This window comes from Alexandromys fortis, unplaced genomic scaffold (assembly GCF_014885135.2).
Source record: "Alexandromys fortis isolate MF-2015 unplaced genomic scaffold, M_Fortis_MF-2015_v1.1 scaffold_80, whole genome shotgun sequence".
Classification (NCBI taxonomy): domain Eukaryota; kingdom Metazoa; phylum Chordata; class Mammalia; order Rodentia; family Cricetidae; genus Alexandromys; species Alexandromys fortis.
Window position 1 is genome coordinate 6,342,808 of NW_026068174.1, and position 71,339 is coordinate 6,414,146.

At 49.2% G+C, this 71,339-nt stretch overlaps 2 protein-coding genes across 2 annotated transcripts; both read right to left on the reverse strand.

Annotated features, from left to right (window-relative positions):
* Positions 1-16,686: 16,686 nt before the first annotated feature.
* Positions 16,687-34,331, reverse strand: Trarg1 (trafficking regulator of GLUT4 (SLC2A4) 1). Its single transcript, XM_050128936.1, has 3 exons — positions 33,455-34,331; positions 21,322-21,454; positions 16,687-19,204 (listed from the first exon to the last, which is right to left on the reverse strand). The coding sequence occupies exons 1-3, from the start codon at positions 33,830-33,832 to the stop codon at positions 19,194-19,196; spliced, it is 522 nt and encodes a 173-aa protein (XP_049984893.1). The 5' UTR covers positions 33,833-34,331; the 3' UTR covers positions 16,687-19,193.
* A 5,347-nt stretch (positions 34,332-39,678) lies between these two features.
* On the reverse strand, positions 39,679-42,200 carry Bhlha9 (basic helix-loop-helix family member a9). Its single transcript, XM_050128698.1, has one exon. It carries the CDS (start codon positions 41,573-41,575, stop codon positions 40,883-40,885), a length of 693 nt encoding a protein of 230 aa, XP_049984655.1. The 5' UTR covers positions 41,576-42,200; the 3' UTR covers positions 39,679-40,882.
* Positions 42,201-71,339: the final 29,139 nt, after the last annotated feature.

Sequence of the window (71,339 nt, forward strand, 5' to 3'; positions counted from 1 at the left end):
TTTCATTTTTTAATTTTGTTGTATGGGTATATTATCTGCAAGCATGTCTGTACACTGTGTGCGTGTACCCAGAAGAGGGCACTGGATACCCTGGAACTAGGATTACAGATGGCTATGAGCTTCCATGTAGATGGTGGGAATTGAACCTATTCTTCTGGGTGCGTATCCAGTGTCCTTAACCACTGAGCCATCACTCTGGCCCTTTTGCAAAATTGGATCATATATCATTAAAAAAAAAATACTCCCCTCTCTCCCCCTTTCTTTCCCTCCCCCCTCCCTCTCTCTCTCCAGTGCTGAGTGTCAAATGCAGGGCATATTCACACACCAGTGAGCTCTCTGCCACTGAGAATCCCCGGCCCCACACTGCCCTGTGGCCAGAGTCTTCACATAACTTGATGCCCACAGCTTTCTGAGCCATTAGTTCTTCATCTGCATGCTGTTCTGCAAAAGCAGCACTGAGTTTCCTTCTGCAGATGGCCAAGCCTGATTAATTTTTCAAATCCACCCCCTCCCACACACACACTTTCAAAACTGTGGTTGCCAAGCTTCAGCCCATTATAAATAAATGAGCCACACTGACTTTTTCCTTTTAAAAATCCTGAAAACATCATTCTGTTCACTCCTCCACTGCTAAGTGCACAGCCCTGTTCTTTCCTTCTGTCTGTTTTATGAATCGGACTGGAGGGCACCTTCAGTTTAATGAATGCTTAGCTATTTTTTGAGCTTGAGGATATACGGACAAAGGCCAAGGAGGAGGATCCCAAAATCAAAAGATGAGCACAGCCCCGTTTTAAAGTGGGCCAGAAAACCAGGTGTAATGATGTATACTTATAATCCCAGCACCTGGGAAACAGCTGCCTTGAGTTCAAGGCCAACCTGGGCTACATAGTGAATACAAATTGAACCTTCACTGCACAGCAAGACTGTGTCGATTAATTGATTAATTAATTGGGCAAGGGATCAGTTACAGTAACTATTTAAAGGAATAGGCTCCAGCATTTAGAAAGTTGAAGTTAAAAGTCAGCCTGGGCTACATAGTGAGGCTTGTTGCAAAGATAAATAAATAAAAATAAAAGACAAACAGGTAGTTAACGAAGTGTCTAGTGTACACAAAGCTCTGAGTTCAAGCCTCAAATACCACATATGCCTGTAATCTTAGCACTCAGGAAATGGAGGCAGGAGGGTCAGGAGTTTAAAGACATTATTTCTTGGTTGGTTGGTTGGTTGGTTGGTTGGTTGGTTGGTTGGTTCTTGGTAAATTAGTTGATTGTTGGTTGGGTTTTTTGTTTTATTTGTTGAATGGGTGTGTGTATGTGTGACAGGATATTACTATGCAGCCAAGGCAGGCCTCAAATTTGTAGCAATCCTCCTGCCTCTGCCTCCAAGTGCTGAGTTTAAGGTGTGTGCCACCATGCTGAGCTTAGGCTGCCTTTTACTCTCAAATCTTATAAGCCATGCTGCTCTGAACATTGTAGAGAAGCGTTTTGTGAGTATTCAGTCTCAGGATATACTATTAAACAGGTCTTTTTAAGTGGTCATCCCGGTTTCCATTTCGACCACCGTGGGTGAACACTCCGGCTCCGACATGCTCCACTGGTTCTTCCAGGAGCCGTCCTGTTTTCTTTTCCATGTTCAGGGGTGTTGTTTTTCTGCCGTTGATTTCTGTGTCTGAGGTGAAGAGACCAGACTCTTTCCTGTGGAGAGCCTTCCCGTCCTCACTGTGCAGGGCCACCCGCTGTGCCAGGAATCCAGGAACTGTGTATCTGTCTCCTTCTAGATGTTCCCTCCTTCCCACCGGTTTATTTTTCTACTCCTACATCAGCACCCCACTATCAGAATTACTAAAATTGTATGATGTATCTTGACATGTAGAGGCATAAATCTTACAGATACGTTCATCTTCCTCAGGGCTGTCTGGGCTGCTTCTTGGTCCTTTGCAATTTTATATACATTTTAGATCATTTTAGGTCCCAAGAAAACCCTGCTGGATTCTGGTTTGGATCTGCCTGAATATATTAATCAATTAGATTACCAGCTTCATGATCTGGCCACTTACCTTAAACCCATTTCTCATTGCCTTAGATCTTGTTAGTACTTCATTGCCTTTCATTGGCAGAACTTGTTGTCTGACGGTGTCCACGCACAGCCCCTTAATATCCTGCCTGTCAATGGGGACAACAGACATAAGCTTACAACTTGCACTCATTAGGATGGCTGCTATCAAAAGACATAAATGAAGGTGCTGGTAATGATGTGGACATTACCCTTGTATAATGGTCTCTCCTGTCCCTTTAAGAGGCAAGCCATGCCCTGCACTCCCCCCCCCACCCCCCCACTGCCAAGGCAGGCGATCCTCCTTCTGCTTCCAGTCTGAGTCATTCCTTTCCAGCTGGCTCCCAAAGAGGTAGCTGCTGCCATGCCCCCCCCCCGCTTCTTCTTCTCTCTCTCTCTCTCTCTGTGCCCCTCTCTGCTCTTTCACCTTCTCCCCTTTCCCTCCCATAACCCACTAAATAAATATCCAACCTCATTCTGCAGGGCATACCTATCCATCTTGCTCNTTCTCTTCCCCCTTCTCTCTCTGTGCCTCTCTCTGCTCTTTCACCTTCTCCCCTTTCCCTCCCATAACCCACTAAATAAATATCCAACCTCATTCTGCAGGGCATACCTATCCATCTTGCTCTCTCACCTGCCATGTGGCACCCTACCTGGGACTTGCTGCCCCCCATGGCCTGTGGGCTACTCGGGGGCTCCCTGACTGGGACTGGTTACCTTTGTGGCCCACTGTGGTCTCATGCCCACTGCCCACTGCTGCCACTCGGGGACCTGCAGCATTTTATTTATTTAAACCATATACCTTGGACACTGGGGCCAGGTTTGATTGCACACATCTTTGATTCCAGAACTCAGGAAGCAGAGACAGGCAGATCTATGTGGGTTCAAGGCCTTCCGGGTCTACATAGTGAGATCCAGTACAGCCAGGGCCACAGAATGAAACACCATCCTGTGTCAAAATAGATAAAATAAAACAGAATGCATTTTGGGGGAAGGGATATATAGTTCAGTGGTACAATGCTTGCCTAGCATGGACAAGGTCCTGGATTCAATCCCAATACTGCAAAAAGTGATAAGAATAAATAAAATAGTGAAACAATTTGAGATGGCTAGAGAAAAGCACTTGCCACACAAGCTGAATGACCTGAGTTCAAACCCTGGGACCAGAACAGCCCTATTTGCTGGCAAGTACCTGTTATCTACAAGGGGTTGGAAGGTGAAGACAGAAGTGTAACAGGCTTTCGTGGACTACCAGCCCCCAAATTATGACACAGAGACATTTGTTATGAATGCTTAGCCTTAGCTTAGGCTTGTTTCTAGCTAGCTTTTTTAAAACTTAAATGAACACATTTCTATTAATCTATGTGCTGCCCCCAAGGCTTGTTTACCTCGTCTACATTCTGCCCATGATGCTTTCCTGCTTCCTCCATGTCTGGCTGGCTGGGTCCTGGCTGTCTGGCTGTCTGGCCAGCCAACGCCCCTCTTGTCTCTGCCTGTCAGCTTCACCTATGCCTCCTCTGCCTAGCTGTTGGCCGTTCAGCTTTTTATTAGACCAATCAGATGTCTTAGGCAGGCAAAGTGAAACAGCAACACATCTTTACCCAGTTAAACAAATATTCTATTCCACAATACAGAAGTATTGCCTGCAGTATGAAAAGTGACAGAAACAAGAGAGACCAGACCAATAATGTGGAATAGAAAAAACTCCCAAAAATTGTCCTCTAGCCTCCATACTCAGACCAGTGAGTGTATGCCTGTGTGTGTGCGCGTGTGCATGCAAATAACAAATAAAAATTTGCATATTTAAAAAATAGCATAAAATACATAGTTATGATCCACCTGCCTCTGCCTCCTGAGTTCTGGAATTAAAGGCATGTGTCACCACACCCGATGAATGTGACTCTCTTAAAGAAAATCTGAGGCCAGTGAGATGGCTCAGTGGGGAATGGGGCTTCCTGCCAAGGCTGATAACCTGAGTTTGACTCCCAGGACCCACATGGTATGAAGAGAGAACTGACTCTCACAAGCTGTTCTCAGGCCTCCACATACACACTCTGACAAGTACATGCTACACTCGCCCAGATGCGCACACAACCACCCAAATGAACACACACCACCACACACAAGTACATGCCACAACCACCCAAGTGCACACACAACCACCCAAGTGCACACACACACACACCACACACAAGTACATGCCACACTAACCCAGATGCACACACACACACACACCACCACACACCACACAAATAAATAGATAAATGTAAAAAAATAGAAAACAAATCAAAATCTGATTTTAAAGAAAATCAGAGCTTTTGGATGGAATGGCATTGACTAGGATTCTTGGTGAGAATGATCTGCGGCTCACTATGGGCGTGACTCCCGGTGCCCACTGTCTCCCTCTCCGCTGTAATAGGAAGGACCGGTTCATCTCTGCCCTCCAACCACATGCCCTGCCTGCCTCCACCCTAGGAGCTTCTTGTCACTGCCTCCCTCCATCATGGAGGAGACTCTAAGGAGACGTCTTCCCCTGAAGGACCACATGTCTATCAGAGGATGAGCCTCCAGGGCTGGCTTTCCCATCATCTGCTTGGGGAGAAGCCTTTGGGCAAGGGAGGCAGAGCAGAGGACTCTGGGGCACCACCTGCTGCGTCACAAATTCTTTGGGGACTCCCTTGGGCAGGCAGGACTCTGCCCCTGATTCAAATGGACCATTTGGGGCCGCTAATTGGGCCAGGACTGAGCTCCCAGCTGCTAGGAACATGAGCAGGAATTCAGGGGTGAGAACACTAAGCTTCTCATTAAAGCTGGGGACTAGGTTTGGTGGTACAAACCTGGAATCCCAGCCCTGAAAACAAAATGAAACCAGAATTGGACTGGGGGACAGCTCAATGCAAAAGCCTGTGCCTAGCCTGTGTAAAGTTCTGGTTCAACAACCAGAACCAGAAGAAGAAACAAAGTGATGGTGCGGCCTGTGGAAGTGATCCAGCCCTGGCTGGGAGCAAATGGCTGTCGGTGACCAGAAAGGAGACTGGCAGCATTAGGGCTGACGGGGAGGGGGGAGGCGGGGAGAAGCCTGACTCCGTGTGTGTGTGTGTGTGTGTGTGTGTGTGTGTGTGTGTGTGTGTGGCTGAAAGACCTACCTGTGTGTTTCTTTTTAAGATTTATTTATTTATTTATTCATGTGGGGGCTGAAGAGATAGCTCCAGTTCCAGGGGATCCCATGCCCCTCTCTCCCCTCTGCTGGCAATAGGCATGCATACAGCATAGAGTGCACACGCATACATGCAGGCAAAACCCTTCAGCACATACATAGCGACTTGAACCTGGGTCTTCTGCAAGGTCAGTGACATTGTGTAGCCACCTCCAGCCCCTGACCTATGGATTTTCAATTAGAACCTGTCAGGGGTTCTGTTCTCTGTTGAAGCATGGTCATCTCTTGGTGGAGCCTGCCCATTTCAGTGGCCATCTCTGAAGCCACTGAGAAATTTGTGAGTCTTGAAAGAATGAAGACCAAGAACTCTGGGAAGTTCTTTTTGAATTAGAAAGCATATTAATATTTGGTTTGAATGAGGTGGCAAGCGTATATATTTGAGGAACTTTGGCCCACGCTGCCTCGATCGCACGTTCTCACAATGGCCTGTGCTCTACAGAGCTTTGCAGTTCAGATGGGCAAAGCCCACACACCGCAGCACGCAGCAAGCATCCTTGTCTTCATGTGTCATACAAGAACAAGGGTCACCCCATCTTAAAGGCCTGGGAACTTTGCCTCAGTTAATGGATCAGCTATCCAACCCTGGCCCCTGCAGTCAGTCTGATGAAATCCATTTCCTCACCAGCCCAGACTAAGGCTTTCCACAGAGCAGAGTCCAGATGCAAAGGGCACTTAGCTCTCTGAACCCTCTTCACAGTTCCTTGTAATTGAAAGCCTCTTTACAACACATCTTAGATTTCTGGTTTGCTGTTTTCCCTAAGCAGTAGCTGTTATTATTGCATCTGCAGCTCCCATTCAACTTCGCTGCTGACTAACTGGATCCTCTGTGCCGTATTACAGAACTGCCAGTGGCCCAGAGACAAAGGCCCCAAAGGGCAGGTGACCCATCAGGGCCACAGGGATGGAGGCCCTCACGGCTTGACAAGAACCTGCTCCCACTTGGCTTTCAGCAGAGTTCTTGGCAACATCTCTCTGTAATATTGCCTTTTGGGGACCCACCTTCTCTGTGCCCTCCTTGTCTGTCCTGAACCTAAGCCACTATTCTGGGCCTGTCCTCAGCCCATCCTACTTGGGGTGAAGAACCAAGTGGCATTTCAGGTACCGGAATGAGGATAGGGACAGGCAGTGTGGCTCAGCACTTGCCCCACTAGCCTGTGAACTGAAACCCACAAAGAGGCGGAAAGAGAGGACAGAATAACTCCGCAGACTTGTCCTCTGACCTCCGTCTTTGCACTGTGACACACATGTCCACACACATATCGTCTTGCACACACACGCGCAATAATAATATTTAAATTAAAAAATACCAAAATGGCAGTCATGTGAGGAATAAATATAACAAATCACAAAAAATTAAAAGAAATTAGTGTAGGAAGCTGGGGGTAACAGTGTATATTTGTAACCCCAGAGAATGGGAGGTAAGACAAGAGGATTGCAAGCCTGAGGCCAGCGGGACTAGCTAGTGAGCCACGGCAGAATCTGGGTTAGGGTTCCTATGGTTGTAATGAAACACTGTGGCCAAAGCGACTTGGGAAGGCATAGTGGCTTGAATAAAAATGGCCCTCGTAGGTTCATCTATTTGAAAACTTAGTCACTAGGGAGTGGAAATGTTTTAAAAGATTAGAAGGATTAGGAGGTGTGGCCTTGTTGGAGGAGGTGTGGCTTTGTTGGAGGAAGTGGGTCAGTGGAGGTGGGCTTTGAGGTTTTATCCACCATGACAGGTCCAGTCTCTCTCTCCCTGTCTTTGCCTGCAGATCAGGATGTAGCTCTCAGCTACTGCTCGAGCACTATGGGTACTGCCGTGGTCCAGCCATGCCCTTCCCATGATAATGGACTAAGTCTCTGAAACTGACTTTTTTTTTTTGGTTTTTCGAGACAGGGTTTCTCTGTCGTTTTGGAGCCTGTCCTGGAACTAGCTATTGTAGACCAGGCTGGTCTTGAACTCATAGAGATCCGCCTGCCTCTGCCTCCCGAGTGCTGGGATTAAAGGCGTGCGCCACCACTGCCCGGCCAAATTCTTTCTTTTATAAAAGTTGTGTTGGTCATGGTGTCTCTTCACAACAAGAGAACAGTGATGGGGACAGGAAGAAAAGGGTTTATTTCACTCACATTCCCATTCAAGGGTCATCATCAAAAGCAGTGAGGACAGGACCTCAAGAGGGTAGGAACATGGAGGCAGGAGCTGATGCAGAGACCATGGAGGAGTGCTGCTTACTGTCCTGCTTCCCGTGCTTTGCATAGCCTGTTTTTAGAACCCAGGACCACCAGCCCAGTGGTGGTTCCGCCCACAATAGGCTGGGCCCTCCTGCATCAACCACTGATTAAGAAAATGCCCTACAGGCTTCTCTATAGCCCAATCTTATGGTAGCATTTTCTCAATTGAGACTCCCTCCCATCAGGTGACTGTAGCTTGTATCAAGTTGTTGTAAAACTAGCTAGCACAGGAAGGAAGGGAGAGAGGGGAGAGGAGGAGAGGGGTGAGGGGAGGGGGAAGGGGTAGAAAGGGAAGGAATCCGTGTGCAAAATGGCAGGAACTGTGTGATCACCCCTGAGCACAAACACTCACTCTTCATCCACCATAGTAGGCACAGCAAAGCTCCTACTATGTGCTCTATCCCCAGCCAACACCAGATGGGGGTCTTGCTCTCACAGAATTTAGGATCACAGCAGGAAGAAGCTGGCAGTAAACAAGTCTGCAAGGCAAGCCGGCTGGTGGGAAGAGCTGTAGGCTCCCCGGAGTGAGGCGGTCTGGCCAAGGAAGTGGAAGAGTCATTCTTGCCCGCTTTTATGTTCTCCCAGTTGGCTACAGGGCGCGTATTAATGATGCAAGGAAAATGAAACCAGGGAAGAAACAAAACACCCCTCCCCCAGCCAGGCCTGAGAGAGAGGGAGATCACAGATGTCACCAGTAGAGAGAGAGTATCCCCAGGTTTGTCCTGCTGTCTTACTGTGCACAGGGGGCCCTTCCTCTGTCACCCTGGCATGTTTACCTCTTGCCTGTTTAACCATCCCAAGAACAACTCCCACAGGCCACCATCAAAACATGAGTTCATCCAGCGTGGTTCCCCCAGAGGACAGCCTGGCCTGCCTGGAACTGTGCGGTCCCCTCTCTAGGGAATGTCTCCATCTCCCAGCCAGGCCTAGGGCCTTCCAGCATCCCCAACCCCCAGCAGATGGGTGGGTACATTAGTTCCTGACAAAAGCAACCTCAGGAATAATGGGTTTGTTCTGGCTCAGTCTGATAGTACAGAGAAGGACATGGCAGCAGGAGGGGCAGATCGCTGGAGTTCCGGAAGTGGAGATGCCTGCTTGTGCTCAGCTCGCTTGCTCCCCTTTATTCAGCCAGGGGCCCCTGCTCATGGGGTGGGCTGCCCGCGTTCTGGTTGGGTCTTCCCCCTCAGTTAACCTTCTCTGGAAACACAGAGGTGTTTCCATGGTGAATTCGAAAAGTCATTGAAAGTGATGTGCATATTGAGGGGTCTCTGGAGTCTGACTTGGGGGAACGAAAGCCTCACCTGTCCTGACCCTGTCCTAGTGACTGCTTCTCAGCCAAGGGGAGGGGTTCCAACTTGGGCTTCTGTATCTGGGGTTGCAGTATTAAGACAAAGACAGAGTGGGGCTGAGGGGAAGCTGGAGACAGGAACCAGTCTGGGGCACTAACAGTCCCAGGCCATGAAATCCAAAGCAAGGGACTGGAGGATGGATGACTCCTGCAGTGACCCTGGTGGGGAGATGGGGAGGCACTTCCCTGCAGTTTCTGCCCAATGGGTAGGGCAGGCTGGCACTCAGCCTCTCTGACCTCTCCCAGGCTGTTTCAATTCCCAGGATTCCGCCTGCCTTTCAGTCTGGGAAGCGAAAATCTGTAGGAGGCCAGCTTCAGGGACAGAAGAGGCCTGCGGCTTAAAAGCGAAGTCCAGCGGCCAGAGAGCACTTAGCCAAGCCCTGTTGCAAAGTGACTCTCACTATCTATGCAAAACAAAGCCCCTTTTAAAAGCCTGGAGACAAACACTCAGAGATCACATTGATTGTCTCAGCTAATGGATCACGGGGGATAAGTCTTCCTCCCTCAGACATTCCTATTTCTTAAATTAAATTATGAATTATAAAAGTAATGTAGGAATAAAGGCTTGCTGTAAGTTTCTGATGATATGATGTATTTGCAATAAAAACCCAAAGGTTTCAAAAGGATGTACTAAAAAATAAAAAGCTGGGCATGGTGGTACACACCTTTAATCCCCGCAGTGGCAGAGGCAGGCAGATCTCTGAGCTACAAACCTGGTTTACAAAGTGAGTTTCAGGACAGCCAGGGCTACACTGAGAAATTGTGTCTTGAAAAGCAAAAAAACCCAAAGGCTGGTTTCCTCATCTCTCCAGTGCCAAGCCCACCCCACGTGACCACAGCCAGTGGCTCGGTGCGTGGAACTTACTTTGGTTTTATTTGGTTTTAATTGTGAGGTGCTGGGATAGAGCCCTGAAACTCACACGCGAGAGGCAAGCATCTGAGCTGCACCCCCAGTTCCACCTCTGTACAGAACTGGACAGCAGTCTTAGAGCCAGGGTGAGGGTTGCACCACTCGACAGGGACCTCGGGGACATTGATTCCCTGCTGGCTTCTTTCCCAGAAGTGACCCAAGAACACCAAGGTCTCCTCTTCCCCGGAAACATGACAGTCAAATATGCAAAAGGGGATTCTGGTTACAAATTCCTGAAGAAACCCAGAATTTATACCAGATTGAACTATTTTCAGAAGAAAATCTCTTTGCAGAAAAAATAAATGCAGAGGGCGGGGCAGACCTTTAGGGACCAAGGGCACCCATGCCCTGAGTGGAGCAAAGGCTACTCAGCCCCAACCACTCAACCTCCCAGCCCGACCTTTGCCCCAGCAGGCATACTCAGGGAAAAACAAGGCTCTAACTGAGACCCTGGTGGCCTGGCACTCTCCAGAGGCATGAGGAAAATGACAGCTATCATTCCCAGGGGATCCCCAGCAGTCTGGTCTAGACAGTCTCAGCGCCAGGCTCCTGGCTGCCTGGCATGGGCTTCCAACCCCATCCAAGAGCATCCTGACTCCTGGCTTGCCCTGGTGATGGGATCAACTGCCCCTGTGGGAAACTGGGCTCCCGATGTCATCACTGGCTCAGAAGAGCATGGAACTCTGGTGTGAGCAGCAGGGGATGCCCTGAAGCGCCTGCAGGGGTTTTTACCCTTGGTATTTAAGCTATAGACAGAAAAACAATTTGGGAGAGCAAAGCCAGATGGGGGAAGACCTAGCAGTGTGAGGGAAGGCAGGTCGGGGAGCAGGTATGGCTCACATAGTAGCTCAGCCACTTTAAAGGATGCAATCCCAGCACTTAGCTGAAGCAGGAAGCTGTTAGGGTCAAAGCCAACCTGGCCCATATAAGGGAGTCTTAAATATATAAATAAAGGATGTTTACAAAGAGTTTTTAAATAAAATAGAGAAATACTTGGGATAGCAAATCTAAAATAGGTCGGGTGGGGGGAATGCCTCTCAAAGAAAGCTCAGTTTCCCATGAACTGAGGAATGCTGACTATTCTCTCCATCTTGGAGAGTCTCTGGCCCCTCAGAGTTCAGAGAAGTCTTCACCACTCAGGCTACTCCCTCAACTTGGGTTAATACAGAGTGTTCTGTTGGGTGACAAAGCCCTTTTGTATAGGCCAGGGCTGCTGGGGAGCTCACGGTCCCTTCTCTTCCTGTGATGTGTATCACGGCACGTCAGTAGTCATTCAACCAACCCACCCCTGTCATGGAGCCACCTACCCCAGGCTGTGTCACGGGACGGGCATGAGCCAAAGCCCTGCCCCCACTGGACCCTGACCTTTGGCCTGGCTCTGACCGAACACCTGCACCTTCCACAAACCAGGGTGATCTAAGCATCTTCTTCGGGTCACTGATCAGCAGGTGGACCCCCAGAACACATGTTCCTAGATGCCTCCTAATCCCTGCATACACACATGCACTGTGGGGATGTGTCCACCTGTCTCTCTCCAAACACTGGAGTGTAAGTTTGGAAGCTCGGCACAGGCTGTCATGCAGGAGACACTCAGCAAGTCTTCTCTCGGTTACCAACCCACATCTTGGGTTAGTAACACGGCATATCAGGTCAGAGAACATAAAGCTCTTCAAAGGCCACCCACTCAGCTGCCATAGCCCTTATACCTTCCCCCTTTCTTCCTTCTTGGACCTGCTGGAGCTGCCCGTATATGAACCTTTTCTTCTTTCCTTTTGCAGTGGCAGGGATCAAACCCTGAGGCTTGGTGCAAAGTTCTCTACCACCGAACCATACACTTGGGCATGGCCTTCTTGTTAAGCAAACACAGAATAATCCTATCATGTGTGCACCAGTATTTGGAGGGCCTGTGCTGTGTGTGCTCAGCCAAACGTGTTTCCTAATGGATTCAACTTGTCTCTGAGCAGGAGAGGGCAGAGCAGCAGTGTGGGGGCTTTACCAGGCTTTCTTTTGGGCCACCAACCAGCTCCCAAATCATGACGCAGAGCCTTACTATTGGTTATGGATGCGCCATCTTAGCTTAGGCCTGTTTCTTAGCTCTTAGGACTTAACCTGTTTTCCTTCATCTACGCTTTTCTTTGGGGCTTTTACCTTTCTTTCCTTTTGTACATCTTACTTTCACGACTTCTCCAGGTCTGACTGGCAATTGCCCGGCTTCTGGCCCTGGGAGTGCCCCTGTCTTTCTCCCTCATTCCCTCCTCCTTCTCTTTTCTCTTGTTCTTCTTGAACCTAAATTTCTCTTCCTGTTTATTATGTCTGCCTGTCAGCCCCGACTATCCTTTCTCCTGTCTAGTTATTCGCTGTTCAGCTTTTTATTAGACCAATCAGGTGCCTTAGGCAGGCAAGGTGAAACAGATGTAACACATCTTTACAACGTTAACAAAGGCATCGGAAACAAATGTAACACACCCTCACATAGTTAAAGTAATATTTCACAGCAAGAACACATGTCACACACCCTCACATAGTTAAAGTAATATTCCACAACAGGGGCTGAAGATCAACTCAGCACCATCCACAGGTATTAAGGACAATGGGATGTTGACATCTTGGTGACAAAAGTAAGGGCCAAATCATTCCCACCTCAGCCACTCTCAGAGGCACCCACTCTCCTGAAGCACTGAGCTGTCCTGCATGTCCCCCTTCCCAAGCCCTTGGTGACACAGGAACCGGCATTAATTATAAACACCACGGGCAGCACACTTCACAACTGTGGGCTACAGGGCAGGGGATGCTCCACTCATCCACATTACAGCATAGTCTCCAATATGGCCCTGAGGCTCAGAGGCTCGGAGGGGTGAGGCTCCCTGTGTCGGGGTTGCTGGCAGCTCCATCCTGAGTTAGACCAATTTCCAGCATGGGAGGCCATTCCCATGCCTCCCCCATAGGTGGGAGGAAAAGCCTGAGGTTCCGATAGACCCATTAGGACAAGGAAAGTAAACGCAAAGCCGTGGGCGAGTGGGAAGAGCCGGGATGCCTCCAGTTGGTGAGCCTCCCGTTTCCTCGTCCTGTGAATTATTCATCCCGGAGACCAGGCAGAACATCAATAATGCAGGAAGCAGCAGCCCGGGCAGGGCCCAGATTCCAGTTGACCCACTCAGCTGCTAAAGGCTCTGGGGAAAGAGCTGTGCTCTGCTCCGGTTCTGGGGTGTTACCTGAGGCCTCTAAAACCCAGCTGCCCTCGGTGGCCCCGGTCAGTGTCAGGGCCTGCAGACAGGATGGGCAGCCTGTTCAGCGCAGCCAGTATGTGGAAGACACGGCACGAAGCCCGTGTGCTTGGCTCCTGGGCATGCAGAGCTGGGGGTCAGAGGAGGAGGAAGGGTAAAAGACACCTGGGTGCAGGCAGCAGGGTCTGGGATGTGCGGGCCTTCAGACTGTGTCTCGGGACATTGCTATCCCTGACCCTCGTATGTATACACCTCTCACCGTGTCGCCCAGCCTCCTGGGGTGGTGGGGACCCGTAGCCTCGTGCCCAGATGCTGCGTTAGTTACCTGTGTTGCTAGTTACCTGTGTTGCTGTGATAAACCACCGTGACCAAGGCAGCTTAGGGAAGGAAGGGTTTATTAGGACTTACAGTTCCAGAGGGCTAAGAGTCCGTCATGACAGTGGGCAGGCATAGTGACAGAAACTGGAAACTGAGGACTTACATCTTGAACCGCAGCAAGAAACAGAGGGGACTCTCAAAGCCCACTTCCAGGGACACACTTCCTCATCGAGGTCACATCTCCTAACCCTCCCCAAACACCAACCACCTCCAAGTAGGGGATTCAAATCCAGAGCCCATGGGAGACAAGGAAGGCCCTTGTCCTCAGCACGTCTGTCATTTGAAGACTCAAGGGTTTATGAGGACTTTAGATGTTTATGAGGACTTTAGATGTTTCCCCTTGCCGGTTCCAAAGTTCCTTCCAGTCGTCCACTCTTAAATTTCCGAAATTTGATTGTCTTAAGCAAGTGTTACTAGAGACACTTTCAGACCACAAACCAGGCCGAAGGGTAGTGTGCTCACCATTGTCTGAAACAGCCTAGAGAAGACACGACTTGGCCAGTGAATTTCCTGGGACACCAATGGACCAAAAGTTTATTGAAATACATTGCATGGGGGCAGTGGCTGAGTTCCAAGAGGGGATCACTTCCCTGAGAGGGGACATCACAATGAGAGGTCGTGTAGGTGCTTTCATCGCAGCTAAAGGGGAGAGTCCCCATTCTCATCTGTGGACGATCGTGCACCCGGAATGACAGCCCTCTGGCTGTTCTGTTGAGTGGTGAATTTCTCAGCATGAGCCATTCTTCTTGAGACTGGCCATACAGTGTAAGATGCCCTGGGTCTTTGGGGTCAGACTCCAGATGTCTGTGTCAGACACCCCACTCGGGCTTCAGGTGGCCATGGCCTGGTCATTACAGTATGGGCTCTTGCCTTATGTTTGCCTTTTGTCTCTGTAGCCCTAATAATGGTGCCCATGTGACATCGCCCTGGTGGCATTTCTTCTTACTGTGGCCCTTCAGGGATTGTGTTAATGCTCTTTAGAAGATGGCTGCCATGCAGCCCTCAGGCAGCAGCTGCGAGCAGTGGCGGTCACAGACAGAGCTATGCAGTGAAGCGCTTTAAAGTGACCAGTCCTCCTGGAAGAGAGTGCAGGCTCCCCTGCTCCCCAGCCGCAAATGGCTCCCATTAAAGGAAAGGAAACGCACACATACAACAACACAGAGAGAAAGGTCTCCGAAGCAGAGGGCACACAGGAAGCCCAGCCTCATCTTGAAGGCTGGTGTTTTTCTTTGGTTTGGTTTCTGAAGTCTTTGAAGGATCTTCCTCCTCTAATCTAGGGCCGATCAGTTTGAAGGAAGTCTGGGTGGTGATTGACCCACAACCCAAGTGTGAATGTGTCCTGATCAGGCTTTGAACGTTTTGGACCAGTCTCAGGGCCCCTGTTCTGGGAGGTCTTTGTTTTAAGATGCTTTTGTCACAGCTCAGGTAGGTGGAGAAGAAGCTGCCACCACCCCCACCTTAGAAGTTGTCTTTTTTTCCTTTCCCTTTTTTTTTTTTTTTTCTAGATGGTTTCCCTGTAGAGCCTTGGCCATCCTGGAACTAGCTCTGTAGACCAGGCACCAGCCTCGAACTCACAGAGATTCATCTGCCTCGCAAGTACTAGAATTAAAGGTGTGCCACCACTGCCTGGCAGAAGATGTCAATCTTCATAGAGGCTTCTTAAGGCCTAGAGGGGCCCCTGTTACCCACACTCCTTTCATTTCCATAAAGAAGCAGCAGCAGCAGCCTGGAGTGGTGGCACACACCTTCAAGCCTAGCACTCCCATCGAACCCTGTGCCTCTCTGAGTCCTGCTTCACCTCAGGAAGATGAACAAGCCCTCTCAGAGGCATTAGGCGGTTAAGATGATGCTGGTGCCCCCAAGTACGGGCATGGGCACTCCTCCTAAGGCATGGGAGAAAGCTGAACTTAGCCTCCGGTCTCATGGGTCCTGTCCCATGTGTACTTTGACTTCAGCTCTTGGGTGACAGGTAGATCTGAGTTGATTGTGAAGATCATGTTCTCATCTTGACGTGGATTATTTCACTGAATGCTCACACTTCAGATCTGATAAGGCTGGGAGAAGTTAGGAGCCTCCCCAGGAGGCCCCAACTAGTAAATAGCCCGCCGAGATTTGAACCTATCACCGTGACCTGATGACCTACTTTGTCCTGCTCCTCCTGAGCCCTAGGACCCTCTCTCCCTCCCTCTTCCCTCCCGTTTCTGTGCTCACAGCATTTCCTTCCATAACCATTGGTTGTCTAGCCTGGTGACCCTGCCAATGCTCCCCCCCCACCCACCCAAGGAAACAGCCCCTGCCTGTGGCTCACAGCTGCTAGAAATCAGTTCTCCTCCCCCTCAAACCGTCCCTGTCTGCCTTCCTTCCATTGGGCTTTTCCTTCCGGACCAGCAAAGTGTGTGGTAAGAAGCTGAGGATGGAATTATCTCACCAAAACGTCTTTAGGATCTTCTGTGTGTCAAGCATGGTGTGACTTTAGATAAAACCCAGAATATTTCTGAGCCTCAGTTTACCCATGTGGGTGCAGGGATAGTGACGCTAGCTACCCCACAGGGTGGCCATGAGATTTGCCATGCACAACAAAAGTTGGTTTCCTTCCTTCTTTCTCCAGCTCAAGATCTTGGACCATGAGCAGGAAGGACAGAAGGGGTCTTGGGAGATGGCTCAGTTGGTAAAGTGATTGCCATGCAAGCACACAGACCTGAGTTCTATTCCCAACACTCAACGTAAAAATCCAGATGGAAACCAGATGGTGGTGGTGCACACCTTTAATCCTGGTACTTGGGAGGCAGAGGTAGATGGATCTCTGTGAGTTCAAGTCCAGCTAGAGCTTTTACACAAAGAACCCCTATCTCAAAAATAAATAGATAGATAGATAGATAGATAGATAGATAGATAGATAGATAGATAGATATTATAATTCAGGTGTGGTGCCACACATTTGCAACCCCACTTCTGAGAGGTAGAAACAGGGGGTCCCTGGGGCGGGCTGGCCAGCTATCCTAGCCTAATCAGCAAGCCCAGGTCCCAGTGAGAGACTCTGTCTCAAAACACAAGCTAGATGGCTCCCGAGGGACAACCCTGGAGGTTGACCTCTGGCCTCCACAAGCATGCACACACATCTGCATGCACACACGAACAAGACAGGGAAGGTGGGACCAGCCATTGCCCACCTGTAAAGCCAAGGCCTGGAGAGAATGGTGACTTGCCCACAGGAATGCCATGAATTGTCTGTGGAACCCCAATAACCACAGGATCCCCAGGCCCACAGCCCAGCCCAGTGATTGACAGTCTGGGTAGACTGCTTGGCCATTTGGAACCCTGACCTCAGCAGTACACACACAGGGAACACATATGTTCAGCTTTATTTCTTTCCATGCCAAGAAATACAGAGTCACTAGTGAGTGGTGGGGAGGGGCCAGTTCTTGCTGTTCACCAGGATGCCCAAGAGAGGCCAGGTCAGTGCCCTCAGCCACTGTGCTCATGCAGCTGGCCCCAAACCAAGACAGTGTTGGGACAGCAGCGCCCCTGTCCCTTCCAGCTTCGTGGGAACCGGGTTGTGAGAGAACCTCTCTCAGTCTTCTTCCATCCCGGTGGCTCTCTCCTCCTGCCCTGTGCTCCCTTCTGCCCAGGGAACACCCGGGAACCTCTAGGCTGTGTTTCTGGAACCACGGGAAGGCTCTCAGGTTTCTCTTGCCCGAATGGAAGAATGTTCCAGCTAAGCCGTTCCCTGATGCAGAGACCCCAATTGTTCCAGGCTAAAGTGTGAATAAGTGTGTGAGGATGTGAATGACAGGCCTAGTGTGCACTTGTGAGTAGGGGATGGGAAGGAATGGCTGGGTGTGGGCTGGACTCCAGTGATGCCGAGGCTGAAGATAAAGCTGCCTCTGCCTCTTCTCCCCTCGTGACAATCCCTGGACAGTGTCTTTCCCAAAACTTGACTCCCAGTGTGTGTGTGGGGGGGGGGGGGGCTTTAGGAGACGCCCACTCAGGATCAGGAGCCTGTGACAGGCTGTTTCCATAGACAGTACATGTCCCCTGACTCACAGCAGATGGGGACGTCTCTAGTTTGGCTTCAAAAATACCATAAAGTGTGCATAGCCAGTCCTGTTTTAGGAACATCAGCCCAAGTTTATTCCCCAAATAGGGACCTGATTTAGGTGCACCAACTCTAGTGAGACATTCCCAACCCCTCAACCCTCCCAGCAACCACCCTGACCTTGTTGGGAGCCCCAGAGCCTCTCCTAGAGGCCAGTGCTCTGTGCTAACCTGCTCTGCCCAGGGTCATCTCTGAGACTGTAGGGAGCCACGCAGGGAACCCTGGGGAGGAGGTATCAAGGTCCTAATTTTGCTCAGAGGAAATGAACTTCCAATCTCCAACTAGTGTGGTTGTGGCTTTGGACCTGTTCCCCAGTATCCCTAGCTGCTGGGCAGAGCAACCTGCATCATTTCTCCACTCCCAGATCTGAGCTGAAGATGGTGGTGGGGTATGGCATTGGTTAGTGGGGGCTCAGAGCAAGCAAGGCCACAGGTGAAGCCCCTATGGGCACAGCCTGTGTGCTCTGCCAGGCAGAAAACTGGAGACGCACAGAGGCAAAAAGCAGGCGGCTATTCGTCAGAGGGCTCTGTCTAGTTCCTTCCCCGTGTTCCACTAGGTCCTAAGACAGGCTGTAGCTGGGTTCTTACTCCCTGTCCCAGTCCCCACTCTCTAGACTGAACCTTCAGCTGGGCCTTACCTTCTAGACTCCTGGGAGTCTGGATCATGAACTACCAAGCCTTCCTAAGATTCTCTAGTCCCCTCCCTTACAAACTGCTGTGAAGACTCCTGAGAAGCTATGAGTCAGAAAGTCCGTTAAGAGTCTCGGAGTTACCTCTAGGGAAGGCCTTTGTTGCTGTGTATGGCCAGGGACACATGGTCAGGCACAGAGCATGCCTTAGAGCTGGGCTAACAGCCTCAGTCAGGCCCACCTCAGCTCTTCTGTGCAGGACTCCGAGTGCCCTACAGAGAGCCCCTGGGTCACTAGCGTGGGTACCAAGATGGAATCCCAGACCCCCAAAGAGAGAACTCAGGATCTGTCCCTTCCTCATGGCTGACTGAGATCAGGTCAAGTTCTAAGACTTCCAAGTTGGTGTCCCAAGCTATAGCACAGATGGGAAGTAAGAGGCAGACACCAGAGTTCTGGAAGATGCTCTCGACCTGAATCCTTGGTGGAGAAGCATTGAGGCTGAAGTTCAGTAAGAGCGCCAGGCGCGCCATGCCATCCCTATCCAGGCTTCAGTGGAAGGTTTCCATATGGCTCTTGCCTCTTTGCCGATGGGTATCCAGGGCCCATGCTGAGTGACAGCTCCACCTTTGGGCTCAGGCTAGGATCACTGTGGATGCTCAGCACAAACCATGCAAAGAGTCAGTTTGCTCCCCACCAAGAAAATAGAAAAGACAGCGGCCCAGATTGTGCTTGTGTCCAGACACCCAGGGTGTGTGGTGTTTCTTTCTTGGCTGTGGGGCTGGTTTTCTTCCCATTCTGGCAGTTGACGCTGCGTGTAAGTCCCAGGAATTGTGGGGATGAGAAACAAGCCTGAGAACTGAGGTCCAAAGGCGAGTGATGTGTCTATGAGATTCAGCCTCGTTATTCATTGGGTTCCCGGCCAACTTCATTCCAGATTTTCCTTCCCATCTGCCACCGGCTGACAATGGAGTGGTGTAGAGGTTTCCCTCTAAGTTTGTGCTTTTGGAGTTTGGGAACAGGTGGGGACTTGACAGCCACCATCCTATCCTCTGTAATGTGTGGGGACGTGTGGGTTTGGAGCTCTCCAGCCGGCTGGCATCTGCCTCTGCTAGAATCAGCTCCGCGGTTACTTCTGAACTGTAAAGAAAAGAAGGGTTGCGGTGAAACGACGCTGGGAACACTGGGTCTTCAGAGCCGTGACTTAAAGTCATGATCCCATGATGCATTGTCTCTTGGTGGGAAATGGTAGCCAGGATGAGGTACAGGGTCAGAGACATCTTTGGTTTGGGGCTCTTATGCAAGAACTCCCACCAATGAGATTTTGTGGCTTTGGTGATTGGTTAGAGAGTGGTCATGTGACACTAACCGGACCAATTAAAATCAACCCTGGGACCTTGATTCTGTAGTTAGAGGCAATTTATCTATTTATTTTATTTCATTATTTTTTTAAAGACAGGGTTTCACCAAGTAGCCTTGGGTAGTCTGGAGCTTGCATCAGGCCACTCGCCTCTGCCTCCCAAGTCCTGAAATTAAAGACACAAACTACCACACCCAGTCTTTAGGTAGCATCTCATATAACCCGGGACTGTCCCTAAACCCTCTGGCCTTAATTCTCCCAAACATCCACCTCCCAAATTCTAGGATTATAGACACCTGCCACAATGCCCTCCACATCACTTAAAAAAATCGTTATGCCAAGCAGTGGTGGCACATGCCTTTAATCCCAGCACTTGGGAGGCAGAGGCAGGCAGATCTCTCTGAAGCCAGCCTGGTCTACAAGAGCTAGTTCCAGGACAGGATCCAAAGCTACAGAGAAATCCTGTCTCAAAAAACAAAACAAAAAAATCGCTGCCTAATTACTGGACTGCTTTGCATGTTCACCTCTCCCAGAGCACTGTTATCCCTGGTGGTTGTCACCTGCCATCATAAGGAGAGAGCCTGCCTAGAAATGAGGCCAACACACTGGAGCCGCACAAGAGCATGAGACAGACTCCTGTCACTTCTCCCCGAGTGTCTAGATGCAGCTCTGCACCACACTAGGGAAGCCCATCCTGAAATGTCTTTATGAAAGCTACAAACTTCCTGTGCCAAACTGAGCTCAAAACCTGTTCCAGCCACAATGACAAGCAGCAGAACAAGTAGACTGGGATACAGTAAGGGATATGGAACCCGGTGCCCCAGGCTGCTGGTTCCTGCTACTCACATGCCTGACCCGTCAAACTCCACATTAGTGGGGAAAGCAGAGTCTCAGAGCTTAGGAAACAGGAAGGTTCATAGACACTGGAAGTGAGTGGAGGGTCTGAACTATGAGCGCAGTCAAGCTGACAGAAAACCTGCACACTTGCTTCTCCTGAGTAGACAAGACTTCCCATGACCCTACACTGGGCCCCAGGCTTTGAGCACTTCCCACTCTAGGTCAGCACCTCCCACACTGGTACCTGAGTTGGAAATCTTATTAGGATGTAGATTCTTGGCTGGTGGTTAGCTCATGAGTGCCACCCTGAGCTCCATCCTCAGCACCACCGTAGAGAGGAAGAAAGAGTCAAAAGTGCAGGTTTTCCATTCAGGGGGTGCAGGGTAGAGTCTGAGAGTCTAAAACAGCCCCAGGTGATGCCCCTGCAGCAGGACCGTGGAGCACATTTTGAACGGCAGGGTCTTTATGGGAGAGGCTTAGATTGATTTCTGGGACAGAAACGTCTCAGAGTGTCCCATGCTTGAGACAGCTCTGAGGTGAATGGCCTCCACACTCCCAAAGCTATGGCTGACAGTGTCCACCTGGGACAAGTGCCCTGGGCCACCTTCGGGTACTAACAGCACTGCCTTCTGCCTTCTTCCGAATATGCTGCTTGTTTCCGGTCTGCCCTGACTGTGCAGCAAGAAGGCCTATTCATCAGTCTCCAAAGCCATCACATCCGTTATCCAGAGTGATGCTCACAAAAGGATGATCACAGAATGATGCTCCTCCATGGTGGAGCCCTCCTCTCGGTACCCTATACTTGAAAATGCAAGGTTCGGTCAAATGTGGCACTGGCCCAGGTCCCAGGCCATCAAAGTTGAGACTGGAATTTGTGACCTCTGATTCCTAGGCCGGTGCCCATTCTACACTTTTTTCCATTGATCCATAAGTTCAAGCATAGGAGGAGTCAGAAAACCCACTTCACCTAAATGGTCTTGACTGAAGTGGAAGGATATGGCTACACCCCCACCACTGCCCCGTCCCCGGGCTCTGTCTGCTCCATGCCCCTGTGCCTCACCTGTGAAGTTGACAGTGACAGCCACAATGATGATAACGATGCCCAGGATGATGAAGGTGATGCTGAGCAGCCGTGCCAGGCGCCCCAGCCTCCGTGCCCCATCCATGTCCCCCTGCTGCACGCTACTTCGAGACTGCGGAGAGAGGGCAGAGAAACCTCAGGAAGCTTGTCCCTCAGTCACGGGGAGATGGGAGCCATACAGTGGTCTTGTGAACTTCCAGATACACCCCACCCTTCATGCCACCCACAGTGCAGGACACAAGACCTGGGCTTCTTGTGCAGACCTCCCTCCCAGGGGACTGCTGGACAAAGAACCAAGCAATACCAGGTGTTTTTTCTCAGGGTAATGAAGGGCGGGCGGGGGCAGTGTGGCAGTGACGGGCAATACAGTGGAGATCAAGGACCTGAGAGGGTGGACAAGTCCAGGCCAGCCTGCAGGAACAGATAAGCCAGAAACCGCGCGGACCCCTCCCAAGCACAATTTCACAGCCATGTGGGGACTGGAAGGCAGCCCAGTGATTGTCTCTACTCTCAGCCTGCCTGATATCCCTCTTCCATGACCCCTCCTTGCCACAAAACCAAGCAAAGACACTGGCCTCTCTCCTGGTTCCTTTTATGATGGTGACCTGGCAAAACATAGCCCACCTTTGTGAACCCACAAGAAAAGACAAGCTGGGTAACTCTGGGGCTCTCTTGGTAGTGAGTGTCAATTCTCTGGGGCCCGGTGAATCTGGTGAAATTGGTGAATGTGGGTGGAGTGGGGACCGTAAGGACAGGAGGTCCCTGGATTAGCCCTGGTTGCCTTGGTAGGAGATATATCCAAACATTTGCAAGGGGGATCCTGGGTCCTTTCTCTAATGGCCCAAGGCTATCTGCCAGCCAGGGCTGGCTCCAGGTCTTCAGGGTCCTTCCCCTAGAGTCTCTCTGTCCCTCCTGGGCTTCATGTCCTTGCCCAAAACTCTAGGCTGCCCAGGCACAGAGAGTAAACCAGGTTGTAACTGCTTTCAGGGCCACAGACAAACTGAAGACTTCTTCTCAGTACTTTATACTTGAAAGCACAGGGTTTATCCAGGCAGGACACTGGTCCCTGGCCATTAGAGTTGAGACTGAACGTGTGACCTCTGTCTCTCAGCCCCTTTCTATTTTTCCTTCTATTAATCCAGCAAGTCCAGGCATAAGGTGAATTTGTTTTGGAGTTTGTAATGCTAAGGCTTAAACCCGGGGCTTTGCCTGTGCTCCACAAGCACTCTACTACTGAGCTGTATTTTCAGCCCTTAAACACACACATACACACACAAGCACAGAAAGTGTTAAAGAGGAGGCACACATGACATATGAGAGTTTATAAAAGAGGAGAAGCAAGGACTTCTGGGAGGAAGGGCTTCAATGTTGATGGGAAGGATGGGTAGGAACTGCACAGACGCCTTCTATAAAGGAAGACAAGTGGCCCATAGGGCAGATGTGCGCCATAGTCACTGCCTGAGCAAAGTAGAAGGATGCCTAGCGCTGACAGAGTAGGGATACAAGACTAGAGGGTGGGAAGGGTGTCTTTGTTAGTTACTGGTGTCTTCCAGTAACTTCCAGAAGTCCCCCAAAATGTGTCTTGGTTCAAGAAGCAGCTGGAACTGGTAGAGGAAGGGCAGGGATGGAATGACTGGAAACTCACATCCGAAAGGCCCCTCTGCTGTCAGTGAGGACTAGAATGGAGGTGGAGAGAGCCGGGGGTGGCAGTGTATGCTCATCATCCTAGCACTCAGGAAGCTGAGGCAGGAGAATCACCAGTTAAAGCTTAGCCTGCGTGTCATAGTGATGTCCTGTCTCAAGAATGATAATAACTTTTAAAAGACTGGAGAGATGACTCAGTTCATAAAACACTTGCTTTGCCAGGTCCACAGCAGCCATGCACAGAACCAGGCATGTTGGTATGCCTGAGCAGAAGGGTCAGATTTCTTTAGTCGGTGTGTGTATGTATCTGTGTGAGAGTATGTCCATGTGTGAGTGCCTGTGGAAGCCAGAAGAGGGCAATAGACCCCTGCTGCTCGAGTTACAGGCAGTTGTGAACTGTTGGGTGTGGGTGCTGTGTCCTCCGGAAGAGCAGCGGGTACTCTTAGCCACCAGGCTGTCCCTCTAGCCTCTGCACAAGGTTTAATATGGAATCTGGAGTGTAAAACTTAAACATGTGTATTTGTGTGTGTGTGTGTACATCAACACTTAGAAAATGGACAATTAAAAAATAAAAAGTGATTCAAACTCCTACTAAAATGTGTCCATTTAGCCAGGCGGTGGTGGTGCATGCCATTAATCCCAGCTCCCCAAGGCAGAGGCAGGCGAATCTCAGTGAGTCAAGGCCAGCCTGATCTGCAAAGTGAGTTCCAGGACAGCTAGGACTGTTGCACAGAGAAACCCTGTCTCAAAAAACAGACAAACAAATGTGTTCATTTAGCTCTGTTGAGATAATGAAAAGTTGGTAAAACTTAGTTTAAAATTTAAATTGCTAACTCCAAAAAAGAACAGTAAGGTGGAAAGTAACTAAGAAAGACACCAAAATTTGACCTCTGGACTCCACATGTCCATGCACACCACACACACACACACACACACACACACACACACACACACACACACACAGTTCAGAGGCTAGGGAGATGGCTCAGTGGGTAATGGCACTGGTTCCTTCCCCAGAGGATCCAGGTTTAATTCCCAACACCCACATAGCAGCTCGTAACTTTCTGTAACAGTTCCATGGGGTCTGACGCTGTCTTCTGGCCTCTGAGGGTTATGCATGAATGTTGCACACATATACACACAGGCAAATACTATACATGTAAAATAATAATCTTTAAAGTTATTATTGCATGCCCGTCAGCCCAGCATTGGGAGAGGAGATGAAGAGGCAGATCCCAAGCTCACGTGCCAGCCAGTGTAGACAGAACAATGGGCTTCTGGTTCTGTGAGAGACTCTGTCGAAAGGCAGTAAGCCAACAATAGAGGAAGACACCACAAGTTCTCCTCTGGCTTCCACATGCACATAGACCTGCACACAAATGTGCATGCACACATACACCACACACACACTCTGGCTTCCACATGCACATACACCTGCACAGGAATGCTCGTGCTCACATACACCACACACACACTGGCTTCCACGTGCACATACACCTGCACACGAATGCTCATGCACACATACACCACACACACGCACACACACACTCGCTTCCACATGCACATACACCTGCACACAGTTGCAAATGCATACATACACCACACATACAGCCTGGCTCCCACATGTACATACGCCTGCACACAGATATGCATGTGCACATACACCACACACAATGGTGGCTGAGATAGTCCCATCGACACGGATCTCATAGGCTTCACATTATCCATAGAAAAATTCCCAATTCCAGTCAACTTTAAGCCCTTACCACTCTCTTCCACAAGCTCTAGGAGGTCGCTCTGTGCTCCCTGAGACACTTTATTCCTTCAGTCTTCTGCTTCCTCTGATCCTGTGTAGCCAAATCCTCTCACCATTCAAGGGTAACACCCTCTTCCATGAAGCATGCCAAGATTCTTCCACATCTGGAGTGTAAAAACAAACTCCTCCACTCTCTGGTGTTTACCTGTGTCACACTCTATACTGAGTCTATGCCTCCCTTCAGGGTATTTCATTCTCTGAATCCACTTATGAGGTGGGGATGGAGCCAGGGTGTAGAGTGCTGTGTGTGCATGGTGAGAGATGCCATCACCAGAGAAAGGCCACATCAGGAAGAGCCGCATAGAGTTTGGTGATACCTGCCTATAATCCTAGCACTCTGGGAGGCCGAGTCAGGAAGACTGAGCTTGAGGCTAACCTGGGTTACATAGCCAATTTGAGGGTAGCCTGAGCTAAATAATGAGATCCCATGGAAGAGGAGGGCAAAGAAGAGGAGGAGAGAGAGGAGAAGCAGGAGGTGCTTTGACAGCTGTGTAACAGAGGCTGGATTTGGCCCTGGAGACCAATAAATGGGTTTATTTTGTTGTTATTTATTTGAGGCAGGGTTTCTCTGTTAGCCCTGACTATCCTGGAGAGATCCACTTGCCTCTGCCTCCTGAATGCTGGGATTAAAGGTGTGTGCCACCACAGCTGGCCTTGTTCTAATGAAGGACTTTAAATGTGGAAAAACCCAGACTTGCACCTGGGGAATGGAAGTCTGATCACCGCATGGCAGCTAGGCTAGGCAGATGGGGGCAGATTCAAAGACCTGAAGTGAGTAATGACCTGGCCCAGAGCCCAGCCTGGAGAAGTCAAGAAGCTGGAGGTCACATACAGAGTGAGAAGAGACTGTCTGAGATGATGTGGGGGTCTCCGGCTAGACTGATGGAGAACTGGAATTGAGATGACTGGGCACCATGAGTTTGTCTAAGTTTGGGACATACTCCTGAATCCATGTCACCTCCAGCTGCCTGGATGGCTAGCCCAGGCCACGGAATCCATGACATCAATGATTAAGCAATATTAGAAGAGAGAGGGACTGGCGTGTGTGTGGGGGGGGGATTTCCAGGAAGTTCAAGGTTAACAATTTCAGGACTGTCTGCCGAGCATGGTGGCACACACCTGTAATCCCAGCAACTCAAGAGTCAAAGCAAGGAAAGTGGAACATTCAAGGCCAGCCTGGACAACTCACAGACTGATCCTGTCTCAAAATAAAATGTTAAACGTGTTCAGGGGTGGATCACTAGCTCAGCATGCCCAGGGCAGTGGATTCAGTCCCCAGCACTGCAGAGCAAGAGAGGAGAGGGAGGAACTCTGACGTGGCCTTGGGGAAGTTCCCAGGGCTCCATGCGGTAAACCTTAAGTGCAAGGAGGGCACAGGAGTGACAACAGGCTTTGCCAGGGGTCAAGTCGCAACCTCACAGAGAAACAGCTGTGCGTGCAGTCATGGTTCAGGACCATGGAGAGAGACTAGTGTGGCGGCCTGAATGGGAGAGGTGGGAAGAGGAAAGGTTCCCACCCACCCCACCCCGCTTTCCCTTATGCCCAGAGGCACAAGTCCCCAAAGCCCAGCTATGCCTGTGCTTTTGGACCTGGGAGATGCCAGCACATATCCCTGGATGGATGCACAAATGAACAGACCTAAGCATGACAAAACGTGCTGCTCCCACAACACTATTCAACTGGCTCTGGAGCATGCCTACGAGAGCAGCGATGCATGAGTGCTTACCTAGCACACATGGAGCCCAGGGCTCTGCTCCCAGCACCACATAAACCAGACAGAGTGCTACACACCTCTAATCCCAGAGTTTGTGAGGAAGGGGCAGGGGGGTCAAGAGTTTAGGGTCGAGCTGGCCATGTTGGTTCATGCCTCCAGGAAGCAGTTATCTGTGAGTTCAAAGGCAGTTTGGTCTAGTAGCAAATTCCAGGTTACCCAAGACTGCATAGTGAACCTCTCTCTCTCTCTCTCTCTCTCTCTCTCTCTCTCTCTCTCTCTCTCTCTCTCACACACACACACACACACACACACACACACACACACACACACATTCAAAGTTGTCCTCAGGCTCCATGGAGCGTACAAAACTGGACTGGGTTACATGGAGTGGACAAAGACAGGACACAAGATCCTGTCTCCGGGAGGGGAAGCCTGAGGAAGATGTCACTCCGGACCCGTGAGGCACTGTCATGTGTTATAGGAAGAACCCACAAATAAGTGGCCATCCTGTGACCACCACGACTGCAGATGGGGGTACCTCCCCAGAGGCAGTAATGCAATGTGGGACCTGACCATTTTCAACTGGAAAGAGTCAGGAATGACCATTCACAAGGGTTTTATCCTTTCCCCTGGCCTTGCAGTTTCATTTAGTGTCGGTAAGAACAGGGACCGATTGGTCCCCTGCATTAAGCGTCTACTGTGTGCGGGTTTTGTGTAGGTGCTGCAGGTGCAGGTTAGCTCATTCAGTCCTCCCAACAGCCCTGCGAGATGGGTGTTTCTACTGTGTCCACTTTAAAAATAATATTTATTAATTCTCTGAGACAAGGTCTCATGTAGCCCAGACTTGCCAACAGGCTGCTATGTCGCTGGTGTTGACCTAGAGCTCCTATCCTCCTGTCCCAAGAGCTGGGATAAACCAGCAAGTGCCCCGTGCCCAGCTATTGCCTTGTTTTATCACTGTTGCTCATAGAAGGTCCTTTGCCTGGGGTCTTATTCTGCTGACAGGAAGCCTTGGTACGAGAATGTGGCCATTTCTCAGTCTGTCCTATGTTGGAGAGAGCAGGCCCTCAGACCTTGAATTTTCTGCGACTCCTTGCCTGCCGGAGTAAACAACTTGTTTTCCTATGCTTGCAGCTGCTCTGGGCACGAGCCCTTCATGAGTTCCTGATGGCAGGGGAGTGGTTTCTGGTGGGCTTGCAGCTGAAAAATCCCGAGAGCTAGGGCTTGGCCAGAGCCCTGTATAAGCTGCCCTGGAACACAATAAAATGGGCTAACATGGGCATTCTTGGCCATTCTTGTTTCAAGGATGGCCCGTGTGTGTGTGTGTGTGTGTGTGTGTGTGTGTGTGTGTTTCAATCTCCAGCCCCTTGCCCAACTCGCGAACCGTCCCGCAGTGTACAGGCAGAACGATACAACCCTACTTGTCAAATCTGCCCCCTCAGGGGATCATGGAGGTTGCAGAACATACGAGAGTAGGGGCTGGACACCTGTAACCACTGCTCTTCAGACAAAGTCCCTGACCCCACCTCCCTGGCCGCAGTGGGCCCTGTCAGAGCTGTTTGTCTTCCTCTGATGGGCTTAATGGAGCGGGTGGATGACTAGGAGGAGGAAGATGGGGGAGGGGCGCGGCCCTTCCCTACACCCAGCAGAGGGGTTGGCTTTCCTGGAAGTGTCCTCAGACCCAGATATGGGGTGGGACTACGAGAGAACAATAGATTCAGTTTCCAGCTGATGGGCCTCTACCAGCTATGTGACCATGGATCATCCATAAAATCCTTCTGCAGGCAGCAGCCTGCTCTGAGAGGCTGCCAGTGCTGAGGCCAAGAGCTTGGACCTGCATCTACAGGGACTTCTAGTATCTTCTCCACTGCCTCCTGGGACTTGTTACCTGCTGCTGCCAGGACGGACATAGTATGGAACCCTGAGTGATTATCTGACCCTTTCGTCACTGGGGAATGGAAGATAGACTGGTTTTGAAGACAGAAGTAGCTGCAGAAGGCAAGAGGTGTGGTTGGGAGGAACAGGTGCTCTCGTTCAAGACAGCCAGACTGGATTCCAACCCTAAGCTTCCCACTTCCTACCTTCTTGTCTCTGCATTTCAGGGTTGGGTGTTTTTTTTTTTCCTTTTTCTTTGTTTGTTTTTCGTCAGTGCCATGAGAATAATATTAGCACCCAGGCCTCACAGGAGCAAAGTCAGGGCTGAATGAGATAATACATCTAAACCATTTGGAGCTGTGCCTAACACTTAGTAAGCATCCATGGATTTTAGTAACTTCATCCTTCAATTTCCTCATCCCTGGTCCTGATGCTTCCATTGGACAATCATCTTCACAACTGCATCCCGCCCCTTGCCATCACTCCTCTGAAATCTGGACCCCCAGCTTTTCCCTTAGCCTGTTACGCTGGTGGGGCCTGCCCTTCTCTAAGCCCCTGCCTGTGATCTCTGTTTTTCACCCAGGGTCATCAGCTGCTGCTTGCCCAGCCCAGCTCTTCTGCGTGTCATCTCAACCACTCCTGCCCACATCTGCTGTGCCACCTGGCCCTGGTCTAGTGGCTCTTCTGCCACTCAGAGCCCAGTGTCTACAAACCCACACCTCATGCTGGAGCAAGTCACACCACCGCAGAAGCTGATGGCGGTCCCCACCCACAGTCTCTAGCCTCTTTGTCCCTGGTCACATCCCATCCCCTGTGCTATGAGGCCCTTTTTGCTCAGCAAATGGAGACACTGCCTTCCACTCCCTGGGAGCTCCCTTTCCTCTCAGTATTTCTCTTTCAAGGCCTTTCTTCTCCAGGGACCCCACACACCCCTCCCTTCATCTATGCCTCTCCACCCAGACACCCAGAATCTAGGAATGACCAGCCCAACAGACAAACCACTCTCCTTGAACCTAACCTCTCCAGGGCCTTGGGCCCCTCATGGCCTCTTCAGATTCTGCCCTTCCTTCCTCCCTTCCCTCTAGCCTTGTTTGTGTCTTCTAGAGTCTCCTTCTCGAACCCCTTTTCTGTCTACTCCTTCAGTGCTTTTTGTTGTTCTTAATTTGGTTGGTTTCGGTTGGGTTTGATTTTTGAGACAGGATCTTGTTTTGTAGCCCAGGCTAGTAAATAAGACTCACTCTGTAGCCAAGACTGACCTTGAACTCATGGCAGTCATCTGGCCTTGACACCCCGGGTGCTAGGATGACAGGCCTGTGGGCCCGCTCGCAGTTTCACTCTGTGAATATGGACGGTCCCAGCTAGCTTTGAGAATACGTGCCAACATCCCTGAGTTGGAGGCTGAGCACATGCTACACACACACACACACACACACACACACACACACACACACACCTTCGTGCTCTTCCCTCTCAATCCATCCAGAGCTCAGACATCCCCATCCCTTCCTGTACATGGGATCCCCTTCCAGTAACCCATTTCCCACAATGCACTTTGGAGTTGATTTTACAATATGAACTGACCACATTGTGCGTCAATCTAAAACTCCCCAGGGGGCTCTTCAGAGCCTTAAATTCCAAGAGTGAGTCCCTGCCTTGCAACAGCACCCAGCACACTCTAGTCCCCTCCTGCAGTGCCAAACAGCAACCACTTACCTTCGCCATCTACTCTGCTCCCTAAGACAGGCGCAGTCGCCCATGTGAATGAGGTTTCCTGTACTAAGTTCCTTCAAAACAAGCCACTGCCCTTCAAGATAAATGAATAAGTCAGTGACTAATCAAATAAGTGAAAGATTGGTGAAGCCAAATCACGTGAGCCTGGTGCAGAACTCAGACCTCTACCACTCTTTCTGCTGCTGTTGTCGCTGGGGATCAACCCCAGCACCTGGCGCATGCTGGGCACTGTTCTACACTGAACAATAGAAAACTGGAGATTTTGAGACAGGGTATCAACAAGTCATTCAAGCTCGCCTTGCACTTACGCTGTGACCCTGCAATCCTCCTGCCTCGGCCTCCTTAGCAGTTTGCCTATAGGTCTGCACCATCAGGCCCACTGAATGCCATGCTCAGCTGCACCCTTCAGTCTCTCTTATCCCCTCCCCCAGACATTGATGGAAATCTGGCCACACTGATGTGTGTGCTGCCCCACAGATGACATATGAAGGCTGTGTGTGTGAAAGCAGTCAGTTACAAAGGGCCACATGTTATACAATTCCGTGTGTGTGTGTGTGTGTGTGTGTGTGTGTGTGTGTGCACGTTGGGGGTTGAATATAAGGCCTTGAGCAAACTAAGCAAGTGCTCTACCACTGGGTTACATCCCCAACCATCTTGCTTCTTGAGACAAGGTCTCTCCCTGCTTGAAGTTTGCCAAGAAGCCTGGGCTGGCTCCAAATCCCAGGGATCCACCCATTTCCACGTCCCCAGCACTGGGATCACAGATGTGTAATATCCAGCTTTTTTTTAATGTGAATTACGGGTTTGAACTCAGGTCCTTACTTTGCAAGGAAAGCACTTTACGCATTGAGCTTGCTCCCCAGCCCAATGCACTACAAATTGTTTGTTTGGTTAGTTGTTTTTGTTGTTGTTTTTGTTTTTGTTTTCAGGACAGGATTTCTCTGTATAGCCTTAACAATCCTGGAACTCACTTTGTAGACCAGGCTGGCCTCGAACTCAGAGATCCATCTACCTCTGCCTCCCAACTACTGGATTAAAGGTGTGTGACACCACTGCCCAGTTCATACTTTTTTTTAAAAAAAAAAAAACTAGAAGAAAGTATTTTGAAAGTTTCTACAGTAAGGAAATGATCAATGACTGAGGAGATATCTATGTTTAACCTAATTGAAATATTACACAGTATATATATTGGAACAGAACATGGCATTTCATCTGTGTATGTATATACATGTGTGGTTTTGTGTTATTTTGTTTGTTTGTTAAGACAGGGTTTCACTACATAATCCTGGCTGGCCTTGAACTCACAGAGATCCTCTGCTTCCTTTAGAGGTGTGCACCATCACACCTGGCTAGTTTTTGTTTTTTTATCTGGGAGGCAGAGGCAGGCATATCTCTGAGTTCATACGGCAAGTTCCAGGCTGTCCGGGGCTACATATGAGATAGAGTGGGGAGGGGGAGGGAACCCATTACACCATGCACTTTAGGTGGGTGAGTTATGAGATATATGAATACTTAATAAAGCTATTTTGGAAACCCCATTAGCAAACAAAGGGTGCAGTGGCCCTCTCTTGTCACCTTAGCACTTGGGAGAGTAAATTAGGAGAGTTGGCATGAGTTTGAGGCTAGCCTGGGCTATACTGCAAGACCATGTCTCAAAAATCCAAAAAATAAACGAAGCCCACAGTGGCTTCCAATCCCCCAGAAGAGAGACTCCCTGTGACACTTAGTCCCTGTGACCGCAGAACACACTTAGGTTGGGCGGGGCTCTGTTCCTAAGCACTTTATGAGGACCCATCTCAGCTCTCCCTGCTCTTTAATGCATTATGCTTCTGCCCACTTTGCAGATGGATAAACTGATGGGAAGTTGAGCAACTTGCCCAAGATGACTTAATTCCCTTGTGTTTGTGTCTAGCTAGCTGGGCACTTGTTACAGTATGTCGTAAGGACCTGTTTAGAAGCTTCTCTGGCTTCTCAAAAGAGAAAAAAGTGCCAGAGATAGGTCCAGTGGTCTCATGGGTCTTCAACCCTGGCTTCTTTTGGGTAAGGACAACTCACCCTGCACCCAATTCTCAGAAGATACTTCTAGAATCTGTCCCTCGTCTCCCTTCCTGGGACCTTTCCCTGTAACCAAGAAGTTGGCTCTACTCAGAGCCATTAGCTACACCCTGGAGCCTGGTGTGGTCCCCGAGGGCAGCAGGAAGTTTAGTGGGCTCTGCCCAGGACTCTGCCTAACCCTGTCTCTTGAGATGCTGCCACTGCCCCCATGGCTTGTCAGGTGGCTCTGGATCCTATGGGAACCTAATGGGGTGGACAGAGACATCTGAAGAAGTACGGTAGGAGTGACCACAGTTCCTAGTGGCTTGGTAACCAATGACTCAGCAGTAGTGTCTCTCCAGAGGAGACAGTGTCACCCCACCCAGGCTTCTGGCTCTAACCAGCCTGTTTTCTCCCCCTACCCCAACCTCATTATGAAAGTCTCTGTGAGATCTGTAAGTAGCCGCCCTTCCCAGGGACTTGGCTTGAAGACAATCTAAGACAAAATATTCAGAATCCTGCAGAAGTGAAGACTAGCTCACATGACCCTCCTTGGCAAGGCTGGCCATGCCCTTTTACTTGTGCCCAGACCTCCAGCAAAAGCCCGCTGTGAAATCTGGGAAATCAGGAGATCCAGAACCTCAAGAACTCCATTATGCTCCAACCCCCAGCACCCTGACAACCCACACACTCCCCATGTGCCCCAAGGGAAGTCAGGCCCCAGGGTTCCCAGTGCAGCAAGGCCACTGTGGCTCTTGGAAACAGGCTGGAATAATGCCCTGGTGGCCCAGGTGGCTTGCCTCTCCTGGGGCAGTCTTCTTGGCCCTCTTCTGCCTGCATTCTCTTTTGATATAGAGTTCTCGAACAGCCCTGTCTACACCAGGAAGAAAGAAAGAAAGAAAGAAAGAAAGAAAGAAAGAAAGAAAGAAAGAAAGAAAGAAAGAGAGAGAGAGAGAGAGAGAGAGAGAGAGACGGAGGGAGGGAAAAGGAACAATCAAGGACCCCCCCCAATTTGGCTGGCCCTCTCTTCTGCAGAATTTCATACAGATGTACCCCTGGGTCTTCTGCCAGAAGGGTCAGAGAGCAGTCTACCAGTGATACCCGGAGGCAGACATGAAGAACGAGCACACAGAACTGAACCTTAGGTCCCTCTAGAAGGGAAGTTGGGAGATGAGGGTTTCCCACCAAGGTCCCAACATCCCATTCTTCTCTGCACTTTAAGTCCCTTCCCTGAAGACATGGCTGCCACGCTGGGGGCAAACCCAAACCCATGCCCTGAACAAAAGCACAGGACTTACCATGATAGAAAAGATGAGGGGGATGAGGTTGAGGGGCCAGACTGGGCAGAAGCAAGAGGCAATGGCAAGGATCAGGTAATCTTTGGGGGCTTCTTGATCCTGGGCATAGGAGGTGGTGGCAACAGAGGATGCGCGTCGAGAGCTGGCCCGGGAAGGGGAGCCAGGGAGGGAGTGCTGGCGGTGCCCCTCAGAGATGACCTTGAAGGGCAGGCTGTGGCCATTCTGCTCCAGGTCCAGAGCCCCTGACAGGGACTTGGACAGATTCAGGGCTTTGTCGTCCTTGTTCTCCACTTTGGTGAGAAGCTTCTCCATCTCAGGCAGCTCCAGGGGCGAGGTGGAGCCTGGGTCTTGAAAAGGAGGCTGCACGGGGTTGGCCATGTTGGCTTGGGCCTTGGGTTTCTTCAGGTGCAGGTAGGGACAGAGACAGCGTGCTCCAGAGGGTCCTCAGCACACCATTCCCCAGCTCCGATTTCAAACCTCCAGGACAAGAGTGGATGTGTATTGTGGGGAGCTGGGGCCCAGCTGGGTGCTGGAAGACTCAGATGAGCGTCTCAAGATTAGCAGGGTTCACAACTGGAGTCTGCTGTCGCCGCCGCTGCTGCTGCTCCTGCTGCTGCTGTGAGAAGCTCCCAGGAAGCTAGAGGCTTCAGCTCTGTTCAAGTTTGAGGCCAACTTCGCTGGAGCTGCTGACTGCACAGATGGGCGGGGAAGCAAGAGAAAGTCGGGAGGACAGAGAGGAAGAATGCTCTTCTTGCCTCTCTAGTGAGTGAGACGGAGGCTGAGGCGGGGAAGCTGTGTGTGTGTGTGTGTGTGTGTGTGTGTGTGTGTGAGAGAGAGAGAGAGAGAGAGAGAGAGAGAGAGAGAGAGAGAGAGAGAGAGAGAACCTCCCTCCCTCTCCACCCTCCTTGGAGATGCCTCTCTTTTTCAATTCCCTTCTCCCCAGAGAATCACCCCAGCAGCATCTTGCCTCTGGCCCGGCCCAGCCCGGCAGAGTCCACAGGGACTTGGACCAGCCTCTGGTTTCCTCTGCAGTCCCACACCTGCTCCTCTGGGCAATGGGCTTAGATAGAGAAAAAGACTGGGATCACCAAAGCAAGTGCCTCCTGCTTCTCCTCCACTAAGCAGGCTTGTTCGTCCCATCATCTGTGGGCAAGTGCTGGGCCCTGGGCCCATCCTTTCCCACCTAGGCCATCATCTCCCCAGGCCGCCACCCTCAACACTTCTCTGGGGAAAGAGACCTGACGGCGGACGGTAGGACCTTAAGCCTAGGTTTCTAAACAGCTCACCAAGGGCCATGAAGGGGCCTGTGGGGTAAATGCTTCTCTGTCTCACACCTTCTGTGGCTTATGGTGCTGAGCTGTAGACAGAGCCCCCCTTGGGATTTCGCTAACAGACACCAGCTCTGAGCAGGCCCTAGGCTCTGCCTGTCTTTCCTCTAGTGCTTTCTCCCGTTTCTCCTCCTCGATTCTCTTCATCTTGTTTCCTTTCCCTTCCCTGTCTCCTTGTTTTGTTTCAGCACAGTGACCTAAAGACACCAAGGGTACACAGAGAAAGTATAGCACACTTTCGATGGGGCACACGAAATCATTTAAAATTCCAGGGTCATGCATGATGTGGGAAACCAGAGTTGGAAGCACCGCAGAGATCATAAGTTCAAATCTGTTGCTTTCATAATTCCGAAATAGAGGCTCATAGAAGAAACACTCATTTCAACGTCATCTCAGATGGCTTTCCCTGGCCTATGTCCTGGGGCTGGGGAGGGGCAAAACCTGCCACAGGGTGGGGGCAAAACTAGCCTGGGGGGGGAGCAAAACCAATCACAGAGGGAGGGGGCAGGGGGATGACTTTGGTTGGTTTCAAGTTTATTTCAGAAATATTGCTCCTAGCAGAGGTAGAAGGGGAGTTGACTTCACAGAGAGCTGGCAGGAGAAAGAGAGGAAGGGAGGGAGGAAGGGATGCCAGACCTGAGGAGGAGTCACGTGTGGGACCCGCCTGAAGGGGCACCTGGGAGACTGAAAGCACACCTGGGAATTAGTAAGTTTAGAAATTCTTTGAGAAAGTAAGGTGAATTTTCATGTTCGATAAATTAAACTATATTAAAGAATTTTTTATTCAAGGGTTAGGCGTAGTGGGTAAAATGCTTGCCAAGAAACAGTGAGGCAGAACCAGGGATCCCCCAGCTTGTGGATTAGTGAGGTCCTGGTTCAGACAGAGCTCTGACTTAATATAGAAGGGAAAGACACCCACCGTCAACCTCTGGCCTCCGCAACACGTGCACAAACCGATGTGCAGCAGCAGATGTGATCATCCCCCAAGCATATGCGTGCTTTCCACCTCACGCACATACATATAAAAAGGGGACTTTTATTCAGTAAGGCAAAGGCATTGTTATTTGCAAAGGCAGCCCTCTAGGCAGACACTGTCCATCTCAGACCTCGGAGTGACTCTCTCTATCTCAAGCCAGGAGGAAGGCGAGGGGAATGAACTGGGTGGGTGACCCTGCCTAGGAGTTTGGGAAACTAAGCTTATGCCTTTCAAATAGAAAAGGCCGTCCAAGGCAAGGAAATGAGGTCCCTGACAGTGATGGGGCTCCTCTCATAAGTACCCAGGTACAAAGGAGGCAGGTTACAATGTGGGAGCTGTACCTTGGATAAAGGAACCCATTCCCAGCCTAATCCAAGCAACTTGTGGCTCTGAACACTTGAAATATGACTAATTTAAATAAAAATATGCGGGTAAAAAGAAATATTTCAAGTAAATAAATATTGGAGGGAATCAGACATAAAGAGACCTTTTTTGACTTAATAAAAGATACGAGAAAAAAGGGAATCAAGATGCCCCCAGTGTGGTCTTGGGCAGGAGCAGGACAGGGACCTGATGGGCTGTGATGGGGGGGCGGTGCAGGGACCACCATCAAGTCAGGTTGACCAGTGTCAACTACTGAATCTGCAGTGCCACCTAATGGTTGACATTGATAGGTGACTGACCAGAGTTGGGGGTGAGCAGAGAAGTAGATAGATGTTTTGGTATTCCCAGATGACTCCAACCTGGCCAGTGGCATAGTGTGCAGTAGTCCCAGATAGGGTCCCTTCCTGTTTCTGCCTCCCCAGAGCTGGGGTGACAGGGTGTGCACACCTGGTTTACATGGGTGCTGGAAGCTGAGCCCATATCCCCTGGTATTCACTAACTAAGGCATCCGGTGTTTTTTTCCTATCTCCCCCCACCCATTTCCTTCTTTTCTTAAAAAATATTCTTATAGCTGGGCAGTGGAGTTGCACGCCTTTAATCCCAGCACTTGAGAGTCAGAGGCAGGTGGAACTCTGTGAGTTCAAGGCCAGCCTGGTCTACAGAGCTAGTTCCAGGACAGGCTCCAAAGTTATGCAGAGAAACCCTGCCTCAAAAAAAACAAAACAGAAAACTTCTTATTACATGTGTCTGTTTTGTTGGGGGTGGGTGCATGTATGTGCCATGGCAAACATGTGAAAGGCAGAGGACAACTTGCAGCAGTTGCTTCTCTTCTTCCACTAGGGAGGCTCCAGAGGTCAAACTTAGGTTTTCAGGTTTGGCAACATGTGACTTTACCAACTGAGCCATCTCCCTAAACCTTAACAATTTTTTGTTTTAACTTACTCCATATAAAAATGGGGGTTTCAGAATTTTAATATAAAGATATTGGGACCTAAATAGTTTTGAACTCTGACCCACTCCTGTTCACGTGACCCAGCCTGCCTGAGGAGGAGAGTACTGAGCCCTGTCTCAGCTGGACAAGTAGATTGCTGGGCCCTCCTGATCTGTGAGGAAGCTAAAAGTACTGAGACATTTGTATTCTCTGCCTCTGACAGGCTTGTGAGCTCAGCACTTCTGAGACTGAGGCAGGAGGATGGAGAATTCCTGGTCAAGCAGGTGCTCTCAAAAAAACAAAACAAAACAAAACACATACACACACATAGTAAAAACTGGGCATGGTGGTGCACACTTTTAATCCCAGCACTCAGGATTTAACAGGCTGGAGAAATGACTCAACTGTTAAGAGCCCTTTTGCTCTTGCAGGGGAGCTGGGCTCAACTCCCAGCGTGCACATGGTGGTCCACAACCATTTGTACTTTAGTTCTAGTGGATCTTCTGGTCTCTTTAGGCACCAAGCATGTACACGGTGCACATACATACATGCAGGCAAAACACACACACAAAATGAATAAATTACAAAAAAAAAAACTAGTAAGGGGCTGGAGAGTGTGTGTGGCTCGTGCAGAGGAGCAGGGGGCTGGAGAGTGTGTGTGGCTCGTGCAGAGGACCAGGGTGCAGAGGAGCAGAATTCAGCTCTCAGAACCCATATTAGGTTGCTCACAACCACACTCAGCTCCAACTCGAGAGGCTCTGGCACCTCGTCTGGATTCTAAGGGCACCTGTGCTCGTGTGCTCACCCACACACACACATAATTAAAAGTGATATGAATAAAACTTTTAAAAAATTCAGTCAAACTTTTAAAAGTACCAATACTTCTACTGCTAATAATAATGTAAAAATTATATTTTTAAAAATCCCCTTGAGGGTGCACCCACACACTGAGACAATGGGGATGTTCTGTCGGGAACTCACCAAGGCCAGCTGGCCTGGGTCTGAAAAAGCTTGGGTTAAAACTGGTCTCGCTGAACATAGCGGACAATGAGGACTACTGAGACCTCAAGAACAATGGCAATGGGTTTTTGATCCTACTGCACCTATTGGTTTTGTGGGAGCATAGGCAGTTTGGATGCTCACCTCACTAGACCTGGATGGAGGTGGGTGGTCCTTGGACTTCCCACAGGGCAGGGAACCCTGATTGCTCTTTGGGCTGACGAGGGAGGGGGACTTGATTGGGGGAGGGGGAGGGAAAGGGGAGGCGGCGGTGGGGAAGAGACAGAAATCTTTAAGAAAGAAAGAAAGAAAGAAAGAAAGAAAGAAAGAAAGAAAGAAAGGAAGGAAGGAAGGAAGGAAGGAAGGAAGGAAGGAAGGAAGAAAGGAAGAAAGAAAGAAAGATCCCCTTGAGAGACTCTTTGGGGCATGTTTTCCCCAATCTTGCATAGATAAGGAATTTCTTTGTCCATATCAGTTTTTATAACTTTTGGCCACAGCAGCACTATTGCAATGTGTGGTCCCTTTCTGGAATTTGCTTTTAATATGCATTTTTAAGTCATACCATTATATTCTCTCTCTCTCTCTTTGCTATGTTTGGACAAACCCATCTGATCTTAGTTGATAAGCTTCATCTCTCTAATAAATCTCTAATTTATTGCTCTTTTATAGGAACACTCATCTAGGAGAATGGATATGATCTTGGGAAGCAATTTTTTTCAAAACTCATGCTAGAGTTGTAGAAAATTTTTGTTAAAAATTTATGTAGACACATAATTAAGACTCTTCTGGCTTAGGCTCTCCCTAAAGCACTGGGGAGAGGAGGCAGCTCCTGTTAGGTTGGTACACACACGCACGCACACACATATTCATGAAGTCATACATCTACATAAATACATATATAATAAGTATGTGCCAAAAGATTTCATGGTAGGCAAATACATATCAACATACGGGCACTCAAACACAGAGTCCTAATGAAGCAATAAGAGGAACCATGTTGCAGACTCCACGGCTTCTAAACACCTTCCCAAAACAGTGTCTTAAGGCAACCTCATGGACAGATTGATTAAATAGCCCCCAGTCAGGGCTTACAGCGGAGCTGAGCACTGCCAAGTGCTTTCAACGTGTCTCATTTGCTCTGCATAGCAGCTTGTGGTGTAGCTACTGACTGTGTCGCCATTATACAAAGAGGTTAAGTGGTTTGCTCAAGGCCGCTCAACTGCTGAGCTAGGAGAAGGCAGGCAGAGTTCATTCAACTCTTGCATGTGATGCATATCCTAATCCCACCCACAGGGGGCGCCATTGATGTCCTTAGGTGAAGAATGTGATGGGGGGGAATCTTATTATCTTAGAATTTAGAAAAATAGGATTTGCTATGTATTTATCTTATTTCCATTGAAAAAGTCCCTGAAGGTAAAACAAGGGTAAAGCGTTGTCTGGGCTGCCAGTAACAATTTGCAAACGACTCCTGGAAGCTACCTCAGCCTCCCGGAGGTGGCATCACTGTCCACATCATAAGTGAAGTGGCAGGGAGGCCGATCCCAGGCAGGCCCAGGTTCGTTCTTTTCCTGCATCCATCCGCTTAGGGACCGGACTGAAGCTAGAGTCTCACGCTTCGTTCCTATCTAGGCCCAGAGCAGAAGCCTTCACGTGGACTGTTTCACAACCTTGGCTGTGGAAACAGGAGCCTTAAGACTATGGCTGGAGACAAGACCGTCACAGAAAGCAGAGGGCTTCAGTTGTGACCTTGAATTTCGTCTCGACTGTGCTCAGAAACCCTCAATCTCCGAGTCCATTCATGCCCTTGGCATCTGTCCAACCTCCATTCAGAGGTGGCAACAGCCCAGCAAAGAGTGCCTGCCGCAATTAGCACCCCGCGCAGGAGCCCATCCTATAGACAGCTGGCCAGCTATCCATAATTCTCAGGGAAAGGTGTCCCCGTGTCTCCCTTGGCTTTGGCCTAAGACCACCACTCTTCCCCAACACACTCCTCAAAATCCTTCCTGGATTCCTAGTCTATCTCTCTCTATTGGCCTATCGCTCTGGTCCCTGACCGGACCCCTTGACCTTGCCCTCAACTTCCCCCTCCCTGCGCAGGCTCTCTTCTCAAGGCAGCCTAGACTGAGGTTCACTGCAGACAGCAGTCCGGCAGGGAGACTCACAGGTAAGGCTGACAATGACCTTAGCATCTGATGCCCCGTTAACTTCCTCTAGCACAGGGAGGAATTTCTCTAATGGCTCTTTACCGGGGTCCCGATCTCATTGCGCCAAGCCACCAGTGCATGGGTGCCTACTGGGGGCTGCAGTCCCTACCCACCCTTCCAAAGTAACCCTCAGGTTCCCAGGCTTTCCTATCACACTAGGTAACTGAACTCAGTGGAGCCCTGGTGGTGGATGGACAAGACACTTTCCTTTTTATTTGGTCGTTTTTCCGGCCTCTCAGATTAACAGCAGCCCAGACATGGTAAGAGGGCCACAGCATGTGCCCTCAGATCAGAGCAGCTGTCCACCACAAAATCCCACGAGTCCCACTGTCCAAATGCAGCAAGAGCAAAGAGGGTTCAGAGGCACAGAAAAGCAGAGGCCACTTTCCAGGAAGAAAAGGTTGGCCAAGTCCAAACCTAAGATCTCACTCCTTCAGCACCCCAGGCTAGGGTGTGGGAAGGCTGCCCTGGCCCCCAGAGTTCCTTCCCACTGGTAAGGCAGCCACCCAAGTCGCACCCCATCTAGTTTTGCTCTGTCCGGGAAGACTTTTGCAGTCGTCATTCTGCCAGCTAAATTGGTTTCCCTCGGGGGGGGGGGTAGGCGAGTCAGGAGTGCTGATAGCCCATCCCGGAGCCCCACCGCCACGGAATCGATCCAACAGGGGGAGTCCCGGGACATCGGCGCCAGCTTCCCCCGGAAGCCTGGGCCAAACCGGGCCCTTCAGCCACCACCCTGGGCCGCCCCAAGTGCGCGTGCGGGGAGCACGAAGCGCAGCGCGGTGCAGGCGGCACTAAGGAGTTGGTGGCATCCCGGCGCACGAGACCAGGCGCTGGGGGCGGCGGCGCGGACCGAGGAGTACTGAAGCCGGAGTCCCCTGCGCCTGCGCCTTGAGCAGCTTGGCCTTGACACTCCAGGTGGCTGCAGGGCCAGCGGGGCGCCGGGCTGGCACGCAGCACCAGGGAGAGCGCAGTGATGCGGTGTATGGCCCTGCGCAGCGTGGCGATCTTGGAGAGCCGCTTGCCACCCAGGTCGTGCTGCAGCGCCCGGCGCAGTGCGTTGAACGCCTCGTTGTAATCCAGGATGCGATTACGCTCCCGCACGTTGGCCGCCATGCGCCGCGCCTTGGACCGGGCGGGCCGCTCGCGCCTTCTGCCTGCCGCCTCCTCTGCCTCATCCAGGCTGCGATTCAGCGCTCCAAAATTCCTGCCAGCCTTGGGGCAAGAGCGACCCAAGTCCTCCACAGAACCCTCACTCCGCTTCAGTTCCCTGAGGCCTAGTCCTGGCGTGCCTCGGAGCATGGCCTATGCCCTGGCCCTGCAGCTTCTGCTTCGGGTCCAAAGGGCTGCTGGTCCACTCTGACTGTTGGCGCTCGCTGGCTGGACACTCTCTGGACAGGCCCTCTCTAGCCGGGCTTTATGACACCACGTGGCTCCCCGCCCTCCCAGTCCATCCATCTCCCTCCTCCTGCTTTATTACCTGCCCCCAGGTAAGATGGTGAGGGAGGAACTGAGAGGAAGGAAGGAAGCCACGAAGGAAGCGTGCAGATTCTTGTACACAGGACCAGCTGGGTAGAGGCGGTGCTCTAGTTGTCACAGGGAACATGCTTGTTCTGCTCACGGACCCTCTGGTGCGTCTGGGTTCTGTTTCTGTCTCCTGTTCCAGATAGAATGCCACATTTGCTTCTGGGCAAGAGCGCAGGCAGGCGTTCAGGAGAATAGTAATGGTGGATTGAGTGAGTTTTAAGAACCCCGAGTAAGGGCACCTGCTGCCAATCTGTGGGCAACCAGAGTTGACACTAAGGTTTAGCATGACCATCCCAGAAGAATCCAGAAAGGAGGAGCAGATCGGATGCAGCAAGTAACCTTGAGCTACCACCACGAGGCTGGTACGGATTCTGGGTTGGGGTTTGGACTGAGCCCAGCATTTCCCCTACCTCTCTCGTGCTCTCCCCCCCCCCCCGCCCCCCGTCTGCAGACAGAGCTGGGCTGAGTCAGAAGCAAAGACTGGGGAAGACTTTTATTTCTGGCTTGTCTTGCAGTACGGTCAGAGAGCAGCCCTTAAAGTCCAGGGCCTTGGAACACCTCTATCCCACGACACAGTATGGTCAGGTTATGAATGCAGTGGACAATCCCATTGCCATCACCAGGACTGGGATCGTAAACAAGATCAAAAAAGAGAAAGAAGAAGAAGGAAGGATAATACTTACTCCTAGAACACATCCCCAATGAAATTTTAGGAATGCATTCATGGTTTATCAGGAGCAACATATTAAGATTAATCTCATTCCCAGTCACATTCCAAATGTTGTGGCACTAGCCAGGATGGGCACACAGGTCACATTCATGTTGCCAATAACTTCATTACTTTAAGCTGAGTTTTCTCACAGAGGAAAAGAACAGGGGCCACTGGGAAACAAACTTCATGGATTTACGTATCTGTCTTGGTCACTTGACTGAAAATAACCTAAAAACTGTATTTTTCAGGGTCAGTTGCTCCAAAATGTCCAATATATGTGGAATAGAAAGCAGCTAAGCCCAGTATGTAGCCATCATCTATAATCCCAGCACTTGCTGGGTAGAGGCAAGATGGCCAGGAGCTGGATACCAGCTTCAGTTACATAGAAGTTTGATCCCAGCCTGGGCTATATGAGACCTTGCCTCAAGAACAAAACAAAACAAAATTTTAAAAAGTGGCTAGAAGGCCGGGCGATGGTGGCGCACGCCTTTAATCCCAGCACTCAGGAGGCAGAGGCAAGAGGATCACTGAGAGTTCGAGACCAGCCTGGTCTACAGAGCTAGTTCCAGGACAGGCTCTAAAGCCACAGAGAAACCCTGTCTCGAAAAACAAAAAAAAAAAAAAAAAAAAAAGTGGCTAGAAGCTAGGTGTAGTGGTGCATGCCTGTCGTCTCGGTGCTCAGAAAGGCTGATCAAGATCACCAGTTTGAGGCCTGTTTGTGCTGCTTATAAGGACCTTGATCTAGAAACAGCTGGGGAGGAGGGAGTTTAGCTCAGTGGTAGAGTGTCTATGCATAAAACTCTGCTTCAAAGCCTCATATTACAAAAAAAAAACAAACATAATAAAACAGCAAAAAAGTATACAGCAGATATTCCCAGTATCTGGGCACTACTTCCCACCATCACCACCATCACACTCAAACAACAGGATGCCAGTGTAGATGGACCTCAGAACAGAAGACAGGCCAGGCCAAAGCCCAGGCATCCAGCTCCGGAGTGCCATATTCCGTGGGTGCTCTATTGTGTTTTTTCACCTGCTGAAGGCCTGCTAGACTACCGAGTTGTGGCCCTGTTCATCCAGGTTGACTCAGGGACTCAAGGCCTTGCCCAGCCTCTAAGAAAAGCCTGACTCTAGGGTGGAGAGCCTAGGACAGGGTGGTACACTTCAACAGTTTGGTACCAAAGGATGCTTGGTGGTGATGGGGCTCTTCCTCCCATCTGCTCCAGCCAGTGACTCCTTGCAGAGCAAACCCGTGTCTGTCATCTCATCCGCTCACCTGTTCCTTTTGTTTTATGTGGAAGATACCTTCTCTGTGAGAGTTTAGCCAGGGGGCTGATGGGATGGCTCAGTCAGTAAAGTGTCCGCTGCACAAACAGAGAGACCTGTTCAGATCCTCAGCACCCATATTAAAGCTGGACATAGCATCTGTAATTCCAGTGCTGGCCAGACAGAGACAGGTAGGCCCCTGGAGCTCACTGTCAAGCCAGCCTCCCCATACTGAGGAGCTCCCCATACTGAGGTGAGAGATCGCATCTCAGAGCTACGAGATGGAGAACAACTAAGGAAGACACTTGGTTAAACTGGGATTGATGGAGGGGGTGTGGAACTAAAGGAAAGCAGACAGGTAGGCATCCCCGGCCACAGAATTATTCTAATCAGAACAACTAAAGGGTCACTCTCCGCTGGAGCAGGGACTGTTTGATGTGGGTTCCCCTCTGTATGCCATGAATACCATTGGTTAATAAAGAAACTGTCTTGGGCCTGTGCAGGGAATAGAGGTGGTGGTGGGGGGCTAAACTGAGTGCTGGGAGAAAGGAGGTGGAGTCAGAGAGAAGCCATGTAGCCCCATGGACAGATGCTGGAACTTTAGCCTGTAAGCCACAGCCACTTAATAAAAAATGGGTTAAATTAATATGTAAGAGCTAGCCAATAAGAAGCTAGAGCTAATGGGCCAAGCAGTGATTTAATTAATACAGTTTCTGTGTGGTTATTTCGGGACTGAGCTGCTAAGCAGCCAGGAACCAACAAGCGGCTAACAACTATTCCTTCACACAAAGGGACAGGGAGTTTGGGGCTCTTTACAGGGTAGGAAAGGGTTGGATGAGAGATTTCATCTGCAGGTCAGTTCCCCCGCAGTCTTAAAGCAGTGGACACCTCAAACAGGCACACGCCTCTAATCTCAGCACTTGAGAGGCAGAAGCAGGTGGATCTCTGTGAGTCTGAGGCCAGCCTGGTCCACATAGAGAATTCCTGGACAGCCAGAACTACTTAGAGAAACCCTGTCTCAAACAAACGAAAAAGGGCAAACACTACTGGAAGTGGTGTGTGTTTCCTCCTCTTGCCGTCAGTCACATCCGCTGGCCCTGTCCAGCTGGGCTGTTAGGTCACTAACCCTCCATACCATGTCAACACCTAACCCCCACTTGTGTGCACAAACATGTGCACACGCTCCTGCCTGCACGGATACATATACTACACACAGGCACACCAGAAAAAGAGAGAGACAGACAGGCAGACAAAAAGAGTGTAGACAGGACTATGCCACCTACCAGGCCAAGTGGGAAGCCAAATAAAAGTGTGGAACCCTTTCTCAAAATTATTAGGAATTTGAAGATGGGGGCAGACAGCATTTCACCAAGCCCTGGTGTTTGGAAAAGCTGCGTCGTTGCCAGACCCACGAGGGTAGGAAAGAGCTCAAGCGTTGGGTAGACGCTTATCTGGATACCCAGCAAGACCTTCACTACAGCCAAAGATGGGCAAGCCCTGCACATTCCCGTCACCGTGGACAGATGGAGGGGACCAATCCAAACAAGCTGTCCTTCCTCCTCCATCTCCAGAGAGCTCCCCGGAAGCAAAGGGGAAGGTGCCAGTGGGAGATAAATAGGCTTAAATTGCTTCTGACGCCCTCCTTCCTCCAGTGACTCAGTATTCTAGAACTCACACTCGGCTATGGACACTATGCAGCTTAGTAATAATTAATCATAAAAATAATAATCTTAATAGTACTGATACCGACTTCTGCGAAGTGTTTACTGTAGCCAAGGCTTCGACTAAGTGCTTTTAAGCATACATTATCTTAGCCTCCCAGCAATCCTATATGGAAGGCCTATTATTATAATACCTATTGTACAGACTGCAAACAGAAACCCAGACAAGGAACTTAGGCCACGCCAGTGAACTGACCCGGAGTTTAGCTCCCTTCTCAGCTGGGCCTGCACTCCTAGCTCATGAGCACACGTAGTACCCAGAGTCCCCACTGACCACCTGTAGCTGTTAGAGGCCTGGCATTTATTTGTCTTTTGAAGTAAAAACTTTCAAAGAACCGGGGCTGGAACTCGGTGACAGAACACTTGCTTATCGTGAGCAAGGGCCGTGGATCGGTTCCCAGTGAGAATTCCTAGGAATCGCCTGGATGTCATTCCACACCAGCGCCACTTGTGTGGTGGCACCGCAAATGTCAGCATAGGAAGGCCAAGGCTGGAGAATTGAGAGCTACAGAGTGAGACCCTGACTGTCTGTCTGTCTGTCTGTCTGTCTGTCTGTCTATCTATCTATCTATCTATCTGTTTTTTTTTTTTTTTTTTTTTTTTTTTGAGACAAGGTTTCTCTATAGCTTTGCAGCCTGTCCTGGAACTAGCTCTTGTAGACCAGGCAGGCCTCACAGAGATCCACCTGCCTCTGTGGTGAAGCACATCTGTAATCCCAGCACACGGGAGACAGAGGCAGGAGGTTTGCTAAAACCACTTTGGTCCGCATAGCAGGGGACAGTCAGGGTCAGTCAGGGTCTTAACCACAGCAAAGTTTCCCTTTCATAAAAACATTGTTCAGGGGAGGCAGAGGCAGGCAGGTCTCGGTGAGTTTGAGGTCAGTCTGGTCTACAAAGTCAGTTCCAGGACAGGCTCCAAAGCCCAGGGTGACTGCAAACAGAGTACTACTGTCTTTCTCTGCTCACTGAGCATTGTGACTCCAGCGAGCAGAGAAAGTATCTCGTGTTTGCAGCTAGCCTGGGCAATTTAGTGGGACCCTGTCTCAGGAGGGAAAAAAAAGGAATGAGAAGAAAGAGAAAAGAAAAAGAAGAGACCGCAGCTGTACATCACTAACTTTGGGACCAAGCTTTCTTGATCTTTGGCTGCTGGGTGAGCACTTTGGGATCCCATCAGGGATCTTCAAAGCGCTTCCGCGGCACCTGCGGCGCTGGCCCTGGAGCCGCCCCTGCCGGCAGCTCTGTAGCTCCGCAGCTCCTGCTCGCCAGGAGGAGGAACCCCTGCAGGTGATTTAGGGCGGGGCGGTACCGCTGGCGGCCGCCAAGGTGCCTATTAACTCCCAGGCTGGCCTGGATTGCAGAAATTCTTCTCCGGCATCGCTCCCTCGGGGGGAGCTCAGGATCCCACCTTGGAAGAAAACGGAGGAGCCACGCTTAAGAAGAACACACTTAGGAGAAAGCCCCTGTGTGTCTACCCTACTAGACCCAGGCCCCCTCGCTTTGCCACTCCGACCATGGCTTAGAATAGGACATCATGCTGTTATTCAATAACAGAAGACAACAAAATCAGTATGAACCCAACGCTTTCTGCATGCCATACTAAGTACATACTCTACCACTAACCCACGCTGTCGCACAACTGCCAACAACAGAACTATTTTCAAAGGGCTTGATTCCCAGGACCCACACGGCAATCCAGTTCCAGGGGATCAGAAGCCCTCTTCTGAACTGCGCTGAATCACATAGTACATGCAGGTGAAAACACCCATGTGCAAAATAAAATAATAGTTTTCAAAACTTTAAGAATTATTGACTGGGGTTTTACAGATGGTTTAGAGAAGAAACCGATATGGCCCAAAACCTACCCTGTTGAGATCCTGGACAGCAAATAATAATTGAGTAATTTGAGTATTGAGGGCTGGAGAAGTGGCTCAGTTCCTGGATGCTTGACTAGCATGCAGGAGGCCCTGCTATCACATAAACGAGGTAGGTATGGTTACACAAGCTTGTAATCCCAGCACTCAGGAGGTGGAGGCAGACAAATAAGAAGTTTAAGGTCATCCTAGGCTTCAGAGGTTCAAGGCCAGTGCGGGCCACATAAGATTATATATGTATATATAATGTTTAAAGTAGAAAAAATGTAAAAAGTTAGTAGCATACTAACACATTTCTACAACAATCCAATAATAAAGCTAATCTTTAACCAACCTATGGGGTGCATGTGTTTTATCCCAGCACTCAAGAGGCAGAGGTAGATGGATCTCCGTGAGTTCAAGATCAGTGATGGAGGTGGGTCTTGTATCTTATCTGTTGCTTTCATTGGTTAACTAATAAAGAAAACTGCTTGGCCTGATAGCAAAAAATTAGGTAGGCGGAGTAGACAGAACAGAATGCTGGGAGAAAGAAGCCGAGTCAGGCAGTCGCCATGATTCTCCTGCTGGACACAGACACAGGTTAAGATCCTCCCTGGTAAGCCACCAGCTCGTGGTGCTACACAGATTATTAAAAATGGGTTAATCAAAGATGTAAAAATTAGCCAATAAGAGGCTAGAACTAATGGGCCAAGCAGTGTTTAAAAGAATACAGTTTCTGTGTAATTATTTCGGATAGCACTAGCGATAAAGCTAGCCGTGCGGGAGTCCAGGTGCCAGGAACTTAGCCCACCACTCCTATTACAACAGACCAGCCTGGTCTACATATTGAGCTCCAGGACAAGTGACTACCTACTGAGACCCTGCCTCAAACACAAACAAACCACCACCAGCAACTAAGACCACACTAAATTATGTATTAAATAAGTATTGTCAAAACCGGCATAGTGACACATGACTCTCACCCCAGCACCCAGAAGGACAGAGGATATCACATTTAAGGACAGTCTGGGTTACATATTCACACCATGTAAAGAAAAGAACGGAAGGAAGGAAAGAAGGAAGGAAGGAGACACAAATGGACGAATGATAAATTGCAAGTAGAGGAGGCGTTGGGAGCTGGAAAGATGGCTGAGCTGTCTGCCCTGAAACTGAAGTTACAGACAGCCATGTCGGTGCTCGAGATCAAACCAGGGAGCACTTGAAAAGTAAGCAGTGCTGCAAAGCAGACCGTCTCCAGATGTTTGTGGGTACCTGCATGCAAGTGGTACTCAGGTGCATACAGGCAAAACACCCATATACATAAGTTTAAGAGAAAATTAAGACAGGGTCTTTCTTTACAGCCCTGGCTGTTCCAGGGAGATCCGATGCTCTCTTCTGGCCTCCGGGGGCAGCAGGCACACGTGGTACACAGACACACATCCAGGCAAAACACTCACACTCGCGAAAAATACAAAGAAATAAGTCTTTGACAAAATGGTTAGTTTTCAAATCCCTCTTTCTGGCAAACCCAGCATTCCAGGAGCGCTGACTTCTGCTCCTCCCACCTCCCACCTCCCGCCTACACAGCATCACCCCTCAGTGGACCACCTCCTTCAGAGCCTCCGCTGGCTGCTCTGGCTCACTGGTCCCTAACAACAAGGTGCGCTGGTCTTTCTCCTTTATTCACCTTCACTCTGCCTACACCCCACAGCCAGGTGTTCATTTGGGCTGGAATCACTTTCTTTCTTTCTTTTTTTTTTTTAGATCTACAGCCTTGGACAAGATGCTTATCTACTTAAGGCTCCGGTTTCCTTGTCTGTCAAATGGGCTAATGTAACAGTACTGCCTCTGGAGACTTCTTGTTTGAGTTAAATACAGTGGAGTGTGTGAGAGAAGTGCTCAGCCCCCTCCTGGAGGTGCTCAGGGACTGAGCACTTCCTCTGCCTTGATTGTCCCCTCCCTGTCAGGCAGTAAATCATCCACTTGACCAGGAGCAGCCCTGGCCTCCCAGCCCAGCACTCCTCACCCCTCCACCCGCTAATGACAGGGCCATTGGCTCCTCATTAAGAAAATGACAATGAGGCCTCTGTGCTTAGCTGGGGTCCAATTTTGAGACTTGTCCCAGTAAGTGGGGAGTAAAGCAGGAACCAGGTCTGGGGGGGGGTGGCAGGAGGAAGGAGGGTTCTGCCCCCTGGGAGAAGCAGCTTCTGCTCTGACCAGGGCAGATGAAGGTCAGGAGTCCTATGGAAAGGACTCTGCTTCCATGGTGAGGAAAAGCAGGGTTTCTTTCTATGGAGGGGAGGGGGGCCTTGAGTACCAGCCTCAGTACCCCTTCAGGGCTCAGAATTGGATGTCTATGGCAGGGGAGGATCTGAGGGTAAAAAACAAAAAATTAACTCAAGTACATTACCTCTGCATGTTCTTTATTTTCCGTGTGAGGGGAAAACGTGAAGTGAAGGGGCACAGAGAAGAAGAGAAACAAGGGGAGAAGAAGAGAAGGAAGAAGGAGAAGGAAGGAGAGTAAGGGAAAGAAGCAACAAGGAGAAGAAGAAAAAGAAGGTATGATCTCTACGAGGTTTCTAGTTTTCACATAGTTGGAAAATTCCATAGGCAAGGACAATGATAATATGTATATCAAAATCACAAAAAGGGCAGGTAGAACCTGACAAAGCAGTACTCTGGAACAGGTGACAGGACCCAGGAAGGAGCCAGCATCCAAGGGTAAGTACCTGGCATCCCAAACCATTAGATAAAGTTACCAAACACCCCAGAATCCTGGATTCACCCACTCTCCTCATCCAGTCTCTTTTGTGATAACCAGCTTTGGGGAAACCCAGATTTGTTCGTTAACAAAGTTGGGGCACGCTGCCTTCCTGTTCAGTGACTGTCTTCTATAGAAATTTCTCTGTGGTCTGTCAGCAGGGAATTTTGTAGGACTGACTCTATGTAAATTTGACTCTTAGAACAAAGAGAGAATGTTTTTGCTCTGAGGCCCCATGGTGTGAGGGAATGGAGCAAGGTCACACCATTGCCTGTGCAGAAGTTACATTGCTCAGGTGTTTTAGGAATGAACCCCATTTTAAAAGGAAGAATCACGGCTTCACAAGGTTTTTACAGATATGACAGTGACTTTTCCAAAAGACGAGTGTTCCCGCAGCTCTACAAAATGGGGTGCCTCATAAGTTGTACCCTTGCAGGTCTGCCTTTATGAATCTGTCAGCTATGAGTTTACTGCATAGTCCTGTGGGCTGCAACACCTTTCCTGGGTTCAGAAGGCTGAACGATAGGGGTGGGCTCAGCGATGGAGATTCTAGCCCTCCCTCAATCTAGGGTCTGGTGAAGTAAGGTGGGGTAGACCAAAAGAAGCTTCCAGTGCTTGTAGATGTCCTTATATGAGCACAAGGGGAGTGTGACTGTTAGCTTCCTCGCTGCTACCGGAAACCCGGTGTCAACCTTTCAGTTCCGGTGGGTGTCTCGTTCACTGTCTCCAAAGGGGTCCAGTGCCACATCTCTGCCATTAACCAGCAACCATCTGTGTGGAAGGTCTGGCTGGCCAGGCTCATTCTACAGAATTATCTTCAGATGTTCTTGGCCTTTACACTCTTGGCTTTTTTTTGGGGGGGGGTGTTGTTTTTAATATGTAATTAAAACTTCAGGATGGAGATATGACTCAAGAGTTAGAAGCGCTGCCGGCCCCTTCAGAGGACTCAGGTGGTGCCCCACAACCCTGTGTAACTCTAGCTCCTGGCCTCTGACACCCTCTTCTGGCCTCTGAGGACATTACGTGCTCCACAGATCCACATGCAGGCAAAGCACCCATGCACATAAAAATCCATTTATACCGAAACCTTTATTGTAAAGAAATTTCAAATTAAAAAACCAAACAAGCAAACAAAAAATGCTAACCAGATCCAAAGTCTGCATTTCAATGGACCTCTCTACAGTTAGACGAGCCATCCGGAAGTCATGGGAATGCACTCTACACTCTACACTTTCACTATCAATTATATTTTTATGTACTTAACCACCACACACACACGCAAACGCACACCACACTCCCACACACATACACACTGGCACGCGTGCACACACATTGGAAAATCTGTGACGGTTAAAAGTAAAAGAATAATTAATTAGCCTTATGTCCTCTTTCATGACGCAAGGGGTCCATTACCTGGATCCCAGCCTTCCTCCTTACCCACCATTCACACCTTCACACATTCACAGAAATTTAAGAATCCCTTCATGTAGTTCCGTGACTACTGTATAATTAGAAAACGTTTTGTAAGTTGATTGTTTAGTGTGCATGTGCAGGTCAGAAGACAACCTGTGGGCATTGTTTTCTTCCTTCCACTGTGTGGGATTGAACCCGGGTCACCAGATTTGGCAGCAAACACTATTGAGCCCTTCTCACTATTTCTAGTCTGTATTTTTTTTTTTTTGTTTTTTGTTTTTCTTTTTTTCAAGACAGAGTTTCTCTGTAGCTTTGGAGCCTGTCCTGGAACTCACTCTGTAGACCAGGCTGGCCTCGAACTCACAGGCCTGTCTCTGCCTCCCGAGTGCCGGATTAAAGACATGTGCCACTGTGGCTTCTTTTTAAATCCACTCCTATGCATCTTTCTTTCTCAAGATGACTTCCCTAGTGTTGAGAGAGAAAACAACGCCACGGTCGTTCTATAGTTCACATGCATATGTCATTGTGCACGCAATGTACGTTCCTTCTAAAATCTTGACCCATAAAGACTGCGAGCTAATGTGATTTCTTTTAAAAACAAGATTGGCTTATTTTTATTTTATGTGTGCAGGTGTTTTTGCCTGCATGTGTGCCTGTGTACCGCATGAGTACAGTGCCCACAAGGCCAGAAGAAGGCACCGGTTATAGACCACTGTGAGCCACAGTGGATGCTGGGAATTGAGCCCAGGTCCTCACTCTAGAAGATGACCCAGTGCTCTTAACCACCGAGCCACCTCTCCAATCTCTTGCTGCTTTTGTTTGTTAAGGTGGGGCCTCTGAGTAGGCCCTCTCCTACCTCAGTCTCGGGAGTGGGGAGGTTACAGGTTGCCCACCACGCTGGACTGGGTTTACACCAGTGGGTGTGGCAAGAGTTGAGGAAATGAGCGGTCATCCCCAAGCCTCGCCTGCAGTGCTCTGGAGTGTGATGTGCGCAGACTCAGTGGGCTCCCCTCCCGCCTGCCTCCACACATACTCTTGCCCCTTCCCTGTCAGAGCTGCGCAGCCATGCCAACCCCAGGCTGGAAATGGCAGGACTACCCAACACTGAAGTCCAGACCTCATGATGTTTAGAAGAAACCTGACCAGGAAGAGTGATTGGCTGGAAATACCCTCGTCAAAGGTGCATGGGCCTCAGATAACCTTTTACATTCAAGTCATTGATACTGGGGACTTACCTATCGCCACACCTAAAATTCCCAGAACAGGGAAATGTTTAAATGTTTCCCCTAAATTTGACCCCAGCTCCTTGTGCAGTAGGAGAGGCAGAGTCCCCTTCAGCCAGTGAACAGTGCTGAGATTCGAAGAGACCATGCATTTGCCCAAGGCACACAGCCACCACTGGAGCGGGACAGGGAAGGATGGCAGCAAAGGGGCAGAATAATCTGGCCCAAAACACTCAGAGTTCTGGGACAAGTGGCCAGGAGTTTGAGTCTTGCAGGAGCCACTGCTTACCAGTCAAGTGACCTTGTCATTTAATGGCTTCCTTCTGCGAGGACAAACTTTCAGGGCTGTTAGTGGATGTTCGGGGGTAATACGTGTAAGACTCCTAGCACCTAACAGGCATTCAACAAACATTTGATAAAGGAATTAAAACAGTGTTTAGTACAACTCCCAGAACGTTACCCATTGTTTCTGTTTAGATTTACTTCAAATATAAACACACTACAGTGTTTTTCTCTCAGGGTTGTCATCTCTACAAGATCCTGGAATTTGGAAGCCTCTCAAGCCCCCACCTCCCCAGGCTCCCCCAGACTTGCAGGCCTGTGCCTTTGCTTGCACCATAAATCAGGCCCCACAGGCCTGTAATTAAGGAACCACGAAGGCGGGCTGAGCCCACCCTGTCCCAGGGGCTTCCTGCACCCCGCCCTTCCATAGGGGGAGGGTCGGGTTGGGAGCTGGGGGGTCCCTCCGCAGCCCCTAATTTATGGCCATTCTGTGTGAAGGAGATTTACGAGCAAAGACCTGGGGCTGGACCAAGGTGGAAACATGGGGAGCGCGGTGCAGGACACTTGGTGACAACCGTGGGTGTCCCGCACCAAATGGGCCAGTGGACAGGGTGTGACCGCTTGCAGAACACCGGCTCCTGGCTCCCGGGGCAGCCCCTTGCACTTGATGATTCTGTAGGACATCCAACCGTGTCCTTACATCTATCACCTTGATTTTCAGATGACAAAATAAACGTGAGATTGCGTTGCCATGACTGCAAAGCACAGAGGTCTCTGGAGAGCCAGTCACGGTCACCCTCCCCCTTCGGCTTCCTCACACCCCTAGAGGCAGGATTTGGCTAGGACAGGGAACAAAAGAACATCTTCCAGGTCCCGCAGGCTCACTTAGATTTCAGTCCCTAATGCTTGACACATCTGTTTGTTTGTTTGTTTGTTTTGTATTTGGAGACAGGGTCTCTTTAAATCCAGGCTGGCCTTGAACTCATCATATAGCTGAAGCTAATTTTGAAGCTCTGATCCCCTTGCCTCAACTTCCAAATGCTGGGATTCTAGGTACGCACCACAGTGTCTGGTCTTCGTGTACTTCATAGAAGTGGAAACAGCTTCCAGGTGGGCACGCAGCTCAAAGTCAGCAGGTGTCTGAGTAACTTTGGGTGTGGCTGGAAGAGACCTGGGGCTCCTGGTAAGACAGAATACATTGAGGGACACAATTCATGGGAACTCCTGGGAGCAAAGGGCCTTGGGGCCTGGGGTGTCAGCAGCAGGAAGAGGCCAAGAGGCAGTTTAGCAGGTATAGCCAACCAGATCTCTCTCTTCTAGGAATATGCTCAACAGCCACACCTAGGGTGGGCCAAGAAGCCTGTTCGCTGATGTAGCATTTAACCCTTGCCAAACTGAAATATACCTGCTTCTGCAAGGGGTTGGGTTTTTGTACCCAGCAGGGGTTGAGAACCCCACAGTCATGCTAGGCACTCACACTAGCAGGAATGGGTATGACCCTTGCTGACCATCTTCAGTCCAAGAAAGAAATGCTTTCCAACAGATTTTGTAAATGTTTTCTTTTACGCATGTGGGTGTTTTGCCAGCGTGCATGTCTGTGCACCGCATTCCTGCCTGGTGTCCATGGGTCTGACAGAGAGCACTGGATCCCCTGGAACTGAAAACACCACCCCTGTGCGTTGCCATGTGAGTGCTGGGAACTGCAGTCTGGAAGAGCACCGAGTGCCCTTAACCAACCAGTTGTTACTATCCAGCCACAACGGTTACCTCTTTGTTCGCTTATTTTAGGAGGTAGCTCACGTGATAGCCCTGGTTGGCCTTGAACCTATAGAGATCTGTCCTGCCTGGCCTCCAGTGAGCTGAGATTGTAGGCATGCACCACACCTGGCCATCTGTGAGTGGATGTCTGACTCGGACTCAGGTTTCATCTGAGGCAAGTGACTTACCCTCTCAGACCCAGATTCTTCATTTGAACAATTAGGACAATAAAAGCATGTGGGGGGGGGGACCGCTGGGGAGATGGCTCAAAAGGCGAATGCTTGCTTTCTTAGTGTAAGGACCAGAGTTCAAATCCCTTGCAACTAAAGGGGTGGGGCATTTTCATCAGAAAAGAGCACTTGCTGCCAAGCCCAACCACCTGAGTTCAATTCCTGAGACACACAAAGTAGAAAAGAGAGCCCACTCCCCCAGATTGTTCCCTGACTTCCACGTGTGTACATAGCAGTATATGTGCACCCACACACATACACAGTAAATAAGTGTAACGAAAAATAAATAAGACAATTTGTGTGTGGCTACGCATGCCTATGACCCCACAATCGGCAAGGCAGAGACTTGTCCACTGGCCAGCTAGCTTAGCCAAAATGGTGAGCCTCCAGTTCAGTGAGGACCCTGTCTCAAGATGGTGAGCCTCCAGTTCAGTGAGGACCCTGTCTCAAGATGGTGAGCCTCCAGTTCAGTGAGGACCCTGTCTCAAGATGGTGAGGCTGAGGAGAGCATTAGAGGAAAACACTCTACATTCTGCTCCAGTTTCCACACGAGTGTGCACAGCATGTACACCTGCACACCCACAGAACATGTGCCACACGCAGCACACAAAACATGCACACAGTCTGCACACTCACAGAGAGATGTGCCACATGCACCACACAAAACACACACATAGCCTGCACACTCAGAGATGTGCCACATGCACCACACAAAACACACACATAGCCTGCACACTCAGAGATGTGCCACACGCACCACACAAAACACACACATAGCCTGCACACTCAGAGATGTGCCACACGCACCACACAAAACACACACACACAGCCTGCTCACATACAAAGCATGTGCTGCACACACCACACAAAACAAAACAAAAAGTCAGGTGGCACCACATCAGTGAAAAAATAAAACTAAATCCTAAATAAACAAGGGCAGAGGGAATGGCCCAGTCATTCGCACGCTTGTGCTCTCGAGATGGTGGTGAGTGATGATGGTGCCGCTTGACCCCTGATCTTTGTACACACATACACACACATGAACATATGCACTTCCATATCCTTAATATGCATATTTGCTTCTTTTTATTTTCTGGTTTTTCTTTTTTTTAAGATTTATTTATTTTACTATGTATACAACATTCCTTCCATGTATGCTTGCATGCTAGAAGGAGGCACCAGATCTCATTATAGATGGCTGTGAGTTGCTAGGAATTGAACTCAGGTCCTCTGGAAGAGCATCTCTCCAGCCCCTATTTTCTGTTTTTTCAAGACAGTGTTTCTCTGTGTAACAGCCCTGGCTGCCCTGGAACTCACCCTGTAGATCAGACTGGCCTCGAACTCAGAAATCCGCCTGCCTCTGCCTCCTGAGTGCTGGAAGTAAAGGCATGAGTCACCACCACCCAGCTGCAAGTTTGCTTTTTAGTGTTTTAAAGTTTTTTACCTTTATTTTTTATTTTACATATGTGGATGTTTTGCTTGTCCCTGACACATAGTTTATTAACTAAAGAAGAGCAGGGGCTGGAGAGATGGCTCAGTGGTTAAGCCCTGGCTGCTCTTCCAGAGGACGTGGATTTTATTTCCGGCACCTACATAGTGGCTCACAACTGTCTGCAACTCCAGTTCCAGAGAATCTAATGCCCTCTTCTGACCTCCGTGGGTTACCAGGCATAAACATGGTGCATCAACACACATGTAGGAAGAACACTCAGACACACAAAGTACTAAATAAGTGTAATTTTTAAGAAATTAAATTTAAAAATAAATTACATACCAAAGAATTATTTTAAAATAATTTGTTTACAAAAGTTTAATATGTATACCTTTTACATACTTATATACCCAAAACATACAGATAAAAATTTCCAACGTGAAAAGGGGTCATGAGTGGAAAAAATGAGGGGAAGAGTGTTTGTGACAGGGTCTCACTATGTAACATTGGGGTGACTCAGAATTTGGTAAACCAGACTGGCCTCAAACTCACAGAGATCCACCTGCTTCTGCCTCTCTAGGCTGAAGTTAAAAGCATACACCACCACACTCGTCTGAGTGCAAAGATCTTAAGCAGCCCTGTATGGATGACGTGCTCAAATATACAATTCCCCAAAAGAGCCCAGGAGCATCCTGCATCCCCTCACTGCCTACTCTGCCAAGCCTATGGCCCACCAAGGCAGCCAGCACCCATCCGGACTTGTACTCTGGTTTGTCTGCTCCTCCACAAATGTTCCAACATACATCCTTCCGTAGTAAACTAGTTACGGTCAGTTAGGAATACAACAGGACAGAGTGACATTTGCCTTTAATGCCAGTTGTCAGGGTGGAGTGGGGGTGGGGGGTTGTAAGCGGAAGGCAAATCTCTCTGAGTCCCAGGCCAGCCTATACAGTGAGGCTCTGTCTTTTAAAAAGGGGGTTTGGGGGAAGCAGGGGAATCCAGCTTAGTCCCGGCGCCAAGCAGACAAATGGAGGCAACATCCAGAAATAATAAGACTCCGTTGACATGTCACCGTTGGTATGACACTGAAAGCTACCATACAGAATCCGCAACCTACGCAGAATGGGTCCTCTCCTTTGTCAGGAATTCCCAGCACGAAAAGAGGCTTAAGAAGCATGCGTCAATTCTTTCTTCTCGGAGCTGTCACTTAGGCTGATTCACCGAGTCTCTCGTCCTTTAAGCATGGGTAACTCAAAACTTTTGCTCCTAAAATCGAAAGCTCTGGAATTTAGATGGCTCGCTTGCGGTCTCTGCTGGTCAGGATGTGGAACTTTAAAGCAATGAACAGTTTTTGTGCAGACACAGGCTCAGGGTCTTGAGAATCTCTCTGGGGTGACCGCAACAGTAGTTTATTCTCACAGGTTGCCTAGCTCCTGCTGCTTGGGGGAGGGGCTCCTTCAATTCCTTGAAGAAGCTTTCCCTTCCCAATTTGTTTAAAAGGGATTGGGGGTGATGTGGTTTGGGGTTTTTATTAAATACCTTTATTTACTGTGTGTGCATGCATGCACCTTTATTGTGTGTGCATTCCTGCACCTTTATTTATTGTGTGTGCAAGCATACATGTGTGAGAGTCCCCACACTGCATGTGTAAAGGTCAGAGGACAATTGGCAGGGATTGGTTCTCTCTATCATGACCTTACCAGGGATCAAACTAAGGTCTTCAGGCTTTCAAGGCAAGTGCCTTTACCCACTGAACCATCTTGTTGCTTTTGTGTTACTGTTAATCAAATCCTGGTCCTTGCCCATTTTTAAGATTTTAAAGAAATTGTGTGTATGTGAAACGGAGCAGAGGCTACACAAGCTTTTAATCCCAGTACTCAGGAGACAGAGGCAGGTAGATCTCTGAGTTCAAGGCCAGCCTGGTCTACAGAGCGAGTTACAGGACAGTCGAGGCTACACAAAGAAACCCTATATTGAAAAACCAAAAACTAAAATGCTGTGGGAGCACATTCCGCTCCATCAGCCAATAGCCTTTAAGATACCAACCCACTTGGGCGTGGTCTCTTATACAGTAAAAGCAGTGGTGTGTGCCCGCTCTCTTGCTCTCGCTTCCGGCTCCTACTTCTGGAAGCAAGACTTAACAGGCTGCTAGACTCTGTTCCTGTTCATGCGGAGGACTGTTGTCTAGGACAGTGATCTGTAAGTTTTCCCCATAAATAAATACCCTTTAATTATCCATAATTCTGAACTGGTGTGGGATTGTTTTGTGACTTACGTCATACTAAAATATTCGTGGGGGGGTGCATGTCAGTGCAGGTTCCCATGGAGGCCAGAAGGGGGCATTAGATCCCAGTAAAAAGTTATCAAGTGGGTGGGTGCTGGAAGTTGAACTCCGGTCCATCTGGAAGATCAGCCAGTGTTCTTAACCACCAAGCCATCACTCCAGCAGCTATCTTTTTACTTTAATATGGTGCTAAAGATTGAACCCAGGGCTTTAAACGTAATAGGAAAGCATTGTACCATTACAGTTCCAGCCTCAGCGGCATCGTCTTGCTTATTAAAAATCGGACTGGGTGAAGCAGCTCATAACTGCAGTCCCAGTACTCCAGTGTTCCAGAGGCTGAGGCAGGAGATTCTGAGCCAGTGACAAGAGACTGCCTCTCTTAAGAGCAAAAACAAGCACGCAAAGAGAAAACACAGACATTGAGAGCCATGCATGGTGTGTGCACACATGGAAGGCTGAAGCAGGAGAATCACAAGTTTAAAGCCACCTTGGGCCACACACAGAGTTCAAGGCCAGAATAACCTCTAGAACAAGACCCTATCTTAGGAGCAGGGGGCAGGGCTCAGCAGTTTAAAGCACTTGCTGTTCTTGCAGAGGATCTGGAATCAATTCCCAGCACCCACAAGGCAGCTCACCACATCTGCAACTCCAGATCCAGGAGATCTGGTGTCCTCTTCTGGCTCCTTCAGGTACCAGGCACCAACATGGTGCACAGACACACATGCACGTGATACACAGATTAATAGAAATGTGTTAAATTAATATGTAAGAGTTAGACAATAAAGAAGCTAGAGCTAATGGGCCAAGCAGTGATTTAAATAATATGGTTTCTGTGTGGTTATTTTGGGGCTGAACAGCCAGGAACCAACAAGCAACTTCCTATAACACTCCTAGAAAGAAAAGTTAGTATTTAAACTTCTTTCCCCAGGACATAATATAGAAGAGTAATGATAATATAAGTAATATTTACTAGGCTCTCACTGTGATCCAATCCTGTGCTAAGTTCTTGAACAGATGCTACTCTTGCCTCACTTTACAGATGGGTAAAGTGAGGCCCAGAGAGGCTTGGAGTGCGCTAGAACATAGCTGAGATAGAGTCAAACCCAGACACTTTGTCTTCTCATATTCCCTTGTCCGGACTCAGAACTTTTAATAACGTTGTCCTATTCACATGACCTTGTCTTGTTCTTTGTAAATCTTTTTCTTGAACAATTTGAAGATGGCAGACATTCACCTCTCCTCCCAACACTTTGTTGGGAGTATCCTAAGAACAAAGACATCTTATCATACAACCCTAGTAAGGGCTGTCAAAGTGACGGTGGTATTCTTGGACACAGTCCATTTGAATAATCGTGCCAGTAATGACCTCAGTACCTCAACTCGCACCCTTCTGGGGCAGTGCCTGATCTGAGATCCATGCTGTGTGCGGTCGTCATACGTGTTGTCTCCCTCAATTGGAGACCAACTTTATCAGCTTTTTCTTTTTGATGCCTTTGCCACACCCATCCCCATTTTGCCTCGCCATTCTGACACTGACTCAAGAAAAATAAGGGGCTGGGGAGGGGGCTGGAGAAATGGCTCAGAGGTTAAGAGCACTGGCTGTTCAAGAGCACTGGCTGTTCTTCCAGAGGTCCTGAGTTCAATTCCCACTTGGTGCTCTCTTCTGATGTTCAGACAGAACAGTGTATACATAATAAAGAAATATATTTTTTTAAAAAAAAGGGGGGGCTGGGAAGACAGCTCAGCAGGAGAGCATTGGATGCTCTTCCAGAGGACCAGGGTTCCATTCCCAGAACCCACATGCTAATTCACAACTCTCCATAACTCCAGTTCTTGAGGACCCAATGCCTTTTTCTGATTCCAAGTGCACCAAGCACGCCTGCGGCGCACATACATACACACAGGCAAAACACTCAGATACATAAAATTAAAAATAAATAAACTTTTAAAGCTCTTAAAGGAAATGTTATAAGGCCAGCAAAATGGCTCCCAGGTAAGGGTCTTGCCATCAAGCCCGACTACCCGGAACCCATGAGGTAGGAGAGAACCGACTCCTTCATGTTGTCCTCTGACCTCCACATGTGAGCCCTGGCGCATGTGCGGATCCAAAACACCAAGTACCTTACCCACACAGTCACCCCCCCCTTCTTTTTATTCCTCTTCCTTTCTTTTTTGAGACAGGGACTCACTATGTAGTTTGGAACTCACTCTATAGCTCAGCTGGCTTTGAACTCACAAAGATCCACCTTCATCTGCCTTCTGTGTGCAGGGATTAAAAGTGTGTGCCAGCATGAACACATTGTATTATGTATAATTTATAAACATATGTACGTGTTGGGGGCACAGGAGTACATGCCACACTGAAGATGCGGAGGTCACAGGAAGACTTCTGGTACTCAGTGCACAACTTCCATCTTGCAGGCTGGGGGCAGGGTCTGGGCTCTCTGATCTCTGGGTTTGCTGTTTACTCCAGACCAGCTGATCCAAGATGATTCTCTTGTCTGTCTCCCCTTTCTCCAGAGGGATTCTGGGATTGCAGATGTGTGCCTCCACAGCCAGCTTTGAAAGTGAGTTCTGGGGATGGAACTCTGGTTGGCAGGTCTGCATAGTTACTGCTTGTACCTGCAGAGCCACCATCCTGGCCCTAGTCCCAGTTTCTTTGGGGGTTAAAGCAAGAGGACCCTTTGAGCCTCAAAGGCCTACAGCTTAATGGAGAAAAAATTCTGACTCTACAGAATCAGATGTTCCCAGGTCCTCAGAACATCCTGAAGGATGAAAAGATAAAACACAGAGCAAATGCTGTTAAATAGCCTCTTTCACATGGGACACAGAACAATGGGAGACTGTCCCCAGGGCCCCAAGAGTTAGAAACATTTGCTTCTGCTCCTGTTTCCTGGTGGTAAAAGACTACACTATTTTCTTGTGTTTATTTTGTTTGGTTTTGTTTGAGATAGGGCACCCTGTAGCCCACACTGGCTTCAGATTTACTGTGTACCTAAAGATGACCTTGAACTTCTGATCCCTCTGCCTCCACCTCCTGAGTGCTGGCTAATTTTTTCCTGTTGTTTTGTTTTTTTGAGACAGACAGGGTTTCACTGTGTAACCTTGGCTATCCTGGAACTTGCTCTGTAGACCAGGCTGACCTCAGATTCACAGATCTGCTGTGAGTCCTGCCAATTGCTAGTTATTTTCTACTTAAAAAAATGACTGTGTGTGTACGATGTATGTGTGGGGCACGCTCATGCCATGGCATACAAGCGGAGGCCAGAGGGCAACTCCTTGAAGTTGATTCTCGCCTTCCACCTTTGTGTGGTTATGGGGATTGAACTCGGGTCACCAGTTCAAGCATTTCTTACCATCCAGCCATTTCACCAGCTCTATTTTTGATTTTCCAAGACAGAGTTTCATGCAGCCAGGCTGGCCTCCATCAGCTGATCCTGCTGCCCCCACCTCCCACGTGCTGCGATTAGGGAGGTGTTAGCATTGCTAGGCCTCTAAACTTCTTTTCCCTTTTTTAAAGATTAATTTTTATTTATCTGTATGTGCATGTATTGGTGTGGATGTATATGTCACATGTGAGCGTACACTCACGGAGGCCAGAAGGCATCAGATCCCCCAGCGGTGGGCTTTCAGGCAGGCGTGAGCCTCCTTGTGCACGTGCTGGGAACTGAGCTCCGTTCTTCAAATGCTCGTTCCTTTGCAGGAAGAGGACCCGGAGGGGAACAGGCACTCAGACAAGATGGCTCTTAGTTACTGAGTCATCTCCCCAGCTCTAGAAACTTATTTTCTTTATAAAGGAAGCCTGTCTCAATTGCAATGATGAAAATCTAATGCAGGCCTGGATCTCAAGACCACCGTCTTTAGAGCAGCAGAACGAAATCTAATCTATCTAATTATTCTTCATCAATAAAAAATCGGGAGTCAGCTATCAGGGTAAGAACCTGAATGATCAGAACAGTGGAGAAACCACCAGTGACCTCCTCTCTCTCTCCAGTTCCTCAACGGAAAAGGGCTGAGATCCTCTCTCTGCCCCGCGCCTTACTACTTCCTGTCTTCTATCTGTCCTGTCTTCTAAAACCTCTATGGTTAATTTTGGTCAGCTAGTGGCTAGCTCTGCCCTCTGACTCAAAGCGGACTTTACTGACAGAATGAAATCAAAATATCCCACCACAGCAGAACCCTGACCCAGAGAGTGAAGTCGGACTGTCCGCATCCCCTCGGAAACTAACAGCTATGCACGGAAGCCGACTCTGAAGGGAGCAGGCGCTCAGAGCTGGTTGGTGCCTGCAGCGTGGTTGTTTAGGAAAGAAACAGATCCAGAAAAAGGCTGGGAGAAAGCAAAAGGGATACAAAGGTATATTTTTTGTTTTATAGTTGTTGAGACACAGTATCTCAACTGCTGGGCACCTTGTAAACATTGTAACACTGGGGATGAGGAGGTCAAAGACCTGGCGAATGGTCGGAGCCAGACTCTTGCGCAGGCCTCGCCTGCAGCCTTACAGATACAGCCAGGCTCCCTCTAAGATTGCTGTCTGTGGGTCTCCGGGGAACAGACTGTCATGTGTAGGGATTTCCCTCTGGAGGGAAATTGCAGGCTCCTGGATATCAAGGACATCAAAAGGCTACTACTTCCTGAGGACCACACGTCCTGTTCTCCGTGCCCCCTCCCTGTTGCCTGACTGCAGGCTTGCGCTGTGAAACACAACCCTTTCCTCGGAGACCTATAGGAAGGGACCCAGACTCCACCACAGGGGCCTGATTCCACTTTACAGTCTCTGCCTTCCTAGGGCTGGGATTAAAGGCGGGGCTCCCACAGCCAAGCTGGTGTTCTTCTGACACTAACACATCTGAATGGAGGTAACCATCCAAGCTGAGATCCTGGGTCTAGGAATACAGTTTTCCTAGTTAGCTTGCACTGTCATCTTGACACAGACCAGGGTCTTTTTTTTTCTTTTTGGTTTTTTGAGACAGGGTTTCTCTGTAGCTTTGGGGCCTGGTACTAGCCCTTGTAGACCAGGCTGGCCTTGAACTCACAGAGACCCACCTGCCTCTGCCTCTGGAGTGCTGGGATTAAAGGTGTGCACCACCACTGCCTTGCAGCCCACAGTCATTTAAGAGGAAAACCACTACTGAAGAACTGTCTAGATTAGATTGTGGGAGACTGCTGTGGGAGACTGCTTTGATGATTAATTGATGCCGGAATGCCCAGCCGACTGTGGGCAGCACCGTCCCTAGGCAGGTGGCCCTGGGCTATATAAGAAAGCTAACTAAGCATGGGCCTGCAAGTGGGCTGCCTAGGAAGCAGCACCTTTCGTGGTTCCTGCTGTGCTTTCTTGAGCTGTGCGTGCATTTCAGTGTCAGAAGTAGTACTTAATGAATTAGCAAGCGCTCCTCCCTTCAGGTTCCTACCTTGAGTTCCTGTCTTAACTTCCCTCAGTGAAGGACTTCGTGACCTGGATGTATAAGATGAAATAAACCCTTTCCTCCCCAGGTTGCTTTTGACCCAAGAGTTTTGTTTACCACAGCAACAGAAAGGGAGCTGCCTTATTGAGCCTGCATTCAGACTGACCCTGAAGCTCTGGGCCTTGTATTCTGCTGGGTCTCACCTAGGGCTCACTCTTCATGCCCCAGCTCCACAAGGGAGCCTTTGCCCCTCCCTGCTGCTTTCAGAGTCCCCAGTCTCCCTCTTAGGACTCTAGGGAAGGGGCCAACGTTGGAGATCTTCCCGCCACGTAGAATGTAGAACGAGCGCCTGCCGAGCTCTGGGTGGCACAGGAGACTGGTGTGAGCTTGGGCAGCAGGGGAGGTTCTAGAACAAGGCTATTTTTAACCTGGCGCAGATGGCCTCGTCCTTGCTCAGGGAGGGGGTGTGGTAGGTGAGAAGCAGTCTTGCCTTCATGACTTTACTATTTTATTAACCACTTAGGAGGCTGATGCAAGGGCCATGGCCTGGGTTTGCAGACAGTTTTCCTTGCCACAACTCCTTGCTGCTGCTCCAACACCCGTCTTCCTGCAGAGGCCAGAGAAGGATGGGGAGAAAACGATATTGACCGAGTGATGATGAATAAGGGTAAGGAAGGGGTAAACATTCTGTCTTGTGCCGTCAGCAGTGGGAGTGGATCCAAAAAAACACTTAGCCCCTTGAATTGCTCACTTATCCTCTCTATAGTGAGTTTTCTCTAAATGGCTTGGAAACCCATTGCAGCTAATCAAAGGCAGCTGGAAGAAGGCCAGGCTGGACCCAGCAGGGGTCTGAATTGAGCCTGCATCCATTATCCTTATCTAGTCCAACGTTTTAGTGGTGGGTTTTCGTTTGATTTCAGAGTGAGATGGTTAGGTCGTTATTTGTTAAATTATAGCTTTTAATTAGTGGATCTATTAAAATGAAAAGCCTGAGAGAGGCACACAAGCCTCCAGGTTTTTATTTGGAATTTATGATTATCACTGTTTAGAAAAGATTAGTTGGGGGCGTTAAAGTCTTTTAAGAAAATCCTGTTAACAGAGACGCCAATAAGCGGAATATAGACCCCGCAGCCGCAGCTGCCTGCATCATTATCCCTGTCTCATTACTGCAGGAAACGGAGAAGGAAAGGGCCGAGGTCCTGCTCGGGGCTAGAGCACTTCTCAGCATGCTGGAGGCCCAGAGTCCCCGAGCTCCATCCCCAGCACTGCAGTCTACGAACTATCATAGAGCATTCTTCTTTTGGTGTTGGGGATGGAATCCAAAGCCTTGCGAATGTCCACAAACACTGCCGACCGATCCTCAAAGCCGGTCAGTACATTTCCTAAGAATGGGCCCAACTGGTCACCCATTCCTTATTACTCTCGGGTTCTTGGGCAGTAGGGAAGTTGGTGGCGGTTGGGAGAGCGACTGACTGGATCTGCCTGCGTAGATTTAGGCCTGGGGGATTTTGGCTTTGGAAGTAGCAGGACTGATATAATCAGAACTATTTGGTTCTGAGCTTCCTTCCTGTCGCTGTCCAACCTAGCTCTGCAGACTCTGCTGGGTGCAGAACAGTCTTGTTCCAGCAGAGGGAGCGCCACCGCCTATTTTAGATGCTTTCGCCTCCAGGACAACACACTCCCACCGTCTGTGAGAGCATGGCTCTCTTTTGGACTGTGTAGTTTTTACGTCTCTGCTAACAGCAAGGAAGCCGATCACAATCTCTGCGCACGTTTGGCTTCGGGCTATCAGAGGCTGCCAAGGCACGCTCTGGCTTTCTTCATCTTTTTACACAAAAGCAGAACCTCGCTGCTCATTGCACCAGGGACTGAGACAACGAGGCTCTGGGCATCTAAGCCACTTCTTCCTAGACTTCCAGCTCCAAAAACCCTCCTTCCAGATGCTCTGTGTTCTGCAGGCCCCACTGACAGCAAGTGGAGCGCCTCTCCGCAGCCCGACTCGAGCCCTTGTCCACTGTCCCTTCTCCAACCTACTAGGCTTCACCACCTAGCGCCTATCAGGGACCACAAACCCCACCAGCACAGCCACTAGGGGCATCTTCTGTCCTCTATCTCCAGCAATCAGCCCAGTGTCTGATACAGACACTCCAGAAACACTTAAGGAACAAACGAGTAGTCGTGTAACTCAAATGAATCCAAATTCCAGTTCTCTCCCCCTCCCCCCCGCCCCATACCATGCAGTAAGGAATCAGACATAAAAGGCACAATTCCTGTCCTCAAAGAGACGGTAACCAGAGGAAGGCGGGCATGAATCCGGGCAGCTTGAATTTCCAGCTTCCTCTGGGTTGGTAGTTAATTTCACACCATCACAAAAGAAGGTTGCTGGCTGGCCAGACTAATGACAGCCCTCTGAAATTCGACCACCATGAACTTGACTCCCAACCTCCGCCGGGGTTCTGTTACTCTGAAGCCCCAGCTTACACTCTGATCCTTCCTAGGAAACCAGACCACCTTGCCGAGGTCGTGTGACTGTGTATCAGGGTTTGTCTGGGTCTAGTGTCCTCACCAGGAACAATGAGACAATCACCCACTGATCATATGTGCTCTGAAGGGGGGTGGGGCTTTCGATGTCTGTGGTGTGTGTTGTGGTTTCTTTGGTTTGTTTTGGTTGAGACAGGGTCTCACTCTGTATCCCAGAATGGCCATGAATTCATAGTAATCCTCCTGCCTAAATGTCTCATATGAACCACCACACCCAGCCTGTTGGCTTGATGTTGCAGAATCTGCAGCTAGACCTGGTGTTCGCCTTTCCATGCGTTTGTCTCTGTGCTTACTAACTGCTTATAGGAGCAGTCAAGAGAAACCTGCTCCCGGGGGGTGGGGGGCAGCAGCAAAGACAAAGCCCACAGACAGGCACTGCTTTCTGATGAGCCAATGCCACACTCTGCAGATAAGCTTTGGGATAGGAGCAAGGGCTGTTATTATGGCCTGAAGCAACTCAGACTCATTTGCAGAGAGCAGAGTAAATGTTTGGGAAATGGTTTTATGCAAAAATCTGGCTTCTGAAAAAAAAAGGCTGGAACATGAAATGCGTCAAAGAAAAGATTTCAAAGTGGCTCCCTCTTCGCTCAACAATTGAATCTTTACAATATCACAGTATTGAAATTTTACCCCAAGTAAATGCTTTGCTTTTGTGGCTGGCATTGTTTTTCAAGCACACCATTGTTCCAGCTACAGCTGTGTGCACTGGCATGCGTCAAATACTGTCTGTCATCTGGATTATATGTCTCCCCTCAGGAGCCCCCAGCAAGGGTCCCAAGGAACACAATTAAACCACTCACTGGATGGTTCACAGAGCAATTCTATCAAACCTTCGAAACGAATATAATTCTAAGGATTGCTTAAAATGTTATAGACTAGAGAGGAAAGAATACATGAGCACAAGACAGATACCAAACTCAACAAAGACTTCCAAAACTATGACTGTGAATTACCTCACTAACGAAGAGCAGTGCAAAAAGGTACAAATGAAACATTAATATATATTATAACACAGAGTATTATAATTAATTCATGATAATTATATAGTATTTACCCCAGGAATTCAGGAATGGTTTAGCACAGGAAACTCTCCCACCATCACCTGAAACTCCTGGTCACAGCAGACTAAGTTATTTGGTGTTTTGTTTTGCTTTTGCTTGAATATTTAGCTATCATTATATCGATTTTTGCATTGCTGTGATTTGAACTTAGGACCTTGTGTATGCCAGGCAAGTGTTCTACCACTGAGCTATATCACAGACCATATAGATAATTTATGAAAGTCTTTTTTATGTATGAAAAGTCAGGAATTCACTTTGGTGACTAGAGGACCTGGCACCATTTTTCCCAGGAATGTTGGATAAGGTTCTAAGGTATGTCAGACACAGTTTGCACCTGCAATCTCAGCGCTCAGAAGACAGGGGCAGGAGGGTTGTGAGTTCGAGGTCCTCCTCAACTATATAGAAAATTCACGGCCCCCTTTGCCCCCCAAGTCTAATGACCTGAGTGCAGTTCCCAGGACCAACATAGCAGGAGGAGAGGATGGACTGCCGATAATTTTCCTCCGGCTGCCGCCACGTGTGCGCCATGGCAGGTGTAGGTGCGCACACACACAATTAATAAATAATAGATGTCATTTTAAAAGTTTAAATGAAGATGCCTGGTAAGAACAAACCCAAGTAACTGTCTGGATTAAACCAGAGGTGAGATAAAGAAGTTCTGTTGTTTGCAGGAAAACGGAACCAGAGATAATCGAGTTAGTGAACTAAGTCTGTTTCAGAAAGATAAAGTTTTCTCTCTTGTGCTTTCTTGATTTTATGTAGATATATCAGATCATGCTATACATGGCATAGAGGCTGAGATGAAGCTGTCTGGGGGTAAGGGGGACAAAGAGGAGAAAAGAAGAGGGGCACAAAAGGGAGGGTACTGGACACTGGGGGAGTATATTTGATGTATGATAAATACTTTGCATAAACTTAAAAAAGAAAAGAGGAGAGAGGCTGGAGAGATGGCTCTGCAGTTAAAGCTCTGCTTCCCTTTCAGAGGACCAGAATTCAGGATTGGCACCCCCACCAGGCAGGTAACAACTCTCTGCAACTCCAGCTCCAGGGGATCTGGCACCCTCTTTTGGCCTCCACAGGCACCCACATACATGTGCACATAACAGAAATAAACACACACCCATAAATCAATAAATAATAAATCTTAAAAAAAGAACCATTGGATATGGTGGCTCACACCTAACTTAATCCCAGCACCTAGGAGGTAGAGGCAGGAGACTTTCTGTGAGTTTAAGGCCATCCTGGTCCATGTAGTGAGTTCTAGGCCAGCAGAGACTACATAGGGAGACGTCTCGTGGTGGTTTAGATGACAATGGTCCCCATAGGCGCATATATTTGAATGTTTGGTTCCTAGTTGGTAGACTGTGTAGGAGGGATTAGGAGGTGTGGCCTTGTTGGAGGAGGTGTGTCCCCAGGGGTGGGCTTTGAGATCTCAGAAGTCCACAGCAAACCCAGTCTTTGTCCCTCTGCCTCATCTTCTGTGCCAACACCATGCCTGCCTGCTGCCATGCTTCCCCCCCCCCCATGATGATCGTGGGCCGTCCCTCTGAAACTGTAAACACCCGCCCCGCCCCGCCCTGCCCCTGCCGTTAAATGCTTTATTCTATGAACTGCCTTGGTCACGGTGTTGTTCACGACAATAGAACAGTAACTAATAAGGAGCCCCTGTCTCAAAAAAGCAAACTAAACATTTACTTTTAAAATAAACTAAAAAGTATTTAAAAGAGGAGGGAGGAAACTAATATATTTTCATAGTAACTTGTATGTGATGCACATTTAAAATTCTCTAGCCGGGTAAATAAGAGACGGAGCAGGGTCACGGCACCCAGCGACCGAGGGGAGTGCAGACAGTGGGGGAGCTTTTACGACAGCATGCTTTGTTGGAGTTTGGGCCATGTGGGTGTCTTATCTTTCTCAGCTGCCCTGTGACCTCCTGTGTCACCTGCTTTTAAAGCAGCAGATGGACCTTATTTCCGAGCAACCAGGAGATGCTGCCCTGAAACAGGCTCTCTTCCAGCCAAAGACAATGATTGTTCCTTTCATCGGCTGGGCTCCCTGGCCTGGGGTTTCTGAGAGAGAATGGAACTTGTTGGCCTCTCTTAACTGTTGTCTCTTTGACTTAAACATTTTTTGACTTAGGGTCTCTCTACACAACCCTGACTGGCCTAGAACCCACTCTGTAGACCAGATTGGCCTGAAACTCACAGGGCTCTTCTTGCCTCTGCCTTCTGAGTACTGGGATTAAAAGTGTGGGCTGCCATGCATGGTGACTTCAATTTTAAGTTGCAGTAAGGCACGCATAGAAGGTGGGGATGGCATCCCAGTTAGAGAATGCTTGCCTAGCATGCATGAAGCTGAGTTTAATCCTTAGCACCAAAACTAGGTTCAATAGTGCATATCTGCAATCCTGGCACTTAGGAGCTGGAAACGGGAGGATTATGAGTTGAGGCCAGCCTGGTCTACAGAGTGAGTTCTAGGACAGCCAGGGCTACACAGGGAAACCTGTCTCAGGTGGTGGGTTGGTGTACAGTTTAGCGACATAAAGTACCCTCACAATGATATCCAACTATTCCCGCTCTCTCTAGAAGAGTGTTCTCAACCTGTGGGTCACGACTCTATTCCCCCCCCAAAGAGTGGTTCTCAACCTGTGGGTCACGACTCCTTTGGGGGGGGTCAAGTGACCCTTTCACAGGGGTCACATATCAGATATCCTGCATATCAGGTGTTTATATTATGATTCCATAAGAGTAGCAAAAATTACAGTTATGAAGTAACAGCAAAATAGTTTTATAGTTGTTGTTCTCCACAACATGATGTACGAAGGGTTGCGGCATTCAGGAGGCTGAGAACCATGCTCTAGAGCTTTCTCAAGGATTCCATACTGAAACTCCAGACGCTTTAAAAAAACCCTCCACTTCCTCCTGCCCACCCCTTGGCCGCTTAGTTCCTGGTAACCACAGTGTCTGAAAAATGTGCCCGTGAAAGTGTGAGGCACACAATGGCTGTTCTTTGTATCTGACACTTTCATTGCATGGCTCATCCACACCATAGCACACCTCAGGAGCGTCTCCTTATTCATGGCTGAATACTATCCCATTGTATAGGTGTATCCTGCTTTTTTTATCCATTCATCCGTTGGTGGATATTTGGATTCTTTCCCTCACTGACCTCTTATGAATAATGCTGCTATGAATATTGATTCATACTTGCACAAGTAACTGTTCGAGTTCCAAATCTTGGGATATGTGTACTTGAGAGTGCGTGTACTCTAATTTTGATTAATTGGTTGAAATAACTCAGAGTGATACATCTCTAAGATTAAAGAGGATGTTAAAAAGAGGGTACCAGCCTGGGCGGTGGTGGCGCACACCTTTAATCCCAGCACTCGGGAGGCAGAGACAGGCGGATCTCTGTGAGTTCAAGACCAGCCTGGTCTACAAGAGCTAGTTCCAGGACAGGCTCCAAAGCCACAGAGGAACCCTGTCTCAAAAAAAACAAAAAACAAACAAACAAAAAAGAGGGTGTCAGTTTTTCAAAAGGAACAGAAAATTGAGAAGGTGAAAATGCAGACGGCACAACATAAACAAGTTTCTTCTCAGTATA

Coding starts and splice junctions, on each gene's coding strand:
- Trarg1 (XM_050128936.1), bottom strand. CDS start 33,832: ATGGCCAACCCCGTGCAGCCTCCTTTTCAAGACCCAGGCTCCACCTCG. Junction 21,455..33,454: donor CCCTCATCTTTTCTATCATG/GTAAGTCCTGTG, acceptor CTCTCTCCGCAG/TCTCGAAGTAGCGTGCAGCA.
- Bhlha9 (XM_050128698.1), bottom strand. CDS start 41,575: ATGCTCCGAGGCACGCCAGGACTAGGCCTCAGGGAACTGAAGCGGAGT.